The 72,089-nt window shown below is 33.8% G+C and overlaps 1 protein-coding gene and 4 long non-coding RNA genes across 5 annotated transcripts; 2 read left to right on the top strand and 3 right to left on the bottom strand.

The window, feature by feature from the left end:
- Positions 1-23,520: 23,520 nt before the first annotated feature.
- LOC145073756 (uncharacterized) lies at positions 23,521-25,737 on the bottom strand. Its single transcript, XR_013691527.1, has 4 exons — positions 25,081-25,737; positions 24,727-24,982; positions 24,103-24,218; positions 23,521-23,723 (listed from the first exon to the last, which is right to left on the bottom strand). It is a non-coding gene; the product is annotated as an uncharacterized LOC145073756 (long non-coding RNA).
- A 9,608-nt stretch (positions 25,738-35,345) lies between these two features.
- On the top strand, positions 35,346-37,249 carry LOC145076734 (uncharacterized). The gene is made up of 2 exons (XR_013692777.1): positions 35,346-35,757; positions 36,608-37,249. It is a non-coding gene; the product is annotated as an uncharacterized LOC145076734 (long non-coding RNA).
- Positions 37,250-40,670: 3,421 nt separating this feature from the next.
- Positions 40,671-42,402, bottom strand: LOC145076707 (putative protein phosphatase 2C 75). Its single transcript, XM_079022514.1, has 4 exons — positions 41,857-42,402; positions 41,377-41,721; positions 41,195-41,303; positions 40,671-41,104 (listed from the first exon to the last, which is right to left on the bottom strand). The coding sequence occupies exons 1-4, from the start codon at positions 42,385-42,387 to the stop codon at positions 40,722-40,724; spliced, it is 1,368 nt and encodes a 455-aa protein (XP_078878640.1). The 5' UTR covers positions 42,388-42,402; the 3' UTR covers positions 40,671-40,721.
- Positions 42,403-44,246: 1,844 nt separating this feature from the next.
- LOC145073615 (uncharacterized) lies at positions 44,247-46,220 on the bottom strand. Its single transcript, XR_013691460.1, has 2 exons — positions 45,983-46,220; positions 44,247-45,191 (listed from the first exon to the last, which is right to left on the bottom strand). It is a non-coding gene; the product is annotated as an uncharacterized LOC145073615 (long non-coding RNA).
- On the top strand, positions 44,281-45,389 carry LOC145073614 (uncharacterized). Its single transcript, XR_013691459.1, has 2 exons — positions 44,281-44,646; positions 45,082-45,389. It is a non-coding gene; the product is annotated as an uncharacterized LOC145073614 (long non-coding RNA).
- Positions 46,221-72,089: the final 25,869 nt, after the last annotated feature.

The raw sequence follows: 72,089 nt of genomic DNA, 5'->3' as shown, positions 1-72,089 counted from the left end.
GCACCCTTGGTATTGGAGTAACCCTGGCCAATTTCTCACCCTCCCCTCTCTCTCTCTCTATTATCATCCTCTTGCTAGTTGGTGTTTGTAAGCCATTAGAGGAGTGACAATTGTGACTCTAAGCTCCAAGGACAAGAAGATTCAAGCAAGCAAGTCAAGCTAATCCATCAGATCTGATTTCATGTGTTATAATTTGAATATTTTCATTAGATCTATCAATCAAAGTCTTGGATACATTGCATGTTCAATTAGAGAAACCTAGATCCAAGCATTAGGGTTTGTATGTGCACATAGGAATGTTCTTATGGCTCAAACCCATCACATGAAACCATATTTTTCTACATGAATGGTGTTAAAAAAAACACCCATGATGTTGTAAAACCCATTTTAACCAAAAGAAAACAAGTTTGAAGAAGTAGAAGTCAGTTTTTTAAGTAATATGCACATAGAATCATAAGAAATTAGTATAAACTTGTATGCATGATTTAGTTAGCTTTTTTTGTTGGATATAGTGTCTAAGTCCATAACTTTATTCGGTATATACTTGACCCGACCCAGCATGGTCCATTTGGATTGCATGGCATTGCAATACTTGGATAGACTAGATGAGAGAATAAGACACTTATGATTATTAATATATTATAAGTTCTAATATATTAATAAAAGTATTATTTAATTAGTATTGATCAAGTATTAATCTAGTATTACTTTGGTGATCAAAGTGAGACTAATTAAATATATAGGGTTGATTATGACAATCATCAATTCTTTGATGGTGGATTAATGATCCATGGTTTATGGGTTTGGTTATAACCAAATGGAGCTCCATGGATAGTCCATGGGTGTTACAAAGCCATGGGTCATGAGAAATGAAAAGTCATGACAATTAGGGTTTACATTTGTAACTCCTAATTATGACACACTATAAAAGAAACGCTATAGCATGCAAAATTGGCACTAGAGTGTTTCTAGAGAGGGCATAACCGATTTTCAAGTGTAAGAAGTATTCCCTCAAGTTATTCCAAGTTTTTTAGTGTTGTGTGAAGCATTTGAGGCACAACATTTGGGGTGTTAGGCTCACAAAGTCTTGAAGGAATCCAAGCAACAACAAGGTATGTATTTCTACTAGTTTTATGTTTTATGTAATCCCCATGTCATGCTAGTTAGGAAATAACCTTGAAAAAAAAATTTGCATGTATATAGAGAAAACATAGATTCAATGTTATTAGGGTTGCATGTACACTTAGGAAGTGTTAGAATGCTCAAAAACCCATCAGTGGTATCAGAGCCTAGGATTGTTTTCTGTATACTTGATGCAATTTGCAAGAAAAATCGTTTTTTTGGAATCTGCCAGTTTACCATGAGGTGGTAAATTTTATCACGAGGTGGTGACTGTTCAGTGAAAAAAAATTGTTTTTTGCCTGTTTTGGATTAGAATCATTACCACTAAGTGTTTTTGTTCTTAAAACTTGATTTTGATGTTATGGTAATGTTTATTCTCATCCAAATAAATGGTTATTATCAATATTTCAAGTTTTATATGGTTTATTTATGATTCTTGAAATTTTTGATATGAATATTTGTTCTTATGAGTTTTAGAAGATCATAGGAATTGTTTGTAACTTCCATGGTTGATTAATTCATGATCTTAATGGCAATGATGATGTCCATAACTTGTCCTCAAGTTATGGAAAACCAAAAGTTACTTCTTTAAATTGTGATTAAAGAACTAAAGATGTTTCATAAAATGAAGAGTCTTCATTTTTATGAACCATTAAAACTCATAAGTTACAAATTGAAGAGACTTGGAATAGTTTCAAATCTTGCCCTCAAGTTTTGGAATTTTTAAAGTCTTACACTTTAATTCCAAATTAAATATTTTTTTTTTAAAAAGTTAAAAAAAATTCAAACTTTATGGACTTCATTAAATTAATTAAAGTGTTTAATTAAAAGAGTTAATAATTCCATAAAGACATGGTTTAAGTTTAATTAAACGAAGTGTATAGTTTAATTAATAGATTAAACCACCAAGTATTTTAAATGTTTAAAATACACCCTTATACTATTATTATAATTTTAATTATATAGATATGTATAAGAATAAGTCAATCTTACCATTAGTATGCCTCATTCACGAAGTCGGTCTATAAGAGGGGTATAAGGTTACTGCCTATAAAATGGCGTTTAATGGGTGTCCACTCTCACCCACCGCTTCCTTGACTGGTGGAGGGTCGTTAGCCGAAAAGGTAGGATAGGACCTTAATCCTCATTAAAAGTATGATGAAATTATAAAGTAACTATACCTTAATAATTCCCAATCTTAGTTACTTTAGGAAAATTTGAATTTGGTGCTAACCCATAAAATTACACTTTGTACCTTACCAAGTCGTTAGTGGAGCGTGTGTGGTTAACCGGCACACTAACAAGAACTAGTAAGTGTGGCAAGGCGTAACTTGACCTTATTATAGATCGGTGGAGTTGTGTTGCTAACCGGCACATCGATTAGCTGATAAAGTTAAGGGTACCAAGTCAATTTGTATGGTTATTCACACCTTGTTTATGATCCTCGGCATACCAGTCACAAACTTGAGAGGGCACAATCGAGATTCAAACATGCCATTGAAAAGTTCAATGTATCTCAAAAGATCTAGGAGTTTCAAAACCAATAAAACCTAATAATAAAATATTTCGTTCTTATGGTGGAAATTGGTAAATTGTCATCTACCTACCTTCAACTATTTTATAACTTGGATTACGGCATCCCTCTTCCAGTTATAAATAGGTTGTTGGATCCAAACCTTAATATTTCATATTGGGTGTTATATTAAGGACTTTAAATCAACTAACTTGAATTTCTCCCGTTGTAGATGTCTAGTTTAGACAGCTACGGTCTTCCCAAATCTTTAGGAACAAGCTTCCTAATGAAGATGATATCCCAAATGGCAACCAATGTGAAAGATCAATCCCTTTGTTGTGCATTAGTGGGACTGGAAATCATACTTCACTTCCTCCACCTCCTCTAATAAATCTCCCTATCCCACAAGTTTCAAGACCTGATAAGTTCTAAGTCACTCAATCCTTATTAGCAAACAAAGTCTATATGTGCTTAGGTCTTGGAGATTAAGTCCCATATTGACAAGCCGGGAGAGTCGGGTGTCGAAGTCTCGAGGTAGCTGGCTATTGACTTGGTTCTTCAGTCACTCCCTGATGACAGATCACGACATGACCCTTAATGCTCTTACCTATTTGCTTGATGATGCTGAATCAGCAATGATTTGGAGCATTGGTAAAGCAAAATTTAATTGGAAGATCAACTTGCCAAACTTCCATGGACATTGACAATGGTAACATTGGAAGTCCAGAAAAACTTTCTCTTCCCAATTGACAGGGATTGGCCATAGTCAACTCGGTTGACTAAATGGTAAAGAGAAAGTCTAAGTATGTGTACCATTTCCAAAGAGTCCATATGTTTGTGTTGCCAAAGGAAGGGCATTGGTTGCGAAGCTGCCAAATTTACCTAAAAGTCCATAAGGATAGTAAAGTTAAATGTTTGACTCTACTTTAGGTAAAGTCCATTATCTAACTTTATTAAGTTTCTATTCTGAGATTCTTATTGCATGACGTGACTGGGTCACATATTGATGTTTTAAGAATCAAAGAAGAGTGAAGAAACCTAAAGGAAGTATATGTTGATTCTGATCGTGAAGATGGATTTCGATCGCATGGTTCGGTGATCAAAATTTTGAGTTGTTACTTAAGAGTTATGATATATTGCTTAGGAATAGATAACAACAAGTTTTCCATATGGATTGTAAGGATAAGTTTTCCACAAAGTTTTAAAATAAAAGAAAAATGGTTTTGATTTATTTGTTTTAAGTATCCTTACAATGGCATTTGTGAAAAAGGTTGTTGCTTATATGTTTCCATTGATAAGCAATATGAGTAAATGGATTTGATTCTTTCAATAGTGGTAGTGTCATAATTTACCAAATAAGGAAAGATTCTCATCACCCAAGTTTCAGTTGGATAGAAACTTGGAATCATGCAAGTTGTATTGTGTGATGAATGAGAATTTTCATCTTTGGTAAATTAAGACTAATTCCTTGTTCACATTCGCATGTGAGTCAAGCGAAGGACTAAAGGATCGGGTACATTAAGTTGTGTGCTAGTCAGGTCCACCACAAAGGTAGATAAGATTATTCGTTATGATTTACTAAAGTTTAGTAAATATGGTTATGCTTACGAGTTTAAGTGTAATTCTAAAACATTGGAAAAGTTTCAATGTATGGCAGAATGAATAAGAAGAATCAAATAAGGCAGAAAGATAGAAGTTTCTCCAATCTGAAGAGATAGGAGAGTACTTGTGTATTTTGTTTTATGATTATCTTAGTGATTATGGAACCATATCACAATTGATCCTCTAAGGACACCTTAGTGTGTTTGTTGCCTGGGGAGAGGAATCGTGAATTGTTGAAATGGTTAAATCAAAAGATAATTCATACTTCATGCCAAAAACAAATCTTGGAGTTATACTCCAAGATTGTAACTTGAGTGACATAGTCTTTAGAAAGTTCATAACACTTGTCAAATGTAGAGTAAGATGTTTCCTATTCTTGTACATTTGAGATTGGTAAGTTGTAATGTTTTGGATAAAACAAAGACCAGCTAAGACCAATAGTGAGAAGTGTTTAACTTGATAAGATTCCGCACTAGCTCTTGAATATTTGTATTGTCAAGGAATGGTTCTTGACAAAGAGAAGTCTTATATGTCAAGAGGACAGTGGGAGTCTAAAAGATTCTGAAATAGTTTCAAGAACTAATCAAGAGTTTTGTTAATCACTAGCCCACGACTTGAGGTTTGTAACCTATCGTGTTGACATATTCTTATTTCTGTGTCTATTCCAGTTAAAAGTTGATTATGCTTGTGAGTTCTATGAGTTCTCAATTGTTTGCATAACAACCCGGAAGCAATGGTGGGCATTGTGCTACTAGGTGGCAAGAAATTAAGATTGAACAAGTTCAATCCATATGAGTTTGGATTTTTCACTAACCTTGTCTTGTGATTATGGTTATGAAAAATTCACATGGATAGGAACACATACACCATAAAAATCTAAGTGTCATAAGGAAACTCTTTCACTAAGTAGATTTTGAGTAGACAGCAATTGTGAGAATGACAAAAGGTCTAAACATTATGATTACGACATCCCTCTTCATAATTGTTTAGACACACAAGTGAGCTATCTAATGAAAGGTGTATGGTTTTGATAAAGTCTTATCAAAGAAATTGCGTATCAGAAATCTGAACTTTGGTAGAAAAGTCAATAAAGTGTTGGTTTCTAAAAGTCCAGCTAATCTCTGGATACATGTCAAAGCTAGTGGGAGCATAAGTGTTATGCTAGTAAGATAATAATCATTATCCTAGTGGGAGCAAGATTATTATGTTAAGTGTTGCAAGTCAGCAATATTAATTATAGAAAACAAAAGTTTTAATTCGCCTTGAAAAAGTTGTTTTGCTATAATTAAGGGAGAGGATTTTATACTTCACTCCAATTCTATAAGCTTAGATTGAGAATTTAATCTACTTTAGTCAAGAATATATATGAATGTTATGTTGGAATGGTTCAACATAAGGAAATTCTATATATGTTGCGTTCTCAAAATTCGATTATGATTACAGCATCCTTCTTCATAGTTTGAATTATGAAAACATGGAAAATAAAAAATTTTATAGCATAAATCATGTCCCATATGCTTTGGGTATAGGTTTAATTACATGTGCTATAATATTCATCCATTCTAAATTTTCCAAATGCCTAGGGCATTAAGATGGAAAAAGGAATAGAACTGGAAATGACTAAAATGATTAAGCAAAATTGTTGAGGACAATATGAGGTTTACCAAAGATTGGTTGCTCATGGACAATTAGAAGTATAGAGTAAGGACCATATTGACATATTTTGAAAAGAGGCAACTCTTGTTCAAAAGTGATGGTCAAAATGGTAATATGGAATTGTCTCCACTGGTGGAAGTTATTCTTTGAATCTGTGTAAGATTAAAGAACTTAACGCTAAGAAGGATGTTCAAAGGAATGTACTTTGAATTTGAGACTTCATTTACATGGAATTGTTTTCCATTGGAATACTTTGTAATGTCTGTTGCCAAGTCTTTGTGACTTCTGTGCATAGTCATTACAAGGGGATCATTGCATATAAGTTTAGAATCTAACAGATTACAGTAAATGGCAAGAGTTTGGTATTCTTGCATTTACAACGAGGATTGGAATTGTGAAATGAGCATCATTGGAATATTGTCAATTGATCTATTTAACAAAGAGAGGACCATATGTAAACATAGTATGCATACTTGGAGTATGGCATAATTGTTGTTTGGAAAAACATAGTGTACATGCTTGGAGCATGGGAAAACTAATGTTTTAATTCAAGCATAAAGTTGATTAATCGAAACATAAATAATGAGTAATCAATATGGTGCTTAAATAAAAGGTGTTTTTATTTACACTCAAAGTGTTGGGGCCATATAAGATTAGTATTATTCTTGTGTTTCACTTTGCATGTTTTGATTTCCAGAATAATTATGTTATGGTATATATCATATTATTCAAACCATCCACAGTCAGTCATATGTTGGAAGTAGATATCAATCAAGACTGTCATGAATTTGGCTTGTATGATTTGTCTAAAGTGCTTTAGACAATGAAATGGTTGCTACAACATTCATGAGTAGTCATAAGGGCTGAGTATTGGATTCAACCCACCTTCACTTGCATCACTTCATGGAATTTATCGCGAGTGATCGTGAGATGGTAATATCATATAAATCTTCAAACCTAGAGATATGAGTTGTTGACTATGAGTTGGTTATTCATTGATTGTACGAAAACACATTGGTAACTCGATGTTATAAAATGTGCCTTTGTGAATAATTCAACAAGTAGTTAGTACAAGCATATCAGTCGAAGTTTATCTGTTCCTTCTAGAAATAGAAGTGATATCTGGGCCCCTCGATGATTTGGTTTTGACCTATGTACCGGGCTCGGTCAGAACCTAATTGATGTGTTCAATTTAGTTCTATGTCGAAACAAATCAGAGATCGAGAAACAAATGTTGGACAATAAGTAAGACCATGTTCCATATGTTTGTCCGACTGATATCATGAGAACAGAGGATTATATGATCACTTATATTAAATGGCGTATCATCATCATCTCAGTTCCGAGAGACTTTGAAAGAGCTACGATTGCTAGTCGGATTTTAAAGTCACATTTGCAAATATACTTATTAGACTTATCCAAGTGGGAGACTGTTGGATATAGTGTCTAAGTCCATAACTTTATTTGGTATGTACTTGACTCGACCCGGCATGGTCCATTTGGGTTGCATGGCATTGCAATACTTTGATAGAATAGATGAGAGAATAAGGCACTTATGATTATTAATATATTATAAGTTCTAATATATTAATAATAGTATTATTTAATTAGGATTGATCAAGTATTAATCTATTATTAATTTGGTGATCAAAGTGAGACTAATTAAATATATAGGGTTGATTATGAAAATCATCAATTATTTTATGGTGGATTAATGATCCATGGTTTATGTGTTTGGTTATAATCTTATGGAGCTCCATGGATAGTCCATGGGAGTTACAAACCCATGGGTCATGAGAAATGAAGAGTCATGACAATTAGGGTTTACATTTGTAACTCCTAATTATGACACACTATAAAAGAAACGCTATAGCATGCAAAATCGGCACTAGAGTGTTTTTAGAAAGGGCATAACCGATTTTCAAGTGTAAGAAGTATTCTCTCAAGTTATTCCAAGTTTTTGTAGTGTTGTATGAAGCATTTGAGGCACAACATTTGGGGTTCTAGGCTCACAAAGTCTTGAAGGAATCCAAACAACAACAAGGTATGTATTTCTACTAGTTTTATGTTTTATGTAATCCCCATGCCATGCTAGTTTGGAAATAACCTTGAAAAAGAAATTTGCATGTATATAGAGAAAACATAGATTCAAGGTTATTAGGGTTGCATGTACACTTAGGAAGTGTTAGAATGCTCAAAAACCCATCAGTTTTTACCTTGATGAGTCCTTATGGATGATGGATATTTATATGCAAAATGGTGGTTTTTGCTGGAAATTTTCATGGGTGAAAGGAAGAGAAGGAATGGGGGTTTTAGAGAGAAGAAAAGAGAGAAAAGCAAGATTTCATCTCTCTGGATACCCAATCTCTCTCGTCATCTCTTTGGGGTTTCCCTCCACCAAAATTGGCCGCCAAAAAAGAGATGCATATATACTCATGAATTATCGACTAGGAAAATCTCTCCCATAGATTCTGCATCTAACTTCGTAATTTCTAGAGAGAAGTAGGAGAGAAGTTTTCTAGAGAGAGAAAGAAGAGATGTGTGTGTGTTGGAGAATGAGATTGAAATGAGGAGAGGGGGCCGAATTTTGAGGTGTAATACCCCATTCTCTTTCATTTTCTGTTATAATATTTAAATTATTTTATAAAATATCTCAATTTTTATATAAAATGTGCACTAAAATTAAGTTTTTATTCATAAAACCTTGATTTTTGATTTATAATCTAAGGGTAAATGTTAATGAGTTAAATTTTATTTTTCTTGAATGAATTTTCATAATTTTAATTATTATAAAATCATATTATAAGGTTCATAACTATTTTTATAGAATTTTTAAGGGTAAATTTCATAAATTTAGGTTTTTAGGGCATTTAGGGTTTTTGAGAGTTTGTAAATCTTTGGATATCAAAATCAATAGAATCTTTGAGACTTCAATTTATCTTATGGTATTATAAATCTTTTATAGTTATAAATAATGTTTGTAACTTATTTTATCAGTTTATTGGCATTCTATGTAGTGATTCCGAGATTCAAGTGAAATTGAAGAATCAAGTATACTAGTCCTAGTTCAACTTTGACTTAAGTTCCTACGAGACTCAGACCTAACTTCTACTACTAGGTCAAGTGCACGATCTATGTGTATGATTCATGAAAAGGTGTTCGAGTCAAAGAGTAACCCGAATATGGATAGTAACTACAGTTAAGTAGTTGTAGAATTCACATATCAATGTGAAATCTAAGTTACTATCCTTCGATTCTAATTGTTTCCAAGTTTCTAGTAGGTTATAACTTAGCTTCTAGTTCTAAAGTATAGAATGTATCATGCCTATACGTGCAACTAAGCTTATCAAATCTAGAACCGACTTGAATTTTGATGGTTGTCACAACTAATTATTTCAGTTTATGCAGATCTTAAGAGTTCTTGTAAAACCTAAACTCTTTAGGATCTTGGTTGCATAAGGATCCTCAAAACCCTATAATTATATCAAGCATATCAAGCACGCAAGCAAAAAGATATAAACATCAACAACCAAATGCATAAAATAAAAAAATGTTGCCTATCAACCCCATAAAATGTATTGTTTACAGACATGATGTTAAATTATTTTTACTAATCAAACCTAACATTAGGCTTGATCACCCCTAAGACGGGTCTTCTTTATCTTCTTCTTCTCTTCCTCCTCATTCTTTTTCTTTTCTCCTTCTTCTCCTTCTCTCCTTTACCTTGCAGGATCTTAACAAGCATCGACATGTCTACCAGTTACTTTGGCCAGAGCCTCATGCCACCCAACTATGTCCTATGATCCCGTATTCTTGATGTCCTCTGCCAACTACCTTGGCGGCACTACTCTTAGCCTCAACTATCCCCTCTTTGATCTCTGTTGAATGCTAATATTCTCTTTTTTCCTTCTCATTGACTAGTTTCTCCATCCTCTATAAAAGATACTTGTTGGTCGCCTCTTGTTCTCTCAAATCTTGTTCTGCCAGGTTGAGCTTCACCTTGAGATCCTCGGGGGAATGGGAGATATGATCAGCCACCTGTAAGAGACAATGATGAGAAAACTAAAGGCATATATAAGAATCTACAAGGGTACTTACAGATTGGGAGAATGAGAGTAGCTTCTTCAACGCTTCGTCTACCTCGACATTCTCGAGGTTGAAAACTTCAGTTGATTTCCTTTTCCGGGATCCTAGACTTTTAATAGACAAATCTTTGGGAGCTTGCTTAGAAATAAAGAGCAGTTTTCTCTCTTGACCACCAATGGTTACTGGACATGGTAGAATCAAGGTAGACAAGGGTAAAACATGCACCAAAACGAGTAGATTTGAATCTTAAGCATAGCAAAAAAAAATTATTAGTTCAGGATCCTTCATAAGAAATGAAATAAAATTGAGGATCATTACCGGTAACCATGGGGATAGTGGCAGTTGAACTTTCTTGGTGGCTAGGATGATCGAGCTTGAATGTTCTCTAAATCTTGGGCAGGGCGAGGAAATTCTCAATCCTATCTTCAGTGTCTTCAACAGGAAGAAAAAGCTTTTCAAAATTGATAGATGCAAATAATCAAACAGAATAAGAAGTGTGAATGCTAGGATCCATAGTGTAAAAATATTGCACCCTTTTTAACCCACGACTGTGGTAAGAGATTTCCATCAGGAATGGAATCACATTTCATGAAGAAGTGTTCTCCTTTCCAAGGGCCATCATTTTGCTTCGATTTCAAAATAAGGGGTACTTTCTCAGTTTTGACTTTCAACACAAAACGACAGTTCCCAATGGTCGAAATATCGTAGACGTAAACTAATTCATTCAAACAAAAAATAAGGTAATTTAATCACCAAAAATAACTACAATGTTCTAACGTTTAACTATTCCGCAACTATACTTGTTCTAACGTTTGTTCAAGTGTGTCTCAAGTTTTTCTCTCAACATGTTGAGTTTAAAGGATACAGAAAATAAGGTAATCTAATCACCAAAAATAAGTAAAATCTGATTGTCCAATACAAAAACAATTAAAAGTTGGACAAACAATAATTAATTTTTGAATATATTGTATGACACAAAGACGAACACATGAAAAATGTAACTATGATCACCTACTATCATGTTAAACAAACATTCAAATTTTGTTTATTTTATAAATAAATATATCATTTCAGAGTAAAAATAATTATATAACTCTTTAATCAATTTCTATCTTTATAAACTTTTCCATATATATATATATTAAATTTCAAGTAAATATATAGTTGTTTTTTAATAATACAAGTGATGCCTATATAAGTCACAATAAAGAACATAAAAGCATCGAATATATAATATAAATGGTTTTAGCCTAGTTATTTATGGATCTTTGTTTTCTTTAGAATTGTGTTTCTTAAATAACATGGGTTAAAAAATATGTTAGCCTCTTAACTTATAGTTGTGTGCTTTCACTTTGATCGGGTTTCTTATGCGATGTAGATTAAAAAAAACAAGATTCAAAATGGCATATAATAAAGGAAAAGTTTTATCCATATCTCCATATTAAACAAACTTAAGGACCTCTTTATTCTACAAATAAAGTCTTGTTTTCAAATTTAAAATAGTTATATAATTCATTAATTATTTTTTATCTTTGCAAACTTTTCAAAATATTTAAAGTTTACGAAAATGTACTATTAAACATTTCGTAACTTTTATTATAATGATGCTAAGATTTAAAAATGCAAGTTTTTTTTGTCAAATGAGTAGTTCTTAATTGATTTAATATAACACTTAGAGAATATCTAAGTGTGACGTTAAATTGAAATTATATATAATTTAAGAGAAAACTTCATAAATGGTTCATTTGCATTCCAAAAATCTCGCATATAGTCCTTACATTTGAAAAACCTATGGTTTCAAAACTTTTAACAAACGGCCCTTTTTGCTAATTCTGTTAGTTTTAGATCGTTAACTGCTATTTAATTAAAATATTCGGAGAGCATTTCCGTCATTTCACCCAATAATGACCATTTATGTAGTTTTGTCTTATTTTTTAAAAAAGGAAAAGGAAAAAGAAAGTATATTATTTAATATACAAAGGGTCTCACCTCTCTCTCTCTCTCATGGCTGTTTCGATTCCCACAAGTATGATTTGTCTACACCATTATATGAATCAATATGAAACACACTATTGCCTTAGTTATCAACACAAATCACAGTTTCATACATACCATTACAAGGTAAAACTTTAAACATAAAAACACCATTTTTATAAGCAAAAATCGAACCATTCTCATCATCAAACAAATATCGAAAACCCTGTCTGAACAATGCATGAAAAGAAATAATGTTTCTTGTCATTGCTGACGAATAACAACAATTAATCAAAACTATCCTAACATCACCACTGAGCACTACACCATAAGTTCCAATCTTGATAACAGGTAAAGATCTCATATTCCCCATGATCAGATTTATTCTTCCATGCTCCACTTCCTCACTTTCTTTTACCCTATGAATTAGAACAAATGTGGAAACTACATCCTATGTCAATGACCCAAGAACGATTACGTTGTTATTATAGACTTTAATAGTTTATATACTTGCTGAAGATGGATTGACCTTTCCATCCTTCAAATCCTGCAAGTATTTTGAGCAACATCGCTTCCAATGCCCTTTGTCATTACAATAGAGAAAGTGGCCTCCTTGGGATCACTAACAAGTAGAAAATCATATTTGGGCTTTGTCTTAGACCCACTGCCAAACGCGTAGTTTGATTGAGGATTAGTTTTCCTCTTATTCCATTTGTTTTGGCCAATGGCTAGGACAGGAGCACTTGTCGTAGAACGGACATGGTTTTTCTGCATCCCTGATTTAGTAGTTTGCAACAAGTTGCTGAGTTGGGTCAATATGGTCTCTTTTCGTTCAAATGATAAGTTAAAATGAACTAATCATAATTGGGAGGCAAAGAGTTAAGGACCATGTCTATTTCCAACTCCTTGTCAAAAGATACACTGAACTTTTCCAACCACTCCACATATCTCTGCATTAATGACTTAATGACCTCATACCTACCTTATCGTGCTTTCTAGTGAAACTTTCTAGCAAGATCCAAGCACAAATCATATGGCCAGTAGTCCTCGTAGGACTTTTGCAGCTTCGGTACCATGGTTGCAACCATTATACAAGCGACCTTTGTTGCATCGTTATATTGTTGTTTGTAAGTGGCAACCTCCTCTAGAGTAGAAGTTGACTCATCGACTTCAATTAGAGGTTTTTAAAGAACATACTCTTTATTCTCGTACCAAAGAGTCATTTTGAGGTTACTCATCCAGTCCATGTAGTTTGGACCAGCCAGTTTCTTTTTTGCTGAGATCGACAAACGAGTGAAGTTGGAGTTGTTGGTGGAGGTTTGAGCTCCAGTAGCATCACCAAAAGAAGACATCTATATTAAGAGAGATAGTTTTATTTAGTTGACACAAATCCTTAATACTTTAACCCAAAGTGAATATTTAAGGCTAGGATCCAAAATACAATTCACAATCAAGAAGAGGGATGGCATAGTCTTATTGCGAATTTATAAACGTAGGTAAAACAAATCACTAATTTCAATCTAATATTAAATTCCTAGATCTTTTGGGATTCATTGAATGTTATTAGTGTGTTGGTTAACCAAAAACGCTCCACAAACGACTAATAAAGAATGATGTGACTTTTCATGGATTAGAATACTTTTCACATTTTTTTCTAAACTAACTAGTGTAGGGTTTAAAGAAGGTTCTAGTACTTTTATAGACTATAATTTTAATCTGACTATGTCTCACCAAACCCGTTCAGCTAACGACACTCCACCACACAGGAGAGCGGTGTGTGAAAAAGACACTCATTCAACGGTCATTTTATAGGTCATGTAACGCCCGAGTTTTAGGGCTAAGCATTTTTGTCAATGTAATAGTCTAGGTCAACTCTTGTAACTCTTTTAGAAGTAATAAAGATGAAATATTTGAGTACTATGTGAATTATGTGTGTTTATGTGCTTATTATTTAATTATAAATGTATAATTAATAAAGAATAAAAATAAGCGTCAAAATTAAAGTGTGAGATAAGCTCGATATCTCTACATAAAGTTGTAGAATATGTCTCAAGGTTTCCGTACATATAAAGAACTCCGAAATCCGAGTTATAACGAAGAAGTTATGGCCCGTCGAAGTTTCGCGACAGAACCGGCACCATACCGGGAAGCGTAAATAGTGAATTTACGATAGAGCGAGATTTAGCCTTATCGATTTAAACGAAATTCGTAGAATATGTTAAACTAAGAACATCGATAAAAAGAACGCCCAAATCTGACTTCGTATGAAGAAGTTATGATTTTTCGAAGTTTCGGAATAGTAGTGTACAGCCCGAAATTCAAATATTAGATCGAGTGATTTTTAGCCGACACGACCTAAACGAGAATCGAAGATCTCGTTGAGAGTAGCGTAACGAGAAAAAGATGGGCGAAAACGGACGTCGGATGAAGAAGTTATGAGGATTTAACGGACCAATCCTTGCCCGGCCTGTTAATAATATAAAATTTAAAATCGAGCCAAAATTAGCCGACGGAGTCTAAACGAAAGTTGTAGAGTACGTTCCCACCTTCGCGTGGATATAAAGAACGTCAAAAATAAAGCTCGTATGTGAAAGTTACGAATTTTTGAAGTTGGGACTCAAAAATGCGAAACCTGGTGCGAGATTGATGACGTGGCAGCACCACAACCGTCCGATGATGGTCTCAGAATTCGCTTCGGATTGCGATACGCCACCCCTCGCTTACGCCCCACGTCCGGAGACTGTACGCCCCGCTTACCCTCGGTTCTTATCCGGTCCGAAGTGGCTAACAGCTGGATGCGAGCTGGAGGCTTATCCGAACTACGCCCAGCGTAGTCCTGTCCGACGCCCAGCGTAATGTCCGAGCTTCGCGCCTATAAAAGGGGTCGGAAGGCAGCCCTCATTTTCACACCAAAACTCACTCTCTCTCTAAATTACTTTCTCTCTCTAGCCCATTTTAACCCCCTAAACCGTAGGATAAACCCCTAGCACCCTAAGGAAGCCTCGAGGCTCCCGGAGTCCCGAGAAAAAGGAGTCTTTTGGTTTCGAAACGCTGCTCCAATTAAGTTCCGGTTTTCGATAAAATTCGCTGTAAGTGTGCTACGCTTACACAATTTTTAATATAACTTTCAAATAATTATAGGAATGTTATTAGGTCCTTAAAATAATTATTTGGGCTATTATTATGAGTTATATTGAGTGTTATTAACGCTTATATAATAATAATAATAGTCAGACAATTAATTTGTCGCGGTTATCGTTAGACTAAACCCTAGTGGTATCGATACTAGGTTTTATCGAAGGAAAATCGTTTTGAGAGTATCGAAGCGTTGTCTGAGTGCTGAGTCACCACCTTTCAAGTGAGTGCATAGTTACTTTCAGCTTACACATAGATATGAAGTATTTATATAAATTACGTGCTATGTGTGCATATTATCTGAATACTTGCTATCTATGCTGGATGTACATTGTTATACATGTTTTCAATGATTTAAACTGTATATGTAATTTATATCTACGAAAATGCTGGGGTAAAACATGGGTAGATGTAATAGGTGATGTGTGATAAAACGATGAGAGGCCTCGATGTTGATGTTGTTGATTCTGTCATCTAGCGGAGTATGGATGACGACCATGAACTCTTCTAGACAGTCCAGTGGAACACTAGCAGGCTCGCAACCTGTAGGTGTTTGTGAACGATGTGTTCACCGGTGTACTCCATCCCCCACATGGTTGCTTTTAGGACATTTATTGCTGAGGAATCCCCTTAGCAGTAGTGTCCGTCCCGATGATGATCCTTAGGCTAGGTCCCTTATGATAGGTGTTTAGGGACATAAAGTGAGGATAACGGGAACAGGTAATCGGGTTATTGTTGATTGGTGAAATTAATAAACTTATTTATTGTGGGTTGAAAACCCTATGTGCTCACCAGGCTCCCAAGCCTGACCCACTCAGTTTTATGTATTACATGTAGTGGCGCTTGAGCATAGATATGATGTTGGACGAGGGATTACGGATATAGGCCTGTAGATATGAAATAATATAGTAAGGCTTATATTGTACTGCTTATGCTTTTGATCTGTACGAACATGACATCCCAAGTCTTTTAATGAAATACATTTCTATGGAAATGCTTTTGATAAATCTTTATCATATTTTGTTTTGGGACAAATTCCGCAATACTTTCATTTAAAATGTTACTCTGATTTTTAAACAAAACATAAACAAACCGGTCTTTTATGGCCGTGATTTTGGGGATGTCACAGGTCATTTCCTTATACTCTCTTTATAGCATGGCTTCGTGAACGAGGCTTACTAGCGATTCGACTGACTTTATCTTATACATATAGTAATTTAACTTTTAATAATATATATAAGTTGTATTTTAAAACTTCCAAAATACTATGTTTAAATATTAATTATCTAAATTAAATACTTACTTAATTAATATTAAACCATATATGATTTCTCTTTATTTTTTAATTAAACATTTAATTAAATTAAATTAGATCATTTATGGATTAAATAATTATTTTTAATTAAACAGTTAATAAAATAATTCAAATTTAATCATAATCCAAAGCCCTTCTAATTTTTTAAATTAGGGTTTAAGGTCATTGGGTTTTAATTATTCAAATTTTAAGGCAATTACATTATAATTAAGGAAAATAGAAAACCCTATGGGAACCCTACAATTTTCGAAAATAGGGTTAGGGAAGCTAGAGTTTCAATAAACCCTAGCAAAGTTAAAATTCTCAAGGCAAAGTGTTTATTTTCAATAAACCCTAATTTGATCCATTCAATTTTATGCGCAATTAATAGAAAAAATGGATGTGATACCACCGATGGGTTTTATAGGTTATTAAAATACATATGAAGGGAAAATCTTAACCATTAAGGTCACATGCAACCTATAAAGGATCTATGTTTTCTCTAATGGATAGAAATAAACTATGAACATCAAGAACCTTAATGGAGACCTATTATAATCGAAATATACATTGGACTAGGATTATATACCATTTGATTATTGTAGTAATTAATCACACCAATTTCCTTCTTGAAAATGTTGGAAAGCAAGCACAAAATGCTTAGTTCCTCTAATGGTTTTTACCTAAACCCTTGCAACAAAAAGGCAAGAGGAGGGAGGACGAAAATGGGAGCCCCAAGGGTCCTATGTATAGCTGATAGAAGGAACCATGGAAACCCTAATTTGAATATAATATTAAATTTTGAAATTAGATAATTATTCAATCCCTTAATTATCTATAAGGAATATTCTAGATCCTCTTAGGATCCTTCCTATAACCATCCAAGCCCTATATGGTTCTGAAATTCCCTCTTGTTCAACTATTGAACAATTACAGCTTACGTCCTTGCACTTTTAATTAATCCTATTAATTACAATTAAGTTCTGACTAATTCTTAAGCAAATAATACTATATCTAATTAATATATTAATTACATAATATATTAACAAATCATTTATTATAATCTATTAATCACATAATAAATCAATAAATCAACATCTCTCCAAATACGTCATTCTAGACAATTACTAGTTATGAGGGCAACCCAAAAAGGACTTTGCTTTCATTTCAAGTATATATCAATTTAGTTATGATATTAGACTGTAATGACCTAGTTTTCAAAAGAAAATTTTCATTTAAAAAAAGACTTTCCATAAACCATAAAATCTCAATACATTTGTTTTCAAATTCTTAACAATGACAATATTATTCCAATCATCAGAGTATCCCATAAAAACGCCTGAGAGATAGTGCATGTCACGCCATCAAGCTTTGCCCTTGCCCTTGGGCTCAGATGTACCTGAAACAAATCACAAAATGTAAGCTAATGCTTAGTGAGTTCCCCGGAGCATACTCCACACAATGCACATAATAACAAAATCATAATAGCTATAGAAGCTACATAAACCACATAAGCCATGCATACAAACATATAAGGAAGCCATGGAAACCCTCCAGGGTCTTACACCTAGTGTCACTGGAACCTCCACGTGGTGTTATGTAACTGCCATGGGAACCCCCACATGGTCTTCCTACCATGGGAACCCCCACATGGTCTTGCTGCCGTAGGAACCCCCACACGATCTTTACTACTAAGAACTAACATGCAAACCACACATGAAAATATACTGGAATGCCATGGATACCCTCCAAGGTCTTACACTTAAGTGCCTTGGGAACCCCTCGGGGTCTTTCATTCGAGTATCACAAATAACTAGCATACCACATATCCCATAACCAGCTAATCATAACTCATAACAATAATGGGTCGGCCTTGGTGCCTTCGACCCATTGGTATGGTGAGAAGACTCACCTCTCGTAAATGTTGAATTGACAAGCTAAGATCATATAAATCCCACGCGCTGCTCCAACTCAACTACGTATAATCATCATGTGATTAACTTGTAACAACCCCAAACTACCATAATTATCCTCAAAGTCAACCCTGGTCAAAGTCAAGGTCGACAATCAAGGTCAACAATCCATGTTGACCTCAACTCGTCGAGTGCATCCAGCAACTCATCAAGTTACCTGAGTAACTCGCGAACTCGTCGGGTTACTTGTGTCACTCGTCGAGTTCCTCAATGTCCAAAAGACCAAAAACCCATGCAGAACAAAAACTACAAATTCTTCACAAAAATCACTCAGAATCTCGAAAACGGGTGAACCCTACTCGACTCGTCGAGTTGGCTAAGGGAGTCGACGAGTTCCTTCAGTCCTTTTTGTGTTCGGACGTTTTTAAGCTACCCCAAAGCTCAAGATTGCAGATCTAACCTCCAAAGGCATGGTTTCCACGTAAAGTTGCAAACTTTACGTTCATACAAGCTCTTAAATGCCAAAACCAATCTAAGGGAGGGGTTTTAGCCAAAGAGAAGGACCAAGTTTGATAAATTCAGCAACTTTATAACTCTAAGGACTTAGAGGAGTCCAAATCTGAAGTTGCAACTCCATATCTTGCCCAACACCCGAAATGCTTCACATATATACTATAAATGGCCTAAAACCCAAGAAAAATGGTATCTAATGCTAGAATGATCAAGGTAATAACTTGTTACCTTCAAATGGGTGTCCAAACTGTTGTGTTATGATCACTACATCATTTCTATGGTGTACATGCAAACCCTAAAGCTTTGGATCTAGTTTATCTAATGAACATGCAATAATCATCCAAAGCCATAAACCCTAGATCTAGCATGTGATAATCGATATTAACATAAGAATAGGGTTTAGATCTTACCTTGATTTTTATGTAGTAATAACAATCTCAATTCCTCCTTGTAATTGACTTCTGAAAGTTTAGTGTCACAAATGTCACACCTCTAATGGCTCACAAACACCAAGAGCAAGAGGATGACTTTGGAGAAGAGAAGGAGGCAGCAAAATTCGTCCAAGAACCCTATGGGAAGCTTAGCCACGTTTTTGGTGCCCTAGGGGTCCTTAAATATGTGAGGCTATTAGGGTTTTGAACTACGAAACCCTAATCTGACTGCTTAGGCCCTAAGCAGCCCATGGACTCCCTTTGGAACACCCCTTGGACGAATTCCTTATGGGCTTCCCATAGAATTCTCCCAAACTATGTTCCAAGGTGATCCATAGCCCAATTGCAACTATCTTATAATTACAATATCAGTCCCCCAAGTTTAATTAAACTCTTTTAGTCACAAAATTAATTTCCTAATTAATTCTTGACTAATATTAATTAAACAATATGATTTCTCTTTTAATATATTATTCATATAATATATTAATAAATCATAATTAATCTCTTTCTACATAAATCATCCTATCAAGTTGCTTTGGTGAAGGCAACCCAAAAGGACCATGCTCGTAATTGGGTCAAGTACATACCAATAATATTTATGGGCTTAGACACTAATCCAACACAAACGTTGTATGTGTTGGATCAATAATCTCCTTCCCACTCCAAGCCTCTCAACCTTCAAACTCCTTCAATAAAACGCACCAAAAACCATCTATTAGCCTCTCAATCACAAGGAAAGGCAAGGAACGCCTTAGGGTTTCTTCTCTGGGTAGTGAAGTGGTAAGGGAGGCCACAAGAGGTGGATTAAGTCCATTATATAGGGTGAAAATCCTAAAAATTAGGGTTTTCCTTTATAGCACCTACTCGTCGAGTCGGGGCCTTCCGACTCGTCGAGTAGGATCTAAATCTCGCGTCCTCATAAATGATCTCTACTCGATGAGTTGGATCTGCCCAACTCGCCAGGTCCTAGCACAAAATCCTAAAAACTTAGATAATTTAAATGATACCTGGAACATGTGTTACAAATCTCTCCCACTTGAACTAGACTTCGTCCTCGAAGTCTGTTGACGCGAATAAGTCTGGATAGTGATCTCGTATCTCATCCTCCGGTTCCCATATCCATTCGGAGCCCCTTCGGTGTTGCCATTGTTGGGTTTTGAGCATTCTTACACTCCTAAGTGTACATGCAACCCTAAATACCTTGGATTTATGTTTTCTCTATTATACATGCAAATATGAATATTCCAAGGTATTACCCTAACTAGCATACAATCTTTTGATACTTGAATAATAAACTAGATAGAAATACATACCTTGTTGATGTAGCTTAACTCCATGAAGCTCGAGAGCCTAGTGCCCCAATTGTGACACCTCAAATGATTCACACAACATCAAATGCACATGGAATAACTTAGAGAGAAATGATACACTTCATGAAATCGGCTAGCCCTCACCATTCCTTCATAGTCTCTCATGGTGGCCGATTTTGACAAGAATAAGATGCTTATATAGTGTGTCACAATTAGGGTTACACCATGTAAACCCTAATTGTCATGACCTTTCATTTCCATTATCCATGGGTACAAAAACACCATGGAGCATCCTATGGGTTTTACCCCAACTTAATAATCCATGGAGCATTAGCCCACTATACAAGTATGGATGATTTACACAATCAACCCATATATTTAATTAGTCTCCTTTTGATCACTTAATTAATTTCAAATTAATACTTGATCAATATTAATTAAATAATCTTATTAATATATTAGAACTTATAATATATTAGAACTTATAATATATTACCAAACCTTAAGTGTTATTTCTCTCATTTTAGTCTATCCAAATGCATGATGCCATTCAACCCAAATGGACCATGCCGAGTCGGGTCAAGTACATACCAAATATAGTTGTGGACTTAGATACTAATCCAACAGCCATTGCACCTTTACTAACTTCACCTCCTTGTTTCAAAGGACATTGGTCTTCCTTTCCAAAATCGCCACGGGCCTCTCAATGTAGTTCAGGCTCTCATCCACCTGAATATCATCCAGAGAAATGACCACGGCCTCGTAGATCACACACTTCCGAAGCTGTGACACACGGAAGGTGCTGTGTATCTAGCTAAGCTCGTCTGGCAGATCCAAGCGGTAAGCCACCTTGCCCACTCGGGCCGAATTCCTAAACGGGCCAATATATCATGGCCCTAACTTGCCTCTCTTCTAAAACCTGATGACTCCCTTCCATGGCGACACCTTTAGTAACACAGAGTCCCCCACCTGGAACTCAAGATCCAATCGACGCCGGTCAGCATAGCTTTTCTGACGGCTCTATGCGACTCGTAGCCTGTCACGCACCTATTGAATCAACTCAGTAGTCTTGAGCACCACTTCGGTGCTCCCTATGACCTGGTAACCTACCTCACCCCAAAAAACCGGGGTCCAACATCTCCTACCATACAACATCTCAAACAGAGGTAGGTCGATACTGGCATGGTAACTATAGTTGTATGAAAACTCTGTCAATGGGAGGTATGTATCCCAACTACCTCCAAAATCCAACATGCATGCCCAAATCATATCCTCGAGTATCTGCATCGTCCTCTCTCTTTGGCCATCGTCCTATCAAAGGTACAAGTTTCCTTGTAGGAAAATCTACAAAACCGTCATCAAGTATGCCTATGAAGTTTGCGCGAGAGCGAGCTCCTTTTTCGACCATATTTAAAAGAAAACGATGAAGGAAAAAATAGACAAATGAAGTACCGTCAATGATATTTGGTGAGCGTCTAGAAGAAGAGCTAAAAGAGGGAGGCGAAATTGAAAATCTTAATACCCTATTTATACAAAAATCAAGGAAAGGTAGAAGGATGATTTGACCACTTCTAACGGCTAGAAATCTATCTGTTGAAATTTAAGTTACCGATTTGTTAGAACTTTTTACTTAATTTTTTACTTTAAAATTGTACGTTTAAATATTAAAAAATCTAACATTTATATTTGGTAGGTATAATTTGGGGGCAATTGTTACGGGCGGGATATCAAAATCATATTCAGGATCCATAATATTTCCGAAACCTCAGGATCCTTAAATAAGTCACAGGATCCTGATTATTATTACTAATATTTTCTCATACTTATAACGGCTATATTCTTCTCTCTTTTTCTCACATATGTAGAATTAGTCGACACAAGACTCATTATTAACTAAGAGTCACTTCAACCAAGCTCAAGACCCGGGAATACCAAGGCAAATAACGTGCAAATACTTGTTCAAGGAGAATCCCAAAAATATCGGACTTCTTGTTGATTCACTTAGACTACAAATAACACATGTAAATCGTACACAACACACACAATTAGCTCTACCATTACACTTGTACTCATTTATCTTGATTATCTCTATAATCTCGGGCTGAAATCAATAAAAGACAACAAGGCAAGTGATCATTATCACCTCCCAATGTTTTATGTCGGAGATCCTGCAAAGGATCAAAGGTTTTCCTTATACATCACTTGTCTCACTTTGATTACTATTCGATACTTTCATTACCTTAAATGTCACAACCTCTCATACAATTTGGTTAAATTATACTTGATCGATTTTTGACCAAAACAGTTCTCTATTAAACTTATATATATATATATATATATATATATATATATATATATATATATATATATATATATATATATATATATATTAGGTTTAAACCCGTAGAAACAACGGTTGAGAAAGAAAAATATTATTGATAATTCAAATCGTAATGACTAATTAAAAATTTGCAAAAGAAACATCAGTTTACAAAGATAAAAGTTCTATCAAGGTATTCTAATTTGAGGTTTTAGATGTCTTATTAATGAGTTGTAATGTAGAAAAAAGAAACTTTTCCAGAGCATATAAAAATAATCCGAAAACATCATTTTAAAAAAAAAATACAATGCTAATATGTAAATAAGCACATATTTAAACAATTTCGAAAGGGAACATATTGATTTTAGTTTGAAGCCCCTAAGTTGCATCGAGTTCTTATAAATGACAACAAATTAAAAACAACTAAAATGATTTCCTCCGGTTGAGCTTCATATATTGAATCCTCATGTTGAATCAAGTGCGCTGCTATTACTAATAAGGAAATAAATTTATATTGATATATACAAATCTGCTAAAACATATGACAGATGTTTATAAGAAAATGTTTGGTTCTCTTTACTAATAAGGAAATTAAATTACATTAAATGCATAAATTTTGCTTCTGTTTACTATAGACAGATGGAGATGTAAAGCAAAAAAAAGTAACAACATCACAACACAATATAATTATAATACCACACAAGTTTTAAGTAAATGCTTCCACAAAGCTACATAATTTACCTGAGTATACCAAATTCAAATCGTAAAATTCATAAGCAATAATGGAGACCCATCATTTCAGTAGCAAATGTGCAACTTCATGCTTGTTAAATAGGTTTTCTCATGCATACCTAAATCAATTAGCAAATATATATCTCTTAAAACATCAACCAAAACAGATAAACAAAACACTATCTGATTTAATAAAAATATATACATTTAATAGATAAACATGAGTTGGACACTCCAATTCGGAAATTCATTGTATTTCATAAAAACCTCAAGCACCATCTATCCATGACAAGTTATAACAAAAGTTTAAAACGAAAATAATTAAAAAAAATTAAATACGAGGTATAATATTGAAATAGAAAAATTTAGTAGTAGAATGACCAAACCGACAAAGCATAAAAATAGATTAGATAAACAACTTTTAGAATTGATGGACAAACTTTGAAATCAAACAACATGCTACCATTAAATAGTAAAGCATCCAAAAAATCGACTGACCTTGATTATATGGATTGTAATGAAACTTCATAAATCTGGTTCAAAAATTCCATCGAGCAGTTGGTGTGCAACACGAAACCTTCTTCCAAATCTAAACATCAAGTGGGTAGGTAAACCTAGTATCTCAAAGGGATACATAAGAAAATAATTAGTATTTGCACCAAATTTGGCATACAAACAGAAAAATCTTAAACCAAACAAACACACACACACATCATAAAACAAATAACAAACTCTAAATGGTTCAATATTTACATCATTTGAAAATTCTTAAATTGAAACATAAACATCATGTTGCTTTTACCTAGCCTAAATTAATTCCTTTTGCCCACTCTTATCCCTTAGTTGGATGAAGATGCTATTTTATTGGTCTTAGCATATGAATAAATCATATAGATAAAAAGTAATGGACTAAAAGTTTTTTGAGTATCTGGCAAAAGAAAAGTAAAATTATCAAAGGATAAAAGAGGAATATACATTTAGTTCATTTTGAATTTCTCCTTAAAAGAGTTGAATCAAGGGATGTAGTGTTGTACTAATCTTACCAACAAATTATATGATATAACTCAAAGAAGGCTGACTATAGCTAAAATCCATCTAAATTTCTTCTATAAAAGATAATACCTCAATTTTTGGCACTCCTTTATTGGCGTCTCTTTTTTTCTGAAAATAACAGCAACAGATGGAAGCTGGATACATTTCTTTTCTTTACAAACGAAAAGAGAACTCGTCACCTGCAATAAAAAACCTCACCATATCTAATCATATGTAAATATTAGCAAGTGTTACCATGTAAACAGGAAAACCGAAGTAGGCTTGCTAGAATCGGAGCATAAACATGGCGGTAACATGAGAACATATCAAATCAAACTTAAATTGCCTGAGAAGCCAATGACGATTTTCAAAAATTAAAATCTATTAACACAAAATTCTTGACGTTCTCAATACTATGAAAAAAAAAGGGTACGGAGAAATTACCTTTGATTAGGAGAAGGTGGAAAGCAGCTTGGAAGAGGTAACCATAAACTTGGTTGCCCTAGACATCTGTCTACAACAGACAACACACGTAAGAATGGAGAAACCATGATCCCTACTTCACATCAGGAAAAGAGAGATTTGATATCGATTATCCCCAAATTGGAACTTGATCCGCCAGCCAAATAATTAAAACTAAAAAAAAGTAATTGAAACGATTCAGATGTAACCTCCATGGATTTCTAAACCAAACAAATAGCGTGATATTAGAAACAACAACGATCAAGAAAGTGTGGATGGGAAACCATCAGAATCGATCCCGCCAGTTTGAACTTCCTTTCTACACATAAGCGGTGGAATTACACAACATAGATGATTGAGATTTGGTGGCTAAAGCAATCGTCAAATGAGAGAGAGAGAGAGAGAGAGAGAGAGAGAGTAACACTGAAGATGAAAAGCGATCCTTTAGGGTCGAAATTTGAAAATTGAATCTCTATATGGGATTACATCCCGGATTTCTGGAATTTAGGGATGATTTATAGCATACAAGTTGGAAATCAGAGCGAGAACGAAGGCGTATGGTTATTAAGAGGCAGAAAGGGTGTTGTTGGAACTTCACATAGAAAATTTGAGCGGAAAAATTTGTTGGGGAGGGGCTCAACAATTGCCACCCGGCAATTAGGTACTTATTTATTAGGATACGATATATATATATATATATATATATATATATATATATATATATATATATATATATATATATATATATATATATATATATATATATATATATATATATATATATATATATATATATATATATATATATATATATATATATATATATATATATATATATATATATATATATATATATATATATATATATATATATATATATATATATATATATATATATACTAGGTGAATGTTCGCGCGTTGCGCAGAAACACCTATATAGTTGAAGTCTTTACAAATATATGATTTTTTTGTATATAACAATAACATTGTTGTTAAATTTGTATATACTAAATTGATATAATATATTGATTATTTTGAATTATATGATAATATATACATTTATTATAACTTCATAATCTCAATCGTTTTAATGACTTCTATCCGCGAGTTACACATGAATAAAATTAAATATAATATATGATTTGATGTTATTTATAGTTGCTTTTATTGTTAATTAATTTTTTAAAATTTATTTGCTTAATGTTTTAATTTCTATCATTATAAGTATTTAAAACATCAAACATTGTTTTTTTATTTTAAAGCTAACAATATAATCATTTATATAGAGTTGTTTTTAACTATTGTTATTGTAAGTTATTTTAAGCAACTTATTTGGAAACTTTTAACGATTATAAAAATATATTTAAGAAATATTTTAGTTAAATTGAAATTACAATTTTGTTTTTGCTTTTATCACTACAATTTATCATATTTAACTATTTACAAAATATTATTTAGTTTTTTTAAATGGAACTGAAATTTATATTTGAATTGACATTGTAATGCGCAAAACACCTATATAATTGAAGTGTTTACAAATATATATTTTTTAAAATATAACACTAACATTGTTGTTAAATTTGATATAATAATTTGTATATTAAATTGATATAATATATTGACTATTTTGAATTATATGATAATATATAAATCTATTATAACGTCATAATCTCAATCGTTCGAATGACTTCTACTCGCGAGTTACATATCAAAACAATTAAGTATTATATATGGTTTAATATTATTTATAGTTGTTATTTTTAACTAATTTTTTAAAATATATTTGCTTAATGTTTTAATTTCTATTATTATAATTATTTAAAACATCAAGCATTAGTTTTTTGATTTTAAATGTAATAATATAATCATTTATATAGAATTATTTTTAACTATTGTTATTATAAGTTATTTTAAGCTACTTATTTGAAAATTTTTAACGATTATATAAATATATTTAGGAAATATTTTAGTTAAACTGATATTACAATTTAGTTTTTTGCGTTTATCACTATAATTTATCACTTTTAACTATTTACAAAATATTATTTGGTTTTTTTAGTGGAACTGAAATTTATATTTAAGTTGACACTGTAATGTTATATTTAAATTAACAATTTAAGTATTTTGTCCAAACTGTTCAAAAATTGTAGCTTTAAATTGATAATGGTTTACATGCAACAACATTTTAAATCTAATAAATTAAGTATAATATGTTAAAATTTAAAGACATAACTTTATAAATAGAAGTAAAGATATTATTTTAAAATTGAAATTTAGTCTATTTATGATTACACTTTAGGTTTGATATTTATTTAACCTTATTAACCAACTTACAATCATTATTAGAAAGACACTACAATTTATCACTTTTAACTAATTATAAAATAATATTTGGGTTGTTTAAGTTAAATAAAAATTATATTTAAGTTGAGCCTATAATGTTATATTTTAATTAATAATTTAAGTATTTTATACAAATTGTTCAAAAATTATCCCTTTAAAATTATAATGGTTTACATCCAACAATATATTAAAACTAATAAATTAAGTATAATATGTTAAAAGTTAAAAAACATAATTTTATAAGTAGAATTAAAGATATTATTTTAATATTGAAATTTAGTTTATATATGAATACACTTTAGATTTGATATTTATTTAACCTAACTACCAAATTATAATTATTATTATAAAGAAATTGAAAAGTCATGGGAGTTTCAAATGAATGTGGTGAAAGAAAAAAAGAATGAGGGTTTCAAATGCATAAGATTTAAGAAAAAATGCTAGCTTTATAAGTATGTATGATATATATATATATATATATATATATATATATATATATATATATATATATATATATACTAGAAAAGTTTGAGGCCTGTGCTAAGCACGACCCACAAAGGGCAATTTGGGTATATCTTTTGTTTTCCTAACAGCAGTGATCTCCTTAGTAATTTGACTTCTCTCGAGTCGCTTCACGTCCCAAATAACCCTTTCATGAACTCTTGGTTAGTACTGAAAGGGTTGTCTAGTAATGTAGGTCGTAATCTCATTTCCTTAGATATTAGTTTTTGTGGCGTTTCTAGTTCACTTCTTGATGATGCCTTTCACAACTTGACTTCCCTACTTAGCCTTGATTTGTCAAAAAATGAACTCACCAAAACAATCCCCAAGTCATTGGTTGATCTTTGCAATTTGAGACATGTTAATTTAGGAGGTAATTATTTTCCTAATATTAGTTTAACAAGATTTCTTGAAATTTTTTTTTGAGTGCAAGCCATCGAGCTTGGTGTCATTATCTCTTGGGTCCTCTAGATTTTCTGGTCATCTTACCATATGGAATCGGACAACTGATAAAGTGTTGGATACATAACACCCACACCTTGTACCTTTGGACCAATCTGCAATGCAACAGATAACAGAACACAAGGGTTAAAGAAAACTAATAGCAACATACTTTTGTTGAATTTTTTATTATAGCATTCTACTTTCAACTCCCAACAAAATAGAGTAATTCATAATGGTTCGGGAACAAAAGTAAATATCCCTCTAGACATGGGCAGGTATATTTTATAAAATGAATGGTTTCGAAAGTTATGGTTACAACTACCATAACTATGTAAGTACCATGCCGTTTCATGAAAGTTGAATGTTATTTACAAGTACACTACCATCAGAAACTTTAAAAAACTGACATTGCATTAAACCTTGAATAATTTCACAACTGCCAGCAATGAAAAACATTATTTTACTACTATTCTATTAGACATTAAACAATAATAAAAATACAATTTTTTTTTTAATCAGACCTCGCATTAGACATTAAACCTTCAGTGTATGTAATGATTGGTCTATCAAATAAATACAAAATCCATAATTATATGTTTAAATATAAAAAAACAGGAAAAACAAAAACGAATACATGAAATAGTACACAAATAACCAAACCAGAGATGATCGTTAGCTCCAAATTAGTTTGAAGTCTATGTAGACATCAGGAGCCGACCCGTCTAGCAAGTTTCTGGGGCAAACCATCCTTTCTAATTTCAACATGTTTCAGGTGATGAGGCCAATACTGGGTTCCGGTCTTCTTGTTTCCATTGGTATGTTGTCAAGGTGATACCTTATCAGAGTGCGGTCCATGTCGACCAACTTCAAGTGCTTTCCTCTTCCAGCATCAAACATGAGGTTAGGGATGGTAGACCAAGCGTGTAGCCATGACTTGGACAAAACGCTGGTGCGGGTTGCTTCATTTATCGACAACCGTGATTGTATATGTTGCATCAACATTGGAACATCTTCGACTTCTCATCTCATCCCTTCAATCCCATAACAACAAATCATCAAATTTCCAAAAAGAATTCAACTATAAAAACACTATCGTCTTAATTATTATCTTTTATACATATAACAAGAGCAGCAGCAGCATGAAATCACCTACACTTGTTTCAACAACCAAAACCAAACCAATACAACCAGATATTCAACTTCAAATCAAACCAAAAACACCAGTTTTGCATATCCATCACTGTAACCTATTCTCAAGCAGATGTAGGGAAGCTGTGAGTGACACAGATTTATGCAACAACAAAAACCATAGAAAAAAGACAACTTGCTGGCTGCACAATTACTATTAGTCAACTACTACAGTAACCATTCAACAAAAACTCTTACCCATCAAAAGACCGTCAATATGAGGCTGGGTATTCCTCAAATCGCTTTCAATCTCTTCCAAACCACAAAAAGTTTCAAATATTCTCTTTACAAACAAAAACCAAGACATACAAACGTCGTTTGATACCCATAATCCCAAGCTTATAACAAAAAGCCCTTTCGACTTTAGTTGCTGCAGTTTATGCCTACAATTGTTCATATGGAGGATCCACACCCACTAAACAAGATGCAAAACAAATTGGAGGATTTACCTGATGATACGATCCAATTGATTAAGGCGAGGAAAAGAATAATCTCAGAGATAACCAATACCACAATCACCAGAAAACCTAATACCAAAGAATAGATAGATTTGGTTGCATTAAAACGTAAAGACAAGGAGAAGTTATTTGTTGCTTCTTGCTTCATATCCTCATCCAGTAATTCCAATTTGAGGACCCTCTCTACAATGAATTGAAGAAATATTGTTTTTTAGTATCCATTTTCGGTCAGTTTACCCTTGGCGAACCCTAACTCCACTTTGGGGAATTGGAAAATCATGTAGCATATGTGATAAAACGTAAACTAAATCGATTACCTAACTCTTATCACCTTTCGTTGGAAATCTATATCAGCACCGAATTAGAGCCCAACCAACGTTGCCAAGTAGGGTTTTTTTCTATAAAGGTTGTTGTCGAAGTTTTTCTTGCAGCCAAAGTCGTAGTTATGGTTAATAGAGAACATGAATGGGTAGATGAATGGAGAAATGGTGGTGATATAGAGAGGATATGACATATTAAAACATGATTCATACCTGGTATGAATCGATGTCGATGTCCATAGCGTCTTTCAGAGTTGGTGACGTGGCGCATAATAACCGTGTTAAATTCTTGTAGGTGGCACGGTGGCACCAGAAAAAACTGGATGAAGAAGAGAGAATACGTTTGACAAGCTAAATAGTAATTGCAGCAGATTGATTTTGAAAGAAGAGAAGATGGTATATATATACCTTTTGTATGAGAGGTTGCGTTGACTCAATGCACCGTTTTCTGGAAACCCTGATAAAAAAAACTTGTCGGTTCACCGGCCCTTTGGTGTCGTTCCGGTGTTGGTGACGTGTTGTAATTGGAAGCCTACAAATGCTTTATAGGAGGCACGAGAATAAGAGGGTCTTTATATATATATATATATATATATATATATATATATATATATATATATATATATATATGGAAAACTACAATAAAGTCCCTACATATTGGCCTCATAATCAATTTAGTCTTTATATTTTTTTATTTATTCAATTAAGTCCCAAATACCGGTAATCGTATTCAATTTCACCCTTTGACCCGGTCAACAAGTCATCCAACTTTAAAAAATTACATTTTTGGCCCAAATTTCAAAATTTATTACAAATTTGGTCCAAAATTTACACTTTTGGCCCAGATTTTAATTTTTTTTTACAAATTTAGTCCAAAATTTACCCTTTTTGCCCAAATTTTAGAATTTTATTATGAATTCATCCTAACTTTACTTTTTTTTACAACTTTTTTTCTCAAAAATTTGTTTCTAATATGTTTTTTCTTTATAAACTCATATTTATATAAAAAAAAAAACATATTTTCACATAAAAATCTTATTTTTTCTATATAAAAACTTTTTTTTTTTAATTTTTTTGTATAATAAATATCTACTTATAAAAATAGGTTTGGATTATTTGTGTGATTTCTTTTAAAAAATCAATTAAGAAATTAAAAGTAACCCTAAATTATACTATCAAAATATAGTTTGTCAAAAACTAGTTACACTCATTTTAATATTATTTATTTGTTCTTTAATCGCATTTATAGGACAAATAATGTCAGTTCTTAACTATAGTTCATAGAAAAAAAAAACATTTTGTTAAAACATTTCGACATCATGTTTTTGAGTAGGTTGTGATACTTTCCTTGTGAAGCTCAACTCAAGCATGTTTCAGGTGTTTGAGTAATTTTTTTTAACCAAACTCATGTGCAAATTTTTTAGAACTTCAGGTAAAGTATTCTATTGTGTTATTGATAGTTATAATATTTTATATATTTATGTTGCTATTATATTTTTGGTCATTTCTCACTCCCCTAAAAACATATTTATCGATAATAAATTGCAACCGGTATTCCGTATAACAGACATTAAAAAATATAGGAAATACAAGATTATAAATAATCCAAGTAAGAAGAGGTTGATTGACAATAAAAAATCACAACCTAGATCGGACACATGCCATGAATGGATATGTCTTATTTAGATAATATATTTATTAAAAATTTATAAAAAATATATCAAAGTTATCATTTTAACTTTTTTCTTAAAAAAATTCTTACGAATAAAATATAATATTATTATATTATTTATATTTTTAAACTTTCATATATAATGTAACTAGTTTAAACTTTCATATAAATGTGATTAAAGAACAAATAATCAAAACATGTTTTTATAATTTAGGGTTACTTTTAATTTCTTAATTGATTTTTTAAAAGATATCACACAAATAATTCAAACCTATTTTTATAACTAGATATTTTATATACAAAAATTTTTTAAAAAAAGTTTTTATATAGAAAAAATAAGATTTTTATGTGACAATATGTTTTTTTTTGTATAAATATGAGTTTATAAAGAAAAAACATAATAGAAACAAATTTTTGAGAAAAAAAGTTGTAAAAAAACTAAATTTAGAAAGAATTTTTAATAAAATTCTAAAATTTGGGCAAAACGGGTAAATTTTGGACCAAATTTGTAAAAAAAAAATTAAAATTTGGGCCAAAAGTGTAAATTTTAGACCAAATTTGTAATACATTTTGAAATCTTGGCCAAAAATATAATTTTTTTTAAAAGTTGGATGACCTGTTGACCGGATCAAAGGTTTAAATTGAATACGATTATTGGTATTAAAGACTAAATCGATTATGAGGTCAATATGTAGGGATTTTATTGCAGTTCTCTCTCTCTCTCTCTCTCTCTCTCTCTCTCTCTCTATATATATATATATATATATATATATATATATATATATATATATATATATATATATATATATATATATATATATATATATATATATATAGTTACTAAAAGTATAAACAGTTAAACATAATGCATAAGTGTTTAATACGCAAAATTCAAGTTTAATTTTTCTACTTTATATACTCCATCACTTGCCACTCATATTTTCTATAATCGTTTATTTGTATCCCCTCTATTTTGTAATTTATATTTTCTATATTTTTACTTTTTAAAATATCACTTTTACTCTCTTCATTTTCAAATTTATAAAATATCACTTTAACATTCATCTTTTATCCCTCAATTTTATATAATTCGTCATTTACAACCCCTTTATTTTCTAAAATAATATCTTTTATTGATTTACTTAAATATCACTTTTACCTACTCCACCGTCGCCTTTAAAAAAATATGGCTTTCACTTCTATATTTCTAAACTTTCGTGTTTATCCCCGTCCCCATATATATATATATATATATATATATATATATATATATATATATATATATATATATATATATATATATATATATATATATATATATATATATATATATATATATAAAACCAGTTTTTTTAGAACGAAAGTATTTGTAAGAAATCATTATAAACTCATCATTTTTGGACACCAAAAATATCAATCTTCTCCCAACGGCGCATCTAAGTCATATCTAGACTAAAAAAGGATTTGACGATTTTTTTTGGGGATTTTGTACGACTGTTAATGAGCACAATCCGCGGTAATTAGGACTACAGATTGCTCATAAACAATCCATATAGCTGCTGATTGTGCATATCCACAGTTCATATGATTGTTGATTGTGCTCATTAACAGTCCGTACAACTACTGATTGTGCATACATGCAAATTTCAAAAATAAATAAAAGAAATTGTCAAATCCTTTTTTAGCCTAAATATGACTTAGACGCAAAATTTGGAAAATAATTAAATTTTTTTGTGTTGAAAAATGATGAGTTGATTATAAGTTCGTAAGTTTTTAAAAATCTTTTTGTTCGCACAAGAACTCAGCAATATATGTGTGTGTGTGTGTATATATATATATATATATATATATATATATATATATATATATATATATATATATATATATATATATATATATATATATATATATATATATATCTGTGTGTGTGTGTGCCCACGCAAAGCAGCGACAAAAAATAGTTTTTTTGGTGAATAGTTTTCTTACGGAAAAATAATTATTAGTTTTTTATATATGTTATTATGTAATAAAAAAAAATTACCACTTTTAATTAAAATATTTATGTTTAGAACTTATATTTATATTGTATGTTTATACATTTGATGTAAATTAATTATTATCTGTATGTAGTTTAACAAATGTAAATTAACTTATATTGATTAGTTTAATATTTTAAAACTGTTATTTTGCTCATGATTAATTTTTTTAATAATTTTCCTTAATTTAAGTCTTCAAATTTTTGGTAAGTATTAATATTTTTGTTATTTATAATTTATTTGTACAAAAAGCTTTGTAACTTGTACATCTTAAAATTGAAGAGATGGCTAATATGCTTTATATATATATATATATATATATATATATATATATATATATATATATATATATATATATATATATATATATATATATATATATATATATATATATATATATATATCTTAACCTAATAAATAAAGATAATTTTGTCAAATGTCAACTTCTTATTGATTTAACACATGGCATTTTATTAGAATTTTAAAATTATTTTTTTTCCACTTGTCATTTTTGTATTATTTTTTATTTTTATTCATCTTCCACTTATTAAATATCACCTCATAATAATTAATGTGAATTAATGTATATAATATACCTTCCAATTGTGAATTTTTATTTCTATTAATATATTAATCAATCTCATTTATGAATTTATATTAATTAGTTTTATTAGTATATAGATTAATTAAGAAAAATTACATAAATGGTCCTTGTGGTTTATTCTATTTATTGTTTTTATTTCGAAAGCTTACTTCAAAAAATACCTAATTTTTTACGTTAATATCCAACATGATTATTTAAAACATGATAATAATTTTTTATTAGTATAGACTGAATTATTTATCATTTCATTTATATTTATTTAAAAATTTTACTTTAGAAAATAGTTAATGTCTATCCCTTATATTTATTTTTTTTAATCAACTCATATAATATACGGGTCACACACCTAGTATGTGTGTGTATATATATATATATATATATATATATATATATATATACCTTAAAAAGCATTTACAAGATTTTGCTGAATTTTAAGAGGTATAAGGCTTATTACACTATTTACAATCAGTTTATGCATACAAAAATACCAAATCTTATCCTATTAAATTACGTACATTTTGAATTGGTCTTTGCTCTCATCTTCAAATTAAACTAAACTGGTCAAAGAAGAACCGGTCTTCCTTAGGTTTTGCCAATTGAATCAGTCAAGTGGGAATCGGTCTATAGATAAACTTTATATATAATCTATTATCTCGGTCTCCATAACCCATTCCTTGTAGAATAACCGTACATGAGTCGCCATCTATTCCCTCCTTAAACGCTATCCCTCTCTATAAAATACTCTAAAATTCCTCCCATAGTCTCATATCCAACGCAGTTACCCACCACATATTCACCATTGAGAAAACAATCATAGTCGCTGCTAAACGCCTCCGCCTTTCTCTTCTCTCGCATCTCTCCTTTAGAAACCCAAAATCCTAACTATCAAACATCACAACCCACTAACAGTGAACTTTATTGTCACATAACCTTCACAACCATCAAACAAGCCACCTTCATCACCGTCACACTTCATCTTACCACCGTTCACTACAGCCATCTCTCTCGAACAGCTAACGACATCTAGCATGTGCTACTATTCTATTCTCTCATCATTTGACCTTGATTTCTATTTTTGAAGTGTTAACCTCAGGTACCATTTTTGACCTTGATTTATATGGTGTTTTGGGTATAATTTGTCGAAACCTCACCTTTTTACCTTGATTTTACTCATAATGTGGTTTGACTTTGAATATCTAACCTCATGTATCATTTTTTCACCTATATTGTTATGGGTCATAAAAGGAAAAAAAAAACCATCGTTTTACTTTGCTTTCATTCAGAATCTGGTATGACTTTGAAGATCTAACATCAGGTCCAACATTTATAGTTCATATGCATGATTTCTTATTGACTTTGTTGTCTTTGGTTTAAATATTAAAAAAAAATACCTTACAAATAAAATTATTTAGAACTTAACTCTCAAGAAGAATTCAAGATCTATTGATTGTGGTTTGTGTTCACTGAAATGGTGTGGTTGCTAGGAAACCTATAATGACAGTCTCAAGGTAATCCATTTTCTATCACTTTCCCACGTGGATCGATACACATTCTTATTTCCTTTACAATGTTGAGTTTTCATGTTGACTAATTTGATGTTTATAACCCTTCTAAGTTTTCATTGTTAACTGCCTTCAATATTGCCTTCAACACACACATAAGTCGGAAAGGAAAGGTCCTGGTACAATCTTGGAGAAGAGGGAAAGAAGAGCATATTTGTATTTTCCCTTTTTGTTTTCCTGTTTCCTTTATAAATGCTAATAAGATGAAGTTTCTCTCTATATGTAGGTAGTATATGTGTATGAAAAGTTTATGGAAGAACAAGTGACTTTATCATAAAAAAAAACTATCAGTATCAAGATATGTATACTATTTTTTATATTTGTATTGTTATGTTCATTAAGATTGTAGCTTCAAATTTTAACCGGTTCTTATATTAACAGGGATGCTTTTCTTGAGGCAGGGATTTAATGCATGAAGTAATTCAAGATGATGAATTTTTTATGCCGAAATCAGTTTATTGGACAAATACAGTTAATCTAATCTTGCATGATTAAGTTACTAACCTGGTTGAGTTTTTAGTAGCCAAATTAGTTCATAAAAATGCTTATTTAATTTGATTATTGAATGGGGTTTTGATGTGCTTGCATAATCCTTAATGATAGTGGAGTGACCTCTTTTGTTGTTTATATTTCTCCATCTGCTCTTCTCTGCTCAAGGTTTCTGGTTGGTGATGGTTTGAATCCATTGCATTGAACTTGACTTGTTGTAATTATGCATTGAAATGTGGATGTGGAAAAAGTTGTATTTCTATATCTGTTTGTCTATTTTTATTCTTTATTTTTTCATTCACAGGAAAGAAAGAAGAGCCAATATTTAGAAGTTTAGTCAAGGCAGGATAACTAAAATAAATCAAGAAGCACATATGGTGTATATAATTTGCTTGAGAAAGAATGACCTGATAGAGGGTCTATAATTTGTTTAACTGTTGTATTTTAAAAAATGGTACTTTTATGTTAAGTATCGTATACCAAAATGGGAATATATTATTTTTCTTATTAATCGATGTAATATTATTGTTTGGATCTCGAATGCATCCCATATTCATGTTAATTGTTAATCGTTAGTATTTAACTTTGTCATTTGATTTTAGGCTTTAAATTGCATCGAATATTTGAAACTCATATGTTTGATTTTAGTGTAAAAAATTCAATTTCAAAAAATTTCTTATTAATGGATGGCATCGAGTCTACGTCCAATTTTCAATACGTTATGATAAAGTAAACAACTAATTAATATTAAATAAATTCACCAACAATATATTTATCTACCAAGTTGTTTCTAAAGAATTGTAGATTCTTTTAAACATTACAAACTAATTCTTTAATATGGTATATCCTTAAATATTTAACAAAAAATATTTTATTATAATAAAGTAAATATTAATGATATAAATTTCATCTAAATACATTGTTGGTCGAAAAAAATAACAAATAGTTGAACTAAAATTAATGTTTAATGATAGTTGTGTCTATTCTCATTGTCAAATCTTTTAACGAAACTTGAGTAAATAATAAGTATTTGAAGAAAATCACCAACAAAATTTGTTGTTGAAAAAAATAACCATTTAGTTTGGAATGACACTCTGGATTAAAAAAAAAAGTTATGAAAAAAAATTAAAGTTTGGATCAACATTCCAAAATCCTGGACTAACATTCCGGATTTCACGTTATAATTTCGAATTTTAACAACCACCCCCCCCCCCCCCCCCCCCTCCTTGAGAATTTCAAGAATGAGTGACATTCTATTAAACAAATTTCAATTTTAAGAAAAAAAAATCATTTTTTATTTAATCTAACAAATAACTAAACAAGCATAATAAATAGGGAAATCTTCGGAAAAGTCCTAATACTTCACCCTAATTTACGAAAAAGTCTCAAAGTAAAACTGGTTTATGAAAAAGTCCCTATTACCGGATAAAATGACGATTTGACCCTTTTTTCCGGTTTATTGGTTTCAATACTTGCTCGGTTTCATTAAAGTCTCATTATTTTACGATAATTTTCATTAAAGTCCCATTATTTTACCATAATTTGGGACTTATTCATAAATTATGGTAAAATAATGGAACTTTATTAAAACCGAGTAAGTAATAAAACCGGGAAAATATGGCCAAATCGTCATTTTTACCGGTAATTGAGACTTTTTCGTAAACAAATTTTAGTTTGAAAGTTTTTCGTAAATTATGATAAAATATTGAAACTTTTCCGGAAATTTCCCTAATAAATATGAACAATATATGATCTTAGGGCATGGAATCAAACATTCGGTGGAAAAGTGGTGCCATTAACCACTTTAAAAATGACATTTAAGACATAAGTAGAGATATTGACTAAATCTGGGATGAGACATTTGGAAGTAAGCGTCCATTTTTAAAAACTGAACAGATGATTATCTCTTTAAAAAAAAAACTCATTTATAATTGTTAGTTTACTTAATTTCATGTATTAATACAAAACTATTAGTGAAACATAACGAATAATTCAATAACAATTGATTATATACATCAAATGTGGTGTATAAAAAGTGTTGCATGATTAATAATGCACAATTAATTAAATATGTATTAATGTATATTTGTAAATAATTCCAATTTTTTTATTTTTTATTTTATTGATTTGGTTTCTCCAAACACGACTTTTTTTATAATTGTTTAGATGTAGTAAATTATTTGCGCAAAAAAACCTATTCCATCTAGAAAATAATTTTTGAAAAAACTATCCACACCCATCACTTGGCGCGGGTAAACGGCTAGTATATATATATATATATATATATATATATATATATATATATATATATATATATATATATATATATATATATATATATATAATTTTTCCTCGTCTATTTTCTTAATACTCAACAAATGCACCTAAAAACATGTGCAAAATACACTAACTTAATTAATAAATTGAGTAAATTACACTATTCATCCAAGCTCCAAATGCTAAATTGCGCGTTCAGTCCCTATTTTCAAAAATTACCCCATCTATCCCTCATTTAGTTCAAAGTTGCATGTTTCATTCCTCGTTAATTTAAATTTACACATTTAATCATTTTCGAGGCATAAAATGACCATAATGCCCTTTGTAATTTTATTTTTCATTTATTTTTATCATTTTTTATTATTTTTAGTTATTAAAAATATTTTAAATAAAATGATAGGTCCTCTCTCTCTCTCTCTCTCTCTCTCTCTCTCTCTCTCTTATTGAAGAACACTTAACCACCACCAAGATCACCAGAAATCTAATCCACCACTAGAAAATATACCCTCACCTCTCTCCACTTCACTCCCTCACTCCACTCTATTCTGGTTCCAACCTCAAGACCACCACCCTCCTTCCATCGAGGCAATTGTTTCACCTCTTCCTTATGATACATGCTTCCCGAAAAAGAACCACAAACCACCACCTCCTTCACCATTGCCACCCTCTTGTACAAACACTAGCCAAAAACTAATTGTGAACCTCCATTAACCACCTAACCAGCAACATTACCTCCAACAGCCTCTACTGGAAAACTCACCTATGATTACTTCAAACACCACATGTAGAATCTCGACCCACCACCATCACCACCAAAATACCACCTTCGTATACCACCAGCCTCTAAGGTGATGTTCCATACCTCATTGGTACATCTATAGCAAATACCATTTTCCAACCAATGTAACTACATGATGTGATCACAATCTATGGTGAGAGAGTTGTTGCCGATTTCTGGATATGGAGGATCGCCATCATTATAGCCTCCGATGGAACAACCAACGTAGCCTCATCACCACAGTCTCCAGTGGAACCACCAACTCTGCAATCACCATCACCATTGTCCCCTATTCGACAATTTATTACACCATAACCTGCAATTCATTGTCTCTCTTCAATTCATTGTCTCTCTTCACTTCACAGAGATAAATAAAGCCCAAAATAGAGAGGGGGTTCTCTAACCATGGCTTTGAAACGTGTCGCCATCGTCGAACCATCTAGTGTTCGCCATCAATTGAATCATCGTCACCTGCACCTCTCAATACCTCAGATTCTCGTATTTCAAACAGAGATGCAGGTGGGTCTAGGGTTTTGAACAGGGATGGAGGCGAATAGGAAGGAATTCGGGTCTAGGGTTTTGAACAGGGATGGAGGCGAATAGGAAGGAATTCAGGGAAGGGGTTAGGGTGTTCTTGGGCAGAGATATATTTTTTTTTCTTTTTTCTTAATCTAAAAACCATAAATTAATAAAAGAAAAAAAAATTTAAAAAAATTATTAAGGACAAAATAATTATTTTAGTTCATAGGGACAACTGAGTGAAAAAAATAATAAAAAAAACAAAATCTTGGTTAATTTTTAAAAATAAAAACAAATTGAACAATTTAACATTTGGACGAGGGAACCGTCTAATTTACTCTAATAAATTAAAACTACTTAACTACCGATTAATACCGTAAAAACACAAATAAAGATCTACAATATTACTCAAGAAATTCAACAATAACAAAGTTACCCTACACTATTAACCCTCTCTTTTTTACTTTCACCTTTTCTTAAATCAACAACAATCACACTTATATTATCATTGCTCCGCCGTCCCATAGCAAGACGTACCAGTAAAGCCGCCGCCGATGCGGTGGCACTTCGAGATGCGTACACCTGCCCACCACCACCACCACCTCCTCCTCCTCCGGCCGCCCTTTGAGCCACCATCCCCATTTTACATTTTTCATCTTCTTGTTGGCACTTACGAACTACCTCGCAACTCAATTCACTTGATAAAACATCCCACAATCCATCACTAGCTAATATCAAACTCATATCCTCTGATTCTCTTCTCGTGAATGTGTACTCCGGCTCCGATATTACCACTTGTTTCAGAAATCTGTCCCCTGTTTGAACACGTTGAACAATTTTATCAAAAATCAACTAAGATTATAACAGAAAGTTCATTGATGAAAGGAGTAGAACTAGAAGATAACCTATAGCTCGAGACATAGCAAGAACACCTTCAACTCGTGCCCCGTTTCCGGCGAACAAGATCCGGCCACCGGAAGCTTCGATTCTTTCACGTTCGTCTTCCCGATCAGACTATAATTAATTAAACAAATGGAATATAACAAATCTGACTTTAATCAAGACTTTGAAACGACTTTGTGTTTACCTTATGGTCAAAGGAGAGTGGTACGGCTTTTCCGCTACGGCTGAGGACGGCGCGTGAGTCGCCGCAGTTAGCGACGATTATGAACTCATCTGTCAAAAGCAACACCACCGCCGTCGATCCTACCAGAGATAACTGCGGATGGAATCTACACATCTTCGAGTTTTCTATCCCGTTGCATTGACATAACGCCATCGCCATCTCATCCATCCTCTCGAAACTCCGGTTGATTGATGTCCGCCATAGCTCTTCCACATCTTCTCCGGTTGACTTGTCTCCGGTGGTTCTCACGCGCATTAACTCCTCCTCCATGATAACGTGCATGTTCTCCTTACACAATGCAGACACCTGCTCAACACAAGTCCTGTAATTACTATTTTGTCCTTCAAAAGTCAAAAATTAAGTTACAAACTGACAGAAATGCCCTCTTGGAACACGAAAAAATTTCTGATTTTTACATATATGTAAAGACACGTGGCTTACGTGATGCCCTCCGTGGCCATCGAATACACCGAAGAAATGCACCGGTCTGTAACCGTTTATCTCCGGCCGGCAGAAGTTCGGCTGAACCGATATCTCGTCCTCCATGTCACGCGCCCTACCAACCACCGATATCGACCCGTACAGCGGTGCCGGTGAAGACACCGGCGTTTCTTTATTACTAGCCGACGGCTCGGCGTTCTCATTCACCAACTCCACCGCGGGTGACTTTGGAGCATCCAAGTTATCAGTTCCGGTTCCGGCGACAGGGGAAACTAAAGCTAACCTCCTCCTCATCTCAATCCTACGTCGACGTCTTTCCCGGGATTTATCAGGTGAATCAACATCCTCGTCGATCGGCCGCATCACGCTCCTCCGACTGCCATACACCCGCTTCATTGAAAATGGCCGGCGATCTGTAAATATTGAAAACTTACCATCATCTTTAACAGAGGTTCGAAAAGTGAAAACAATTTCCTTTTGCTGAAGGATATAAAGGAGGTAACGGAAGGGGCGGCTGCTCTCGGTGCCCATGAAAGCCGACTATGTGGCTCTCTGATGTTGCCACGTGGGAACGGGGTCAATTTAGATGGCGATAAACGACGATGGGAGCTGACACGTGACAGCTGAAGTCCTAAGAATAAAGTCTCAAATTGTACACTTGTGGGCCCGTTATGATTCTTTTAGTACCACGTAAGTGCCTTCGGAATTGACATCTTGGGCCCATTTTGAGTTTCCTTGGGTCCATCCACTACGTCAAACTCAGGACTCAAGTCTTTGTAGTTTGTACACATACAATGATACAAGATCATATAAGGTCATGTATAGTTGTTATGTGAATATTCTATGGTATTTGTATTTGATTATGATAGTTATCATTTCGATAAACATCGAGAAGATGTAAACCATTTTGTATTATAAATATAAATAGCGACTTGAGATCAATGGAATTACAAGATTGATTTTAATTTTTTTATAGTATCCGAGTTATTTTTTATAATTTTTTAGTGGAACTATCTCTTTATACGATTACTAGTTGGGTCGTTTAAGAACCTTCATGACTCCAATGTTATTCTTTATTCTTCTATCTCGTAGAGGGTTAGAAATGGGGATATATTCTAATTTTCGATTTTGGAGATTGTTTTGTATGGAGATGGATAATGGTTGTTGGGTTAGAGATCAATGTGTAAATGGGATGTGGTCTCCAGTGTGATGCCTTCTGATTCGTGGATGAGCAATTTCATGATATGATGTTGATTTTGTAAGATGTTTTTCTTTCTACATGTCGGATTCAATTTTGTGGGCTTTCTTAGCTAGGAGTGCTCGTGCTCCTATATTGACGATCTCTCTAACCCGTTTCTTGATGTTAAAACAAGGTGGTGTAAGCTTATGCCAAATAAAGTAAAATTTTGTTGCATGGCATATTACACTCTAGGCTTAACTTGACTAGACCTTGTCTTGATATAGATACGATAGATTGTCTAATGAGTAAATGTAGTGTTGAATCAATTAACTATACTTTGGTCTTAGTATGTGGTTGTGATGGAGGTTTGGAGAGGCGTTGCCAATTGGTGCGATATTACTACCTTACATTTTTAGTCCATATCTAGATGGCTATCACTGGTTAATGATGCAAAAATGGCAATCTAGCGCATGCAAAGATTCTAAGTGATTGTAATTAATACAAGTTGGATTATGTGGAGGTACAGAAACTCGGTTCTGTTTGATACTGTTTCTATTCATAAGAGCGACTTCATAAATATTATTGTTTTATGTTTGTTTCACTAGTATAATTTTATAAATACAAGTGTAAATTGGTTGGAATGATCACATGATAAACCATTGCAAGTTTCTTTTTAAAAGTTTAACATTTTGCCAGACTTCTTGGTTTTTATATATATTTTGGTTGTTCAAATATATATATATATATATATATATATATATATATATATATATATATATATATATATATATATATATATATATATATATAGTTAGCTTATTTTGTTTTCACTATCTATTGTGTGCATGTATGATTGATTTTCGAAGAATCATTTTAGTTATTTTAAGAAAGAAATTAATACATATTACATGTTGAAGATATAATGGGTATTAATTATAAATCTTCAGCATTTAATATGCATTAATTACTTTTTTAAAATAACTAAAATGATTGGTCCAGAATCAATCATACATGCACACAATAGATAGTGAAAACATTTGAACCTCTCTCTCTCTCTCTCTCTCTATATATATATATATATATATATATATATATATATATATATATATATATATATATATATATATATATATATATATATATATATATATATATATATATATATATATATATATATATATATATATATATATATATAACACATAACATATTAGGACTTGACGGCATAAAAATATCATATCCGTCTTGGGTTAATCTATTTAAACTACATGCAAGCAGACATAAAATATTGAATCATAATAACCACACCATTCCAACATGTCAAACTTATCCTACATATGTGTTGAATGTTAGGCTGATGGGAGTGGAGATGCTAAGCACTCTCGCTAAGAGCTCGCTAGGAAAAGGAACACCGCCCCTAGCTCTCGCTAGGGGGCTCGCCAGCTTGAAGTCGCTACATGCGTAACGAGAGGAGAGAGAGGAGAAGAGTAGCACCTGATTGGTTCTTTCCTTTTTGACCTGAAAGATCTTGTATGAGCCAGACATTCACTGGCCAAGAAAATAGATGCTCAAGCTCTCAATCGTTTCCCCCCTTTTGAATTCTTCAACTAGTAAGAGCTTTTGCTTGTTTTAATCAAACTAGAAAACCCAAATCTTGTGGTTTAGCTTCTGGAAGAACCCATTTTGTTTGTAGTTTGTATACCAATTGTTATCAGAAATTAGTCTTCTTGAGTTCGTCAATATCACAACCAAATAGTGAATCCAACCAAAATCAACAAACTCAACTCTTTAAAACCAACTTGATGATCGATTTTTATAGTAAAAAAAGTCTTTGAATTGATTAAGGGTTAGATTTGATGTTATTGTACTAATCAGTTATCTCTAATTTACATGCACACTACATGTTCGATGAAATGTCGGGCTCAAATGTTTGCTTGCGGTCTTGCTCTACATCTCTAGTCTTTTTGTTTTGTTGTATATGTATTAATAGCATATGGCTTCCTAACTGAGTATGACTAATTTTCCTTCTAAATATAATTTTGTAGGATCCAATAATGAAATGGGTGATTTGATTCATTAATCCAATGAAATGTGTGATATGCTTCAAACATGTTTTCATTGGTTGATGTTTTGAACCAACAGCCGTGATTTGGACCTGAAACAACATTAGCAAGGAAAAGATGTAAACAGAGCAATAACAAGAGCCTGCAACTCAATTTCAAATGTAACTGAAATGGGAGTTTGAACAAGTATTGCTGAAATTATCCGGGTCTATGATGGATTATGTATAAAAAAATATATGTAAAATTTTGTGTATTAAAAAATATAATTTATTTAAATTTGAAAATAAAAATAGAGTGTTAGGAGTGTTACCACTCCCTATGAAATACTAAGAATTGGATGCTAAGACAAAAAGATGACATGACATACAAAAAAATGACATGGCAAGATGCTATGAGTGCACTCCCTTTAGACAATCAACAAGCAATAATAAACAATAAAGAACAACAATTAATCAAAAAACAATTTTGATTAATAACTCTCACAAAAAGAGAATGACAAACAGAGACTTTAAGGGGTCAGGAGGGGCCATGGCCCCCCTGCTTTTTGGCTTCGTAATACTTGTATAACAATTTCATACATATTTTATTTTTTAGTAGCTTTCTTGGCCCTTCACCTTAATTATATATAGAATCCAAAATTTCATTCAAATAGCTACTCAACTCCCAAAAATCAGAAAAATCAATCAAATATGATCAAAATCAGGAAAATATATAAGAACAAATCAAAACAATCCTAAAAATTAGGATATCAATTGACTAGGAAACTAAATATCTTATATGAAAGAAAAAGAGCATTCTATAATCCAAGTTGTTAACCCAATTTATGAAAAAAATATAAAAGCTCAGTCTAGAAATTCACCACTTCTGGCAAAAAAGTAAGTACCGGAAAGAAAACGTCGGCCGCCTGAATGCTCAACTACGAACAGATTTCTCACCAAAAATAGAAAATGTTGACCCCATTAGGTGTTCACCATCCCTCTCCTCTAGTCCTCTCCGCTAGTATTATGTCTCTCCACTCTAAAGCTCGCTGAAGTGCATTCTCCAATTCTCATCAACAAGGTAGCAACTTTCGTCGCCGAATCTGTGGATGTGTAGGTTTTCTTTTTCTCTTTCTTGAAGTAGAATATTTACTTGAAGGATATAAAAGATCACACCAACCTACTATCTACAATAATAGTTAAAATATTAAAAAGTTGCAAGTCTACTTTAATAATTATTAATATTATTTTATTTTATGAAATATCAAATTTTCTTTAAAAACGAATTGGAATTTAGACTAATCATTTACCGTGGTTTATCTTATATTATTCCAACATGTCGATTTTATAACACATGAAGGGAAAAATACATTCTCAAAATTTCTATAAAATAGTAGTTTGGGGATTATGTGGGTTTTGTAACATTCCATATTTATAGCTAGATGATCACATTTTCAAATGGCAATGTGTATAATGTGTATACGTGGTTTGTTTTTTACTAACGGTATTAGAACACTTTAGTGTTATTATTTTTAGATTTTTTTATTATAGCTCTTAACCAAAAATTAACTACTTTATATTATTATCCTATGAAGTTCTCATTTTGGCCCCTCCGATTCTAAGTTTCATGTGCCGCCCTTGATTACAAAGTCGTAGCTTTACAATAAACTCTACTACAACTTATATATTGTGATAATGTATCTAATATATGGAAATACTTACATACCAAATATTTAAACAAAAGTATACAAGGATAAGATCTTAATCACTAAGATTGCATATTCGATACTTCGTGCACAAGAAAACCGCATGTTTGTTTTGGTTGAGTTTGGATTAACGAATCAAATGATGATTGATGATCAATGTGAAGTAGGTTTGGCACATCAGATTATAAGGTTCGGCCTTACAGTCTCCCCCAATCTGATGATGTCAAAACCTTTATTACCTAAAACCGTGAGTAAATAATTTATCTACCTCTCTGATGATTTCAGAATTTATCCATTTGTAGTCATTTGTCAGCAGTTTCCTTTTTTTTATCTTACTCAGATAAAAAGAAAGTAGCCAGTGAAAACAATTTGCAATCTCTTGAGACATGCACACTAGTCTCATATGAAACAAATGGTCAGTTGGAGCATTTAGAATGTCATTTGATCTTGTAATGTACATAATTCCATTGCATCCTTGTAAAACATTCCATGAACTAGAGTTATGAAGAAAAGTTTCTCTTCAGGTTCAACTCATTCAATTCATGGGTGTAAGGAATTGGTGATAACAAACGAACCAAAATGTAAGAGATAAGATACATGATTGGCTCTTTTAGGTCTTTGTACCGATGAAACAATGGGAGGAGGTCTAGAAGTAGAAGAGTGGGAACAAGGTTAAGGTTTCTAACCTTACTCATCAGTAACTCTGGTGCTAACTTCAATTCTTAAGAATGAATGCCCCAAGCCCCTAATGTCCCTCGGTAATGTTGGAAATTTCCAACTACTCACTATACCCGTACTTAAGTAAATCATAACAAATTAATTTCTTAGGGTGTTCACCTTTATCATCTTTCCTAGCGAGATGCACAACGAGAATCTTTTGACTCTTTTGGCTTGGTGCACTTTACTTTAACGATTGGATCCTTACATAAACTCCTTATGCACACATAATTTTATTTCGAGATATTGATATTTGTGTTCACTGTTGGGGATTATTAGCATCAAGTACACATCAAACTGTAGCGGAAACAATCAAGAGATTTACCTAAGTTCACATGCGTCCTAGAATTTAGGTTTTATTAGTTTTATCAACTTAGTTTAAAAAAAAATAATGAACTACTAACCTCTTTATTGCTTGATTGTGATCTCGTAACTCAGATCAACTATAGCACCCCTCTAATGAAATCAGAACCACAACACCAAAAGTAAAACGATGAAACCCTAACTAGGGTTTATATAGAATTCACTAACCCTAGGAGTTGGGTTAGAATTTTAGTTATGAAGAGAGGGGAGAAGAAGATGGATAAAATTTATGAAGGGAATCAGCAGCTCTAGGGTTTACTCCTAATTGTCTATTTATATGTTGCAAATATAATCCTAAAAGGATTCAAACTTCTTAGGTTAATCCTTATGTGATTCAAACCTGCCTTATCCTTATCAGGAAGCCTATCATGTTCTTCTATATCAGGTCTCCAGGATCTTTTGGAATATTCTCTCGCATTAATTAATATTCAAGCTCCTTAATTAATTACCAAAATAATTTCCAGTTAATTTATTAATTCATAATAAATTAATAACTTATTTATCTTAATTTCTTATTTCAATTTGTGTTATGAGGTCAACCCAAAAGGACCCTGTTTTTATTAGAAATAGTATCAAAACAATTAATGACCTTGTACATTACATCCAACAGTCTCCCACTTGGACAAGTCGTTAACTTTTAATATCAAAATAGGTCACTAACAATCAACATAAAGTAGTCTTCTAATGCAACTACCAAACTCTTGACCTAGTCAAGTTTAGCCCTTAGATAAGTGTTTAGTTATTCATTCATTCTAGATATATGTATTAACTTGATACATGGATAAGGATCAATCTCATAGTTCAAAATTCTGTTTCCTGATAAATATTTGTGACGATTACATCCGACTACTAAGTTGAACACATCAAATTTAGTTAGGACCCCGCCAAGCACATTAGATGTCAACACCAAATCATCGAGGAGCCCAAGGATACCACTTCTCATGTGAAGGCAAAATGAAAAAAATAAACTTTGACTACTATTCAGATCATACACGGGCATACCCTTTATGACTACTAGTTACGGATAATGTCGGAGCAGACCAATGCACAACAAATTTCTTAAAGAAAAACCCCATATGTATCTAGGTTTGAAGAATAAAGTATATTATCATCTTAGAATTACTCGTGACGGGACACATGAAGTAATCTCTATGTACAAATTGTTACGATACTTAAAATCCCCATTTCAAGTACCCATGTAGTATTAGTGTAATCTCTTATGTCCAATATCGTATGGTCCAATCAACTAACACTCATGACAATCTTAAATTCCAATACTCATTCCTGATAGTATAACTGACTGTGAAGTTTTTAAAATAATTTAATATTCTGGAATTCTAGAAGTGGGTTCAAAACAAGCAAAAGTGAAACACGGTAATGAATATCCCAACTTTGATAGTAGCAAAAGCTCTTTATTAAGTCTCCAAAAAATAAACATCAACAATAGTTACAATTATACTGTTATATGTTTTAAAATTAAAATAAACTATTCCAAGTCTACTTAAGTCAAATCATTTGAAATCAATTGCCTTATGACCATGTCTTAGTGGCAGACTTGTTGACGTAGCAAATAGATCGACAAGATTTTCTTATGATATAATTCTATTGACTTTGATGCCTTTACATTCGAACAAATTATAAAATATGATGGTACTTACTGAGTATGTGTCATGTGAGCTTGTGCAACTTGACACATATACTCTAGGTAAGTACACCCTTATAGTCACAAGAACTTTCATAAGTAACATCAATGATTGAATTCGGAAATGATGTCACTAATGAATCTCTTATAGTCACAAGAACTTTCATAAGTATCATCAGTGATTATCTTCCAGGAATAATGCTTCACCATTCTTTAAAAGCATGAATCTCAACTCCAAACAGAAACGTCTTTATAAGTGTGGAACTTAGAATCACTGTAAGCTTTCCATTGATATCTTCCATACTAAGATCATTTCTTTTGCCCTCCTAGACGGCTAAGGAATGTTTTTGAATTTGATTCATTGATTTTCGCCAAGCTAATCTGATCCAACCAGTCATTCTCGAGGCATACGAGTCATCAAATCTATTATATTTCATTGGCATAGATGATCGATCCCAAAAGCAGAAAGCATGTAACACACTAATCATTTCTTCCATATTAATACTAGGACATTAGTGATGCTCATTGTCATGTCATACATTCAAGTTGCTTTGAGATTTCATGTAGTTTGGCCTAACCTATGAATTACCTAGATCTATCTCTATAGATCATTACATTCAATATGTGTATTGTTTCTCCCATGTGATTCAAGTCAAAACAAATTTTCAAACAAATCCAAGCTTTTACACTTGAGATGTTATAAAATTGTTTCCTTTAAATTATATATTATCCAAATACATTACAAAGGGTGATAACAATATCCCCACTAGCATAGACACACACACACACGCATATATATATATATATATATATATATATATATATATATATATATATATAGGGCTCATCTTTATTTCTTGAAATTCAAATTCCTTGAACTTTCGCATTGAAACAAAGATACCAATTGCTCCCACTGGCTACGACATACCTTATAGTCTATATTCGTTTCTCGGAATTCAACCTTTTGAATCCTATTATTGAAGCAACTATTTTTTTTGCATGAGATGCTTATTTCAATTCAAATTGAACTTCATAAGTTCACACATCTTTCCTAACCTATCTTGGTTTGACTGTGTGTATGTTTCATCTATAATGTCTGCAATTTAGGGCTAGGCGTTTAGAGTATAATAATGATAATTATACATTTTAACGAACAATTAAAATACTTGATTAGAGTGATTGTTCTTCATATGTGTTATGAGATAATAAATTATTATCGTGTACACATTAAATGGAGAAATATTAGAATTATATTATATTTGTACAAAACCTTAAAATAAAATTTATAGTTGAGGTAATAAAATAAAGATTAAAAATAAATGATTATCTAGGATAAATAATTTTAGCGAAAGTTGTAGTAAATGTAATGGAAATTCCGTGGATATATAGAACGCCCAAATCTGACTTTGTATGAGGAAGTTATGATTTATCTAACTTTCGCGTTCAAACTGATACGACAATGTGCGCTATAAAAAGTGAAGCGGAGATAGGTTTATTTTTAGCCAAATTGACGTAAATGAAAGTGGAAGTGCTCACCAATAGGAACGCATCGATAAAAAGAACGTCAAAATCTGACTATGTATGAGGAAGTTATGATTTTTCAAAGTTTCAAGTGTGACATAGTATACTAGTGTGTGATACATAAATCTAAATCAAAATTGGTTGATTATTAGCCAAAAAAATATCAATCAATGTTGTAGTACTCTTCAATATGAAGCCGCCGATATAAAGAACGTTGAAAACGGAATGTGTATAAAGAAGTTATGGTTTTCGCAACATTATTTACAGTCCGAGTCTCCTCGAACCGAATCATGCAAAATAAAGTGTAAATTAGCCAACAAAGTCTCATTGAAAGTTGTAGTACTCATTAAGAGCTACAAATTGATATAAAAACCATCAAAAATTAATGTCGTATACAAAAGTTATGAATTTTAGAAAAATAATAAAATTGGGTCGTCGAGATTGTGACACGTGACACGAGCAGATGATGACAAGTGGCAACATCCCCTTCACCCTTCTTCCTCATGGAATGACATCAGATTACTATTGGATTAGGTGTCTAAGCCCATAACTATATACTTGAATTGATTGTAGCACAATCCTTTTGGTTGCGCTCACAACTAGCAACTAGACATGATGACTTTTGGAGAGATGTTGAATTTATTATTTGAATAATAAATTGAGATAATTGATTTATTAATGTATTATAATATTAATATATTAATTAAAAATCATATTTATTTAATTAATAATGAATCATAAATTAATTGGAATTAATTTTGGGATTAATTGAATTAATTAAAAGTGTAAGGGTTGTTTAGCCATTTATTGATATTTGAGGAAAGAGGCTCTAGAACCTCCCTAGAAGAGGTTGGATGAAAACTTCTAGGAAGGCCTTATAATTTTCGTCCAAGGGCTCTTGGATGAGGATTCTTGGGTTGTTTGGTCCTTAAGCTAAGGAATTAGTGTTTTCTCCTAAAACCCTAGCTTTGGCTTTAAGCTACCTCACCTATATAAAGAGCCTTACCCGACCCTTCACATTTTCGGCCACTTGAAACCCTAGAAGAGCAGCATAAAATTTCAAGCTTCCTCCTCCTCTCTCCTCTCTCATCATCTTGCTTAGTTTAGGTGTGAGCTACTAGAGGCATGCCACTTGTGACGCTTGCTCTCAAGGTTCAAGAAGACTTGGATTTTTTTTGTTATTGCTACATAACAATAAAAGTTATGTTTACTAACCCTAGTTATGATTTTCAAAAATAATATAGATCTCCTAGGGTTTTCCATTTGATGTTTAAAAGTTGTATGTTCAATTAGAGAAAACATAGATCCAGGAATTAGGGTTGCATGCGCACATAGGATTTTGTTTGTTATGCTCAAAACTCATCAGTGGTATCAGAGCATTGGCTTGTTTTCTATTGAATTTGATTGAAATTTGTTGGATTTGATCAATTAGGGGTTATGTCAATTAAACCCTTCTGGACTTAGGGTTTTTCGAAACGAGGGTTTCGTAACCCTTGGTTTCGAAATTTTGGAAAACATTTTAACCCTTTCCATTGTCATACAGGTTTTGAAAATTAGGGTTACCTTAACCCTCCAGAATTTTGAAATATGGCAAGGATTGAAACCCTTTCCTTCCTCCCCAAGATTTGCTATTTTCGAAAATTAGGGTTTTGGTAGGGTTTCTTATTTTTGGTAATTATCTCCTTGTTTGATTAACTAGATAATTATAAGAATTTGATTTATCCCTCCCATGATTTTCGAAATTTAAGGGGAATGGATTAGTTTAAATTATCTTGATTGATTTAATTGACTAATCCTTATCTGATTTAATAAATTAATTAAATGTTTAATTAATATAATTTTAAATCATATGGTTTAATTAAATTTAAATTAAAGTTTTTAATTTTCAAAATTTAATAATTAAACCTAGTATTTTAAAATGTTTAAAATACACCTTATGCTATATATAAAATTAAATGTTTAGTATTTACTATATGTATAAGACAAGTCAGTCGAACCGCTAGTATGCCTCATTCACGAAGCCGATCTATAAGGGGTGTTTAACGAAGCGGCCTATAAAATGACCGTCATTGGGTATCCACTCTTACATACCACTCCCTTGATTGGCGGAGGGTCGTTAGCATAACTGTTTGGATAGGACAAATAATTCTCATTAATAAGTATAATGAAACTATAAAGTAAATAAATTCTTTTATTAAATTCTCAATATTAGTTACTTTAGGAAAAATGTGAATTTGATTGTAACATCCATAAATTTTTACGCCAAATTTAAACTTTTTCAAACATACATAAACATCAAGTAGCATTTCAAATCATTATTCATCAGAGTGTCCCAAAATCATATCATAAGGATGAGGAGCGGTATGGTCATGCCTTCGCCTTGCAACGATCTCCTGAAGTACCTGAAACAATAAACTGAAAACTGTAAGCCCGAGGGCTTAGTGAGCTACCCCCAAAATACCAATACCACACTGACAATACCATACTAGCAATAATCAATCAATCAACATGCATACTGGGCCATCGGCCTGACTGGACCGCCCTAAAGGGCCTACAGTCTACCTGGATCTATCCCGAGCCTTCAGCATGACTGGTCCGCCACGTGGCCTACAGTCTCCCCGGACCACTCATAGGGTATGTTGGCCTTCAGCACAAAGCAGGACCGCCTCAACCCAACCAACAAACAACTAACCATATGCACATAACTATCATATATTGGCCTACACAGACATCAACACATCTATCTCACTGATCATCAATCATAGAATTCTCTCGTAACTAGAGCACTGACCTAGCAGGTCACTAACATACCAATCCCTACGGATCATAAGAGCATAACATATTGTCTACCCTGATTCCAATCTAACAGATCATAATCACATGTAGCATACCATAATAATAACAACTAAAGGGTCGGCCTTGGTGTCGTAGACCCTATCGATATAGTGATGATAACTCACCTCGCAGATGTCGACTCGAAAGGTAAACTTCAACTCTCGGATCACTTGACACAGGCTCCACCACATATTTTCAGTGTACAACATACTCATAATTCCTTAACCTTTTAAGGTACTCCATAACCCACTAGTCAACCCCTGGTCAAAGTAAAAGTCCTCAGTCAAGGTCAACAGTCCATGTTGACCTCAACTTGCCGAGTACCCTCAGCTACTCGTTGAGTTCCCTGAAGCTCATTCCAACTCGCCGAGTCATCGGGGTGAATCGTCTCCTTCGATTCTCGATCAACTTTAAGGCCGCCCGTCGAGTTTCCTCCTTGCAACTCGACGGATACACACACATACATATCCTGGAGAAAACTCATCAAACTCGCCGAGTCTATGGCAATCTTCATTAGACTCGACGAGTTGGATAAACAACTCGTCGAGTTAACGACCATCTTCATGTGACTCGCCGAGTCGACCTTGCGACTCGCCGAGTCCATTCAGTCCCTTTTTCCATACAGACTTGCTTTGAGGCATGCAGCGGCTCCAAATCACAAATCCAAGCTTCTAGGGCATGCTTATCACGTAAAGTTACAAAATTTACGTGCATGCATGGCTACAAAGGCTCTAAATGCCTATTTTAAGTTCTTAATGGAGCTTCATGCTCAAGAGGGACCTCAATCATGACCAAAACTGCAACTTTATGCTTCTAGAATCCAAGGAGGGTCCAGATCTAAGGTTACAACCTCAGATCTTGCCCATAGCTCATCTTACCAACTTAAAATTCCACAAAAACCCTAAAACTCAACCAATAGAAGAGATCTACAAGGAAAATGGCGATTTAGGTACCTCTATAAGATGATAACTGAGATAAGTGTTGATTCCCACACTCTACCTGCTCCAATCTCCTTCTCCTCTAAGCCTTCTCCCTCCAAAGATCCTCTTTTCAAGCTTCAAACACACAATGGGCACACACATACGAATTAGGGTTCTCAAGGACTCTCTAGAACTGTAAAGAGGCCCAAGGGAGGCTAAGGTTCCTTTAAATAGGGTGCAAAACCCCGAGATTTAAGGTTTCATCTGCCAGCTCCTACTCGCCGAGTCCCATAATGGACTCGTCAAGTAGGTCACCTAACTCGCGATCCCACTCCGCTGATACTCGACGAGTAGGGCAACCAACTCGTCGAGTAGGGCCTAACCCAAGAGATCTTATTTTAAACAATACCTGAGAATTGGGGCATTACATTGATGCTAATCCATAAAATTGCACATCACACTTTATAAGTTATTAGTGGAGCGTGTGTGGTTAACTGACACACTAATATGGACTAATAAAGAGTGGCAATGGGTGTCTCGTAAATTATCATTGATTAATGGAGAGTGTGTGGCTAATCGACACATTAAAATAAGATGCTAAATGACATCGAGAGTACCAAGCTAATTTACATGATTATTCACACCTTGTTTGTGATCCTTGGTATCCCAATGTCACACCCCCAAACCGAAACGGCGGAAACGTTCGGGGGCGGATGACTTCATGTTGTAGCATAACAAATGAATACATAGTAAAGAAAGCAATACAACCATCATATATATAATTGAAAGTTTACATTGTTAAAAATACATGTTCAAAACCAATTACAATATGATGCCAAAATATGAATTTAAACTAACGACGCAACGTCCCTTCTTCAAAAGCTGTTTTGATACCTGTAATCACTGAATCCCTGGGACATACAAGTAGTTTTCAAAGAGTAGATCAGCATTTAAGCTGGTGAGTTTCATAAGTATTAAATGACAATGTTTGTTATGTAATTTTTGTTTGTTTGTTTCTAGAAAATCTCATATTTTCTACTAACATAAATGTAGCATTCTAACAAGACAAATGTTTGTTTCTAGAAAATGTATGTACGTATAAAATAACCAATATGTTTGAAAACCTCGTAAATCAATGTATTTTTAATACCTCATATGAGTTTTATAACCATACTATTGACTCGGAATGCATATACACAACGTTCTTCAGGCGTTGGCATGTTATGACGTTTGTCACCCCAAGTATAACCATACTATTGACTATGCTCTTCCTTACTTCGAGAGTAGATAAGTATATCATCGATGAAGACGATGACGAACTAATCTAAGTAAGGACGGCACACCCTATTCATTAGGTCCATAAATACTGCTGGTGCATTGGTTAATCCGAACGGCATCACTACAAATTCGTAGTGTCCATAACGAGTTCGGAAAGTTGTCTTGGGAATATCCCCCTCTAGTACTCGTAATTGGTGATATCCGGATTGTAGATCTATCTTTGAGAAGTAGTTTGCTCCTTGAAGTTGATCAAATAGGTCGTCAATACGGGGTAGAGGATAACGGTTTTTAACAGTAAGTTTGTTCAGTTCTATGTAGTCAATGCACATATGGAACGATCTGTCTTTCTTCTTTACGAACAAGACCGGTGCTCCCCAAGGTGAGAAACTTGGTCTTATGAATCCTTTTTGAAGGAGTTCGTTAAGCTGACTGGAAAGTTCTTGCATCTCTGCTGGTGCTAGGCGATAAGGCGATTTCGCTACTGGGGTAGCCCCTAGAACTAAGTCGATTCTAAACTCGACTTGGCGTTGTGGTGGTAATCCCGGTAGTTCTTCTGGAAAGATATCGGGAAAGTCGCGTACTTCGGGAATGCTCTTGATGTCTCTTAATTCATGACTCGTATCAACGATGTGCGCAAGAAATGCATGATAATTCTTTCGCAAACACTTTCGAGCTTGGATGCACGAAATGATGCGAAGGTTTGTACTTGATTTGTCGCCGTAAATCACTAATGTTTCGTCATTAGGAAGACTAAGACGAACTGCTTTTTCAAAGCACAGGATGTTGGCGCGAAAAAGACATAACCAATCCATGCCGACTATGACGTCGAAACTTTTAATTTGGACCGGCATGAGGTTGATTGGGAAAGAATGACCATCTAAAGTTAACGTACAGTCTATGTATATGCAGTTAGTGTTTTCCGTTTTTCCATTTGCCATCTCTACAGTGAATGATTTTCTAACTTGCTAGGTTTATGTTTAAGTAAGTGAATAAAGTTTTGACTCACGAAGCTTCTCTCCGCTCCACTATCAAATAATATTCATGCATATGAATTATCGAGAAGGAACGTACCAACAACTATAGTCGGATCAGCTACGGCTGCATCGTGGCCTATAGCCAAAACTCGTCCCACCCCGCCGGTATTTGCTGCCTTTGGACAGTTTCTCTTGTCGCGGCCCACCTCGCTACAACCGTAGCAAGTTTGGCCTGCACCCGCGCTGGGAACTTGAGTGATCAGCTTAGCAGGATCCTTGCAGAAACGAACAGTGTGTCCCTTTCTGTTGCAGTTGGAGCACTGCATTTCCCGACAAGGTCCATGATGGTGGTAAGTGCATTTGGTGCACTTTGGAAGGTTACCCCCATAAGTCTTTGTTGGGTAGGGATTTGTAGGAATGGTAGTAGGTACAGTGGCAGCATTCACTGAAACCAGTTGTTTCTTCGCAGATTCTTGGGAAGGCCCACCCTTCCCTTTATTCCATACTCTCTTCCTGTTATTGTTGTTGTTGTTGTTTCCTTTTTGTGGTTCTGGTGTAGCAACCGTTGAGTTCTGATGACCTCTGTAATCAACAAGAGATTGTGCCAGTTCCTTAGCACTTCCAAAAGTGTCAGGTTTTGAAGCTAACACGCTTGATCGAATTTGGGGCGACAGTCCCCAAATGTATCTCTCTATTTTCTTGCTCTCAGGAGCAATCATATATGGACAGAGGATTTCCAGATCGCAGAATCTGTTGGTATAAGTTGCGATATCGGTACCAACCATTCCAAGAGTCCAGAGTTCATGCTCGAGTTTTTGAATCTCTCCTCGTGGACAGTATTCTCTCATCAGCATGATTTTTAAGCTCTTCCAACTTATGGAGTTTGCCACTATTAGGGTAAGTACCTTAACGTGGCCATTCCACCAAGTTAAAGCTCTATCAATAAGGGTGAAAGTTGCAAACTTGACTTTGCTGTGCTCGGGACAGGAGCAGATTTCTAAGACTGATTCTGTCCTTTCGATCCACTGCCTCAAAGCCATCACATGACTAGTTCCATAAAACATCCGGGGTTTGGCATTAGTAAAGTCCTTATAGGTGCATTCTCGGGGTTGCCCATGACTCTCGCCATGGTTGGATAAGTGTGTGCCAGTTCCCGAGCCAGTAGTACTCGAGTTATTGATCTGTGACATGGCAGCTACTACCGCAGCGGTGACTGCTACTTGGAACATGACAACATCAAATTGAGGAGGTGGAGGTGGTGGTATAGGTGCTTCCCCACCGTTGTTTCGCCTTGGGTTCCTATGCGGAGGCATCCTTCAACTATAGGTTGAAAAGATAGAGATAAGAATTCCTTAGTATAGAAACTGAATGTGTCTCATGAACTAAATTTCTATAGCCCACGACAGATGATAGTACAAGTCCCAAAATAGAAGAATGAAAGTTATTTGTAAGACTGAAAATATGAAACAAGCATTTGGTTTTTCCATAACATTTTAAGGATTGAATGAAACACTCCACGTAGTAATAATAGTTCCACTTATATTAATATAATAGTTGATACAATGATCACGGAAATTTGACCCCTATAAGGGTCTCCAGTTACAAAGTTTAAGAAATTTAAAAACTTTTAGCCGAGGTCCTAACTTATAACAAAATTTGAGATTTTGGCAAGCACTACTTGCGACGTAGGTTGCGCTTGGAGCTTGACTTCGCATCCGATTGCTTCGATTCCATTAGACGCCTATCAAAAGCGGCTTGTTGTTCCCTCAATTCCGCGAGGGCTGCAATCATTTGTGCTTGAAATGCATCGGTTTGGAGTTGGGCATTGTCCTGAATTCTGTCCAGCCTACGGATGTCAGAAGTGTGAACCTGCACTTCTACGTTGACATCCCGAATCCAGCTAGCTTGAACTCCGGATTGGTAGGACTGATTGGCTAGTTTTCCCACCATTACTGGGAGTGCCCGATCAGCCAAACCTCCGCCTCGGACATCGTAGAAGTCTTGGCACATGCCGTTGGGAGGGCGTAGGTTTTGTTGTTGGCTCCAATGGTGGAGGTGACTTCCCCAGACGGGAGTCGGTCCTTGAAAGTTCCTGACGAAGACGGGAGGTTGTGCGGGAGGTGGATTGATCACTTCCGGCTCTGAGTCGGTACCGGAGTCATCATCCAATTCTATGGGTTCTTCTTCCTCTTCGGGATCCTCTTCGATCCATCCTCCGTTTCCTTGGTTGGGATAATAGGTGTCGCCGGGGTGGTGAAATCCAGCCATTTGACTGTACGAGAATAGGGTTATAAGAATCGAATAATGTTTAGAACATTTAAGACTAAACAGGTATGTTAAGATATCATAAGTAATAAATACTCCTATAGTATTTAAATTCGTGTGTTTGATTCCCGTGATGTTTTGGTAAGTTTTGACTTGTTGCTTACTACGAGCAATCCTCGATATATATTGGTCCGATCTCGGAAAAATATAATTGATCATGCTATATTTGTCCCAAATCCGATTACATATATCGAGTCTTGACCGTAGTGTCCAACTTGTCTAAATACTTCTTGTATAGTTATAATTATGAAAACATGTTTGTTGTATGCATGTATTTGTATTTGAATGAATTAACATTAAAAGTTAAACGAAACGCGACTTAGGCGTAAAACAAAAATGTTTTATCAGAGAGTATTAGTCCCTTAATCATTTATAGTTTGTATATATTATGTGGTTCGATATACTTAGTTCACTATATACACTGCTCTGATACCAATCTGTCACACCCCCAAACCGGAACGACGGAAACGTTCGGGGGCGGATGACTTCATGTGGTAGCATAACAAATGAATACATAGTAAAGAAAGCAATACAACCATCATATATATAATTGAAAGTTTACATTGTTAAAAATACATGTTCAAAACCAATTACAATATGATGCCAAAATATGAATTTAAACTGACGACGCAGCGTCCCTTCTTCAAAAGCTGTTTTGATACCTGTAATTATTGAATCCCTGGGACATACAAGTAGTTTTGAAAGAGTAGATCAACATTTAAGCTGGTGAGTTTCATAAGTATTAAATGAAAATGTTTGTTATGTAAATGAAATGTTTTGTTTTTGTTTGTTTGTTTCTAGAAAATCCCATATTTTCTACTAACATAAATGTAGCCTTCTAACAAGACAAATGTTTGTTTCTAGAAAATGTATGTACGTATAAAATAACCAATATGTTTGAAAACCTCATAAATCAATGTATTTTTAATACCTCATGTGAGTTTTATAACCATACTATTGACTCGGAATGCCTATACACAACGTTCTTCAGGCGTTGGAATGTTATGACGTTTGTCACCCCAAATGGTAGACTGTACCTAACAGTCAAGGCGCGGGTTGTCAAGCCCGTATAGATCTATACACAAACACCATGCTCCCCCTCCAAGGGATTCTGGTATATAATACAGGACTTGAAATGTGTACTCGAACGTACGTGAAGTTCATGTCTCACAAATCTTAGTATAAAAACAGATTTACGTGTTAAAATGTTCGTTTGTTCTTGTATATGAATGTGACTTCTTGAAAATTTTGTTTCTAGTATGTAAAAGTTAGCAATATTCTCGTAAAACTATACCTATTATAGCTTTCTAAAAGTGTGTCTCATTTGTTTAGAAATTCCTAGAAAATGAATCACTTGATATGAAAGTATAGATTTTTATAGTGCCTAAGATAGACACGTATACATATAATCTAAGCAAAATGTTTAGTTTATACATGCATGACAACAATTTATATTTCAAAAGATAGAATGCCATTGTAATATATTTTATATACGAGAGTTCCCTATAAAGTTTATAAATCACATATGATTCTATTTAATAAAAGTGTATAATAAAACTTTATATATAACACCCGATAATAAATCGTGTGTTTTACTTGTATTCCCCCCCCCCCCCCCTTGAAAGCATATAAAAGTATTTAGAATATTTAAAAGGGTTAATTAAGGGGTATGAACTCACTTGAAAGATCGAAGAAAGGCGAGATGAAAACCGGGCAGAATTTCTTCTCGGGAAAACGGAATTTCTCGGGATTCTCGGGAATCTCGGGAGCACAAACGACCTTCGGGACTTGAGCAAAGTGATCGGGGCTTCGGGTTAGCACGGACACGGAAAACGAGGCAAGAACGCAAAAGAAATGAGAGAAATGGTGCCCTTTCTTTGAAACCCTCGCATCCCTTTTATAGGGGCTGGGAACCGCCTCGGTACACTGGGCGTACGCGGGTACGCTGGACGTACCTGGGTACGCTGGGCGTACGCGTGCGTCACGCATGACCGGATCCTCGACTGCCTCAGACTCGGATGGGACGGACTGCTAGCTTCGCATAGGGCGAGACATGGACGATCCGAAGCCTAGCCCTTGAGTACGCTGGGTGTACGCCTGTACGTTGGGCGTAACTCGGATAGGCTTGCTGACTCCCCTTTGGATAATACCAATGATTAATAATTAAATTTATATTTTATTTAATTAATAAACTTCTAAAATTCATATCTTCTTCATACGAACTCCGTTTTCGATGTTCTTTATATCCATGCGTAGGTGAGACTACGCTCTACAACTTTCGTTTAGATTCCGACGGCAAATTTTGAAATTATTTTTATTATTTATTTTTAAAATGTCGCGTTTAAGAAAATTTCGTTAGAAATTCATAACTTCTTTATCTGACGTCAGGTTTTGCTAGACTTTTTACCGCTGAAATACCATTGTCGAGACCTTCGATTCTCGTTTAGGTCATTCCGGCCAAAAGTCGCTCGATCTCCGATTCGAGTTTTTAGCTGTTGCTGCTAAGCCGAACTTGGAAAAATCATAACTTCAATATACGAAGTCGGATTTGGGCGTTCTTTTTACGTACGATCACGGTTTAATGACATCAAACATAGTAGGTAATTAAAATAGAAACTTTTTGGATATTTTATTTTCAAAGTTAATTTCATTAACTCAAAAGTGGTTACAATACTTGACTTTTTAGGTCATTACAAAGAGTTGAAATATTGGGTTGTCACACCCAGCCACAAATGGAAGAGCATAATCGAGATTAAACATGCCATTGAATAGTTCATTGAATCTCAAAAGATCTAGGAATTTCATTAAAAATCTAATTTGTTTAAATTTCATTTTTTGTGGTGAAATTGATAAATCATCACTTACCTAACTTTATTTATTTCACAATTAGGTTACGACATCCATTTTCTAAGTTGTGAATTATCTAGTTGGATCCTAGCCTTAATATTTCATTTGGGTGTTATATTGAGGATTACTCCTATCTAACCTAAAACTTGTCTTTCTTATATTTCAGATGTCAACTCCCAACGATGCTTCTGGTTCCTCCTCAAACAACAACTTCTCGCTTTTAAATATCTGCTCGAGAGTTACTTTTGATGGGAGCAATTATAATGACTGGTTGTGTAACATCAAAATGGCTCTACGTTTCGAGGACAAAGAGTATGTTCTCGAAACGAAACTTCTCGAGATTGATGAAACCAAAGCTACTGCCGTAGAACTAGCTGAATATAGGAAACACTATAATGATGCAACCAAAGTGGCATGCATCATGGTGGCGACTATGACTTCTAAGCTACAAAGGTTCTTCGAGGATTACTAGCCATACGAGATTAATAAGGACTTGGTGGAAAAGTAACACCAACGAGCTCATCAAGAGAAGTATGAGGTAGTAAAGTCCCTCATAACTAGCCAAATGAAAGATGGAGAGTTCGTTAGTAGCCACGTGTAAAGAATGCAACGATACGTGGAGCGCTTGCTAAAGCTTAATGTGAACTTTGATGAGGAATTGGCTATTGAAATAGTCATGCACTCATTGCCAGTAGTTATGATCACTTTATCCTAAATTATCATCTGAACAACCAAGAGACCACATTGGCTTTACTCCAGAACTACCTACGAACTGCTGAAGAAGGAATGAAGGGAAAAGGTGTTACCTCCACCCTTGTTGTTGGTCCTGTCTTGGTTATTGGGCAAGGAAAAGGGAAGAAGAGGAAAGGTCCTCCTAAATAAAATTGGAAGACAAAGTCCCAAGCTGGGTCCTCAAGTAATGGACCCAAAAGAAAGTCCAGTTCTGACGCTCCTCCCGCCTCTGATCCTAAAGAGGCTACTTGCTTCTATTGCCACAAGAAAAGGAAATGGAAACGAAGCTGCCCCAATTACTTACAAGACATAAAGGATGGCAAAGTGAAGCCAACCTCGGTAGGTATTTAAACTATCTTATCTAAAAACTCATCATATTCTCATTCTTGGTTCCTTGATACAGGATGTGGTTTTCACATTTGTTCTGACTTGCAGGGACTAAGAAAAAGTAAGGATGTCGAGCATGGGAGAATGAACTTGATCATGGGCAATAGGAGATTGTCACCTATTAGAAATATTGGAGTTTATAACTTAGTGCTTAGTAGCGGGTTGTGTTTAGATTTCAATAATTGTTGCTACTCGTCAGAAATGACAAGAAACATCTTTTCATTTCATGCTTTATATAAACAAGGTTTTAGATATTCTTTCAATAATGAGAATGGATCTATTTATGCTTTTAAAAATGGTGTATTCTATTTTTGAAGCTATACCTTGTGATGGCATGTATGAAACTGTGATGGTTGTATACAATTTAGGTAATAGTGTTTTACAAATTGATTTGTAAAATGGTTTAGATAAAGCATGCTTGTGGCATTGTCGTCTTGGACATGTCAACAAGAAACATATCGCCCAACTACAAAAGGATGGAGTGTTGGAATCTTTTGACTAGAAGTCAGATGATACGTGCGAATCTGGTTTACTTGGAAAGATGACAAAATCACATTTCACTGGTTCTTGTGAAAGAGGTGAAGGATTGTTGGATCTTATACATAAAGATGTGTGTGGGCCCTTCAGATCCACCACAAGGGATGCAAATCGATTCTGTGTGACTTTTACTGATTATGATAGCAGATATGGCTATATCTACGTAATCAAGCATAAGTCATAAATCTTTGAAAAGTTCAAAGAGTTCAAACAAGAAGTCGAGAATCAATTGGGCAGGAAGATCAAGATGCTTAGATCCGATAAAGGAGGTGAGTATCTTAGTATCAAATTCCATGACTACCTCAAGGAATGTGGAATAGTTTCACAATTGACACCTCCTAGGACACCACAACTTAATGGTGTGGTTGAGAGGTGTAATCGAACCTTGTTGGACATGGTTCATTCCATGATGAGTCGAGCTTCACTTCCAATATCATTATAGGGGTATTTGTTAGAGATTTTCGCCCATATTCTTAATCTTGTCCCAAATAATAAGGTTGCCATAACACCTCACGAGATGTGGAAAGGGAAGGTTCCCTTGTTGACATATATCAGGGTTTGGGTTTGTGAAGCTTCGTTATACGAGAGACTCACGACAAGCTTGAACCTCGAAATGAAAGATGTATTTTCATCGGCTACCCACAAAAGTCCTTTGGATATTTGTTCTACAGACCTAGTGACAACGCGGTCTTTGTAGCTCGAAGGGGAGTCTTTCGCGAGAGATAGCTCATATCTAAAGAGGAAATTGGAAGTACAATTGATCTTGAGTAAATTCAAGAGTCAAACGATGAAGGAACCTTTGAAAATGTTATGGATCAACCCGAGGAAAAAAGTTACAGCTGAACCAATTGACAATTCGTTACCTCTCAAACGTTCTAGTAGAGTTAGAATGTCACCTGACTTTTATGGCTTCCATATTACTAAAGATGGTGATAGGTTTATCAGTGATAGTACAATGGTAAATTTGGATGAACCTTCTAACTGAAACGAAGCTATGGAAGGACCTAAATCTGCCTAATGGAAAGAGGTAATGGACATCGAGATCAAATCCATGTATGACAACCAAGTTTGGAATTTGGTTGATAAGTACTAGGTCGTAAGATAGTTGGGTGTGAATGGATCTTCAAGAAGAAGACCAGCATGGATGGAAAGGTACACACTTTAAAATCCCGACTGGTTGCGAATGGCTTTACTCAAACCCCAGGGGTTGAATATGATGAGACCTTCTCACCAATAGCTAAGGTTATATCTATTAGGGTAATGCTAGCCATAGCGGCGTTTCATGACTATGAAATTTGGCAAATAGATGTCAAAACCGCTTTCCTTAATGGGAAGTTGGCTGAGGATGTTTACATGAATAAGCTAGAGGGTTTTGTGGATGCTAAGTACCCAATAGAGTGTGTAAGCTTGAGAAATCATTATTTGGTTTGAAACAAGTATCTCTTAGATGGAATATTTGCTTTGACGAGAAAATTAAAGAGTTTTGCTTCTCTAGAAGTGAAGATGAATCTTGTGTATATGTCAAAGCTAATGGGAGTATAGTGACCTTCCTGGTATTGTATGTAGATGACATACTTCTCATAGAAAGCGGCATTCCAAATTTGCAAGAAGTTAAGTCTTAGAAAGTGTTTGCCTATGAAGGATCTAGGATAGGTTACCTATATTATAGGGATACGGATTTTGAGAAATAAGAGTAAAAGAATAATTGGACTTAGTCAAAGTACATATTTGGATATAGTGTTAAAACATTTTAGCATGGAGAATTCCAAGAAAAGAGAGTTACCTATCTAGTGTAAGACTCAGAGTCCAAGTACTGATATAGAGATGGCAAAAATGAGTCGAGTTCCATATGCTTTGGCAATTGGATCGATCGTGTATGCTATGACATGTACTCGCCCTGATATGGATTTTGCTTTGAGCATGGTTAGTTGATATTAAGGAAATATAGATAGAGCTCATTGGATAGCAGTCAAATATATTCTTAAGTATCTATGAAGAACTAAGGACTGGGTCCTTGTGTTTGGTGGCATTGATGACTTAAGAGTGAATGGGTACAGTGATGCCAGTTTTCAGACAAACAGCGACAACTTTCGTTCTAAGTCTGGCTGGTTGTTTACCCATAGTGGAGGAGCAGTGACTTGGAAAAGTTCCAAACATGAGACCTTAGCTGATTCTACCTATGACACAGAGTACATAACACCAAGTGAAGCATCGAAGGAGGCTATATGGTTGAAGAACTTCATCGGAGACCTTAGAGTTGTACCTGCCATAAAGGATCCAATGGAGATTTTCTGTGATAATGAATGAGCGATTAACTTGACAAAGGAATCAAGAGATCATGGCAAATCGAGACATATCGACAAAACAATACCATTTTATCAAACATAGAGTAGAAAAAAGGACACCTCATCGTGAAGAGGGTATCACCAGAAGAGAATCATGTAGATCTCCTCACAAAGGGTCTGGGTAGGGTTAAACATGTTCAACATGCAAGGAGCATTGGTATGAAAGATGATATTAGTTTTAGTAGTTTGATAGATATTTAGAAACTTGTAACAAAGTAAATGTAATTGACATTTGATGATTAAGTAACTGAGATTTATTTGTGAGTATTGTCTACTATCTTTTGTCAATTGTTTATTATTGTGTTTCATTTTGCATGTTTTAAGTCCCGAATAATTAGATTATTCAAACATCCACAATCGATCATACTTTTGGAAGTAAGTAGTGAATCAAGACTGTCATGAATTGGATTGTAGATTGTCTAAAGAGTTTTAGACATAGTAATGGCTTTGCTGCAATATTCATGAGTACTTTGAAATGGGGATTTAAGTATTGTATTAATCCACACTTAGAGAATTACATCATGAAATTTATCATGAGAAATTCTGACTTATAATCTTTAAACAAAGATATATGAGTTGTTGTTTGCGAGTTGGTTGTGCATTTATGATACATAAATGCATCAGTAACTTGATGTTATAAAACTTATTGTTGTGTGTGATTTGATGAGTAAATAGTAAAAGAATATAAGTCAAAGTTTATATGTTCCTTTTGTCCTAACGGGAAAAGCGATATGTTGGGCCCCTGGATGATTTGGTATTGACTTATAGTTTCGGTCCGACCAGGACTGAATTGATGTATTCAATTAGTAGTTCTTTATCATTAGAAATCAGAAATCTGGAAACAAAGTGTTAGACAATGAGATTGATTCTGTTCCATGTCATTTATCCACATGATATCTTGCAAAACGGAGGATTATATAATCACTTATCTTAGGACACGTAACTGACTAGGTCAGAGTTTAACAGCAGCTTTGAGAGCTACAATTTGCTAATAAGTTTTTGAATTTATACTAGCAACTATAGTTAATAGGCTTATCCAAGTGGGAGACTGTTAGATTAAGTGTCTAAGCCCATAAGTATAATTGGTATATACTTGAATTGATAGTAGCACGATCCTTTTGGGTTGCCCTCATAACTAGCAACTGGACAGGATGACTTTTGGAGAGAGGTTGAATTTATTATTTGAAAAACAAATTGAGATAATTGGAATCATATTATTTAATTAATAATTAATCAGAAATTAATTGGAATTAATTTTTGGATTAACTGAATTAATTAAAAGTGTAATGGTTGTTCAACAATTTATTGATAGTTGAGGAAAGAGGCTCTATACCAAACGGATTTTACATTTGATACGATCTTAAGTGGTTCTTTCTTATCAGCTATATGTCAATGTTTCATTTAAAATTATTAATAAATCAGATAAAAACTTTATAACGATTAAACTTTATAAATACAAACAAATTCTAAAGGCTTGGTAATATTCGTGTTTAGGTCGTTTTAAAAGGGAATTTCAAGTATCAGTTAAAGTTAAAGATCTGACTTTCCCATGATTCTTTCACCTATATCAGGTGAGTGCATAGTTTCTTTAAACCTACACGAGGACACAAAGTATTCAGATAACTAGATGATATATGTGTCTATTATCTTTGTTCTTGATAGTTGTGTTAGATTCAATAATAGGGAAAATGACATAGGAGGGTAACTAACTAACGTCATTCTTCACATTTGATCACTTTTTTGTACTCTATTTACCATTGAACTTGTTTTTGGTGTTCACAAAAACCTTTATGACCGGGTATTATAGGTTTAGCCGGCCAAGTTGAATTTTTGGCCAATATATAAATTTTCTTGTGACTGATTTTCCGGCGAATGTATGAATTTCCGGCAATTTTATGAATTTTTCGACGAAGGACACTATGAATGCCTTAAACTTGTTTTCCATTCCAACAAGAATCAAAGTTGAAGAACAATTTCTAAAAACATACAAGAAATCGGTGGGTTCCAAATCGAAAATCTGGAAATTGAAGCCCTAGAAATAAAAAATCAAAGCCGAATGACAATTTCTGAAATCCTAGGTTCATGTATCTGAAATGATTTTTGAAAATTGAAAACCCTAGGTTCGTGTATCATGTTCTTGGATCGAAAATATGGAAATCAATGGGGCTGGTCTCGATTCTCTTTTTGTGTACGTATGATTCTCAAAGATGTTGAAGTTGCCATGGCAGCTGTTTGAACAACTTAAACTTGAAGTTGATGAAGGTTCATTCATGGAAGATGATACCAAAAAAACCCTCTTTCAAGGTTTCAACTTCAAAACGAAATTGAGATGTTTAAAACAAACCTTCTCAATATTAAAAATGGAGATCTGGAAAATGACCTCTCTTTCAAGGTTTCAATATCATGTCAAGGTTCAACCATGGAAATCGAATCGATTTGTAGATCTGGAAAATCAAGAAGAAGACAAATCGACCATTTGAAGAAAAAATCGAGATTTGTAAAACGACCCCTCATGTTTGCCGGAGGCTCGCCGTAGAGTCGTCGGAGGTGATGAAGTCACCGGAAACCTTGAACAGCAGGTTGCAATGGTATTTTGGAACACCAAAAACAAGTTCAATGGTAAATAGAGTACAAAAAAAGTGACCAAATGTGAACAATGACGATACTCAGTTACCCTCCTAAGTCTTTTTCCTCAATAATATGATATGATTTACTTGTATATTTATTTTTATCATATTTAAATTATGTTGGGTAGTGAAGGGTTATGGGAAAATAAAATAATGGTGAAATACCATGCATAATACTATTGTACTATTGGGACCAGTGATCTTTGGGAGTATAGATGACGACCACTGACTATTCTAGACAGTATTTTGGAACACAGCAGGTTCGCCCCCTTCAGGTGTTAATGATCATGCTTTTCAGGGCAGAGGAAAGAAGGTTCATATGCATACTCTATCCTCATTTACATATATTTCTATGGAATCCTGGAGCGTTATTGTCTACTCATTAGTTATAGTGATCCTTTAGGGTAGGTCCATTGAGATCATCATATTAGGATCAGGGAGTGAGAATAACGGGAATAGTTGATTAGGTTATTTTTTGGATGTAAAATATATATTTAAAATATTATAATTATATTATTGTGGGTTGAAACCCTATGTGCTCTCAAGGCGCCCAAACCTGACTCACTCAGTTTATTTACATCACAGGTTACAGAGTTATGCTACTGGAACTTGATTAGGATGCCGAATGAATAGGAGACAACATCCATTAGTGTTCAAGGCCATTAAGTCTTTTCGTTGTAACAATGTCAAAATATTGATTATGAAATCCTTAGAGTTTTTTATTTTGAACAACATCCTTACTTAATTTTTTTTAATGAAACGAAACAGTTTCCGCAAAAATGTTTTATCATACTTGGATTTTCCGTAAACAAAAATGATATGATTTTTAAAGCATAAAGAATTTTTTTTGTTTCTAAAAAATAGGGGATGTCACATCATCCATGTTTGAAATCTTCTTGAAGATCCACTAACACTTCTGGTTTTAAGGTCAAGTGTTTGATCAACCAAGTTTCAAACTCAAATGGATTGGTTCTTGCTCTTGATTTCATCCTTCCATCTTGCAGCCTTATAGGGTCTTCCATAGCTTCCAGTAGCTTGCGTACTCTCATATGTATCTAGCAGTAACTCATTTCCCTTAGTAATATAAAGTCTATATAACTGGGTAAATGACATCCTCTATCAAATCTATTAGGAAGAGGTGGAGGTATGTCAGTTCCTTAAATAGATCTTTCAAACTCATATTGAAATCTAGGGTTAACTTTAGGTTCTTCGTTGGTTGAGTCTTGAATCTTATCAAGATAAATGTGGCTCTCATTGGCTTTTTTGGATAATAGCTCCCTCTCTTGGATGACCGCCCTTCGAGCAACAAACCTTTATTCTCAAAAAATTTGTGACATCCCCAAAATCTCGGCCAGAAAAGACCGATTTTCATTTATGCTTTTAAAATAATTTCAGAGTAAATCCTTTTGATTTGAAAGAGTTGTGGAATTTGTTCCCAAAAACAAAACATGATAAAACAATGTTTACCAAAGCATTTCATAAAAGAAATGTATTTTCCATTATTTAATCAAAACTCGGGGTGTCATGTTCCGATATAGACCAATAAGCATAAACGATAACATTACAAGTCATTCAACAAATATATACATATATAGACTTGTAAACAAAACAACTTGATGGTTCATCCATCTTATGCCCTCGCGCCACTTCCTGTAATACAAATTAAAACTGAGTGGGTCGGGCTTGGGAGCCTGGTGAGCATATAAGGTTTTCAACCCACAATAAATAATCATATTTAATTTCCACCAACCAACAATAACCCAATTTCCCATTCCCGTTATTCTCACTTTATGTCCCTAAGACAACTAACATAAGGGACCTAGTCTAAGAATATTTCATCGGGGCGACAACACATGCTTCAGGGGTTCCTCAACAATATAAGTCAAATAAGGCAACCATGAGGGGGATGGAGTACAGCGAATCAACACCCAAGTTCATTAACACCTACAGGTGGCGAACCTGCTAATGTTTCCACAAGACTGTCTAGAAAAGTCCGTGGTCGTCATCTAAACTTCGCTAGATGACTGAATCAAAACAACAACGAGGCCACTCATCTGTTTATTACACACCAACTATCTACCCATGTCCTACCCAACATATTAGTAGATAAAAATATACATTTTTATACATAGTTTAAAAACCTGTATAGCATGCTTTAATCAATACATATTCCACATAACAGATGAGGCACACACACATAACACGTATTTCATAAAGAATAATCATATCTATGAGATAGAAGAAAGTGAATACACATTCACACATATAAACAACAATATACTTAATACACTCAAACCATACTTGTATTATTATCGTGTTTATGACAGGTAGTATACACTCACTTGATCAAAAGATGATCAGACAGCACTACGGCTTGCAGAAGTAGTAATCCTCAGTAGATCTGGAAGATCTTCACAAAAATCGAACTTCTCGCGGGCAGAGCTTCGGCTCGGGAATCGCACTTCTCGGGATCTTCGGGATTTCGGGACTTGCCTCGGGACTCAGGAATATTACCAGGGCTTCGGGGTATTTCTGGCACGCAAATCGATGCAAAACGGGAGAGAGAAGAGAGAAAATAGCAAAAGAACTCGGTTGCTCTCGCATCCTATTTATAGAAGACTGGAGCCTCGGAGTACGCGGGGCGTACTGCAGTACGCGGGGTGTACTGCTCCGAAACTTCATGGCGTTCGTCATCCGAAGAACTCGAGTGCGAAGGTCGTCATGCTTCGCTGTACGCGGGGCATACACGCGTACGCGGGGCGTACTTCGGATCAGATCGGTGACTCCTTCGGATAATCATCCGAATTAAAGATTAAATTTAAATACAAAATATTTAATAAACTTCGGAAATTCATATCTTCTTCATACGAACTCCGTTTTCGACGTTATTTATATCCACACGAAGGTGAGACTACGCTCTACAACTTTCGTTTAGACTCCGTCGGCTAATTTTAACTTTATTTTTATTATTTATTTTTAATAGGCCGGGACAGAAAAACTTCGTTATAAATTCATAACTTCTTCGTTTGACGTCCGTTCTCGCCTAACTTTTTATCGCTTCGATACCAACTACGAGATCTTAGATTCTCGTTTAGATCGATTCGACTAAAAACCGCTCGATCTCAAATCGAGTATTTCAGGCTGCATACCGCTAAGCCGAAACTTCGATAAATCATAACTTCCTCATACGAAGTCAGATTTAGGCGTTCTATATATATTCAGAAACCTGGTTTCAACTACTACAACATTATCCAAA

This window comes from Lactuca serriola, chromosome 9 (assembly GCF_051521515.1).
Source record: "Lactuca serriola cultivar US96UC23 chromosome 9, Lser_US96UC23_V15, whole genome shotgun sequence".
NCBI classification, from domain to species: Eukaryota; Viridiplantae; Streptophyta; class Magnoliopsida; order Asterales; family Asteraceae; genus Lactuca; species Lactuca serriola.
Note: the sequence above shows the minus strand (reverse complement) of the source record. Positions and strands in the feature narration are given on the sequence as shown.

Bases quoted from the DNA above. Each gene is read 5' to 3' on its own strand.
- LOC145076707 (XM_079022514.1), bottom strand. From the start codon at position 42,387: ATGGGCACCGAGAGCAGCCGCCCCTTCCGTTACCTCCTTTATATCCTT. The intron at 41,304-41,376 runs GTAAACACAAAG...AATTAATTATAG, and splicing joins CACTCTCCTTTGACCATAAG to TCTGATCGGGAAGACGAACG. The intron at 41,105-41,194 runs GTTATCTTCTAG...GTGTTCAAACAG, and splicing joins TGCTATGTCTCGAGCTATAG to GGGACAGATTTCTGAAACAA.